Consider the following 72,089-nt stretch of genomic DNA (forward strand, 5'->3'; position numbering starts at 1 on the left):
TCAGTGCCACTTGTCATGCAGTCTTTTTGCTTTACTTACTTGTCACCTATCATGTTAGCTCTGCTCCTCTCACATGTCAAGTATAATTGTAGGATCCTTGTGGCCACCGCTCCTGCCTTGATATTGCATCCTTTGCTTTTCTAATGACTCCTCCAAATCATGCTCCACCTAACTTCCTTCCATCTACTGCAAAAATTTTTTGTATATTATCCTACCTAACTCAGGGTCCCCGCTCTGCTTATCTGGAGTGCCGCTGTCCTTAAGGACCCTTGGCTAAGGGATCAGCTACTGACTGGGATCTCCATGTGACTGCAATGTGGGCCAGGAGGTGCTGAGCTACCAAAAAGGGAAGGTTGGATGCAAGACCCTAAGAGCCTCTGGCAAGCCAGGAGACTCCCGTTATTCCTTCTGTAGGGCAGCTGTGATGCCCCATTGCCAAGAACAGATACCTCCTCCTTTGGTAGAAAAGTGTCTTATGCAATGATAGGTATGAGCCTAGTCATTCCACAGGCTCTTACTTTCTTGTCAAGAGCTGCACACCCTACCGTTCCATTGCAGCCAGGACTACACTGAGTTGCTGAAAGTAGAACACCTGAATGCCCGAAGTTGGAGCCGGGGTGACAAGCTCGGCACAGCTCAGTCAGTTTTAGCTGGCCAGAATATGTGTCCAGAATACTGGAAACCGTTTAAAGCTGCTAAGATGGTATAAACTGTAAACTGACTAGACAGCTACAAACACTCTGATCTCTGATTAAAAGAACCCAAACCTCTAAGCAGGGAGGCTTGCTGAATTAAGATAAGTATCGTAGTTAGTCACTGCTTATCCCACATGATCTTGATGCATCAGCTCTTTGTCTTAACCACATGCAGCTTGTGGGAGAATTACTTTTCCATCTGTACTCTGTTATTGTCAACTCAAACGTAATGCTGAACCTGTGCTAAAGGTCCCGTAGACTTTAGTAGCTGCTTTGTTTGACCCTTCTATTGAATGCTCTGAATTCTGCTAGTACACAACAGAGTAACTGTACTCAGAGGAGTGGAATGCTCTGCATTTACACCAGTGTAGGGGTATGGGTCCTTGCTGTGTGTGTCTGTACTGCTGTTTGAGCAGAATGGCAGTCTTCTGATTAAACAGATGGATAAATGAAACAACTGCTCAGGGAAATTCCTCCCTCTGCCCCGTGTAGGCACTCAGTTTCTTTGTTTAAATAATACATATTTCACATTTCAATTGTAGAAAACAGGCAGTTGAAAAGGGTTGTATTTCTTCCAAATTTGTGTTCTTATCTGGTGGTGGGTTTCAACTGTCCGTAGCCGTAGCACAACTTCTTATTACCTTACAGCTCTGAATTATGATTTTTTTTTTTGCTATTAATTTGACAGCCCATTGGAATACTATTTGAAAATATCCAGACATTTTTAATAAAATATTTTTGGTCATAAATGCTATGGGAATACTTGGCACAATATATCCTGCTTTTAGAAGACAAATTTGCATTTTTAGAGGAGCAGCTAGTATGACAGAATAACTTAGGTGCAACACAATTTTGGGTGAAATCCAATTGCTACAGCGAAGGTACTATTAGTAATGTGCTTAAATCAATGCCATTTATCTTTAACTTTCTAAGCACAACTAGTTTACAGACCTTGGGAAGAAACAGCAGTAATTGATAAGCAGTGTGAAGTCGGCTGTTTTCTCTCTTTGTCTGTCGTTCTTATTAGGTCCAGTAAGAATACTGCACATTAATTTCTTTTTCACTGAGAGGCTAACAGACCTTTTTGTATTGTTAGCTTTTAAATTTGTCACATAACACTTCTTTCTCTCCCCCCCTTTCACCAGCCTTTCAATATAACATCCCAGGTGTTCTCCTTCACTATGTTTCACCCTTGGATTTCTTTTTTTCTTCTGAAGTTGTCATTCAGCACTCCCAGCAGTGTAGCAGACGTATACTGTGGCAGTAACGGTTCCCAAATCATGGGTCAAGCCAGGTTTTGGTAGAAAGCATGACTTGGAAATCAAGACTTGGAAAGTGATTGAAGGGATCAAAAAGAGGGAAGTTAAAACCATGGCACTGCTGCCTTTACCATCCCCTCTCACTGGAACCTGTGGAAGACCTTCCTAAACTGCTGTCTGCACAGGGAAAGAAGAAATGTTGTATTTCAGTCTCAACAACATATGCATTTTTTTCATCAAAATATGATTTCAAAGCCCCCTCTTATCATAATATACCAGCACCATTAGGAGCTGGGATTATACGTTGATAAAAATGTTACCTTCTTTCAATGGTAGCTAGTAAGTATTGTCATTTTGGTCCGTTCTAATCTCATTTACTTCAGTGGGGTTACTTTGTGCTTGCGATGGCATGATACTGCAATATAACACTCTTTCTGGATTTCCAAGCAAAAGAACCAATGGGGATGTGTGAAACTCAAAATCTATCCTTCCCTATTTTCAGATATACTGACCAGGCAGACTTCTAAGGAAGAGAATTTATATTTGTGCATAATTTATCTACTTTTTCCTGTACTGTCTATGCTTACCTGTAGCCTGCAAAGTCATTATTACCTACTGTATCTATTACAGTAGCACCAACAGGCCCTGACGGATCTTGTCTATAGTTATACCATCAGAGAATGCAAGAGTTGGTGGCCCAAAGCATGACAATATAAATTGACAAGACAGAAAAAGGGAGTGAAAAGTTACCCAGCTCAAAGATGCGTGGTAAGTCAGTGGTATAGCTGGGAGAGAACTGCAGTTAACTTACTGAGCACCACGGCCTGTTAAGTTCTGTACTTTGGAAACCTCATTCTCTTCTCACTTCGAGAAATCTTCACTGTGCACTTAAATAGTGTAGGGATCTTCAGTATGCCTCTCTGCTGCTGCCAAACCCAATAGTGGGAAAGCATGGTGAAGTGCATTTAATGAGTGTTATTCATTTCAGCAGTGAAACACAAATCTTCAATATTTTGCTTAGCCTAAACTTTTATGGAAGGAATGAAAGTCATGACCAGAGCTGGCCAGAATCTTCCAGGGTTTTTTTTGCAGTCAGAAAAATACTTATATTACTAAACCAAAACATTCTGCCTTGTGTAGTACTGTTAAAGTTGTGCTAGAATCTGCAATGTATGAGGTTTATTTTGCTCCCTTCAAGGCAAATGGAACCCGGGGAAAAACATCTTCTTATCTCTCCAAACTCACTAATCAGAAACTCTTCCTGCATTGCTGTTGAGTCGGAGTGCTCAGTGTCCATTACTACGTATCCATTCCTCTCATTCTATCACATTGCCCTTGACAAACCACCTTTCAATTTGAAAGGAATAAAAAGTGGTTTTAATCATCTGACTTTTGTAGATGATGTTCCTTGTTCAGCTTGTAGTAGAAGAGCAAAGCCTGAGTAGTGGTGTTGGTAGACATGTCACAAGATCAGCAAACTCAGGAATTGAACAGAGAGCTGTTATCAGAGTGCTGAAGCAGTTGTCTGAGCAGCTACATTGTCTCCTCAATCATTTGTCATCAATACAAATATTTACAGTTTGTACTAGATGATGATTTAGCAACATATGATCTTGGAGAGCAGCGATTCCCCTTTCCAGACAACAAGACCTCCCACTGATGGCCCTACATAGGATTCAGGAAGTTCTCCCAGTCTTTCACATCCAATATCGTTTTTATTATGTTGTTCCAAGCAATTACCTTTCCTTTCTTGAAGAGTGGCCACTGGGGATGTGCGGTTTATGCTGCAGTAAAGTTGCTGAAACTGCAGTGCAAAGGAACATGCTTGTGAGCAGTTCAGCTGGACTGGGACAGTGTGCAAACAGCATGGCATAGTAACCACTGAAGGCTTGTTTGGGTCATTTGTGAAGGCCAGTTTAAAGGAAACTTCCTTTGCTGCAGCCTTTATGGAAATCTGTAGGAAGCAAGAACTCAGAGGATTATGGGTGAAACTAGTCTTTTTGTAAATGCTGTAAGCAGAGAACTGTGTATAAGGACTATCTGGGGAGAGCTTCAGTCATGGCCAACCTGCATAGCTGGTGATGAGAAGAAACCACTAATTGTATAGGTGGGATAGAGCAGCTCCCACATTACCACAAAACATTCAGTGCCAAGGTTGGACATGAGAGGTTCACATTAGCAGCCATATGGCAGTAGGTTCCAAAAGCTTCATTGGCATCCTGTCTTTCAGTCAAAATTCCAAAACATTATATGCAGTCAGTGTTTTCTCTTTCTGGAAAGCCAGCACCCTTTCAAGCTAGCAGCTGGTGTAGTCACTTTGTGTGCTGAGAAGCTGACTGAACTTTAAGAGGTAGTGAAATAATGACAGCTCTCGATTTCCTATTTTGTACACTGAACTCTGTACTTGCCATGATCTTGGATCATGCAACCCCCCAGGGATTTGGAAGATTGTGAAGTACCTCATTTAAGCATTTTGTTTTCTTGCAAATGCAAGGAGAGGTACGGGAAAAAGATCTGTTGTTGATTTTTGGTAAATGTAGGAGGGCTTCTGATGTAATCCCGGAAATATTAATGTGCCCGTGTAATCACCAGAAACATGTTTTGGTTGTGCTTTTTCCTCCATGGTGCTTACTATAGCTTATTCTTTTTCTCTTGATGCCTTTTGCTATTCGTTTTTTCTCTTGTTTAGCTGCTAATGTTACCTTCTTACATGACATGACTTTGTTGTGTTGCCTCCTCTCTGACGTGCAACAGCTTCGTAAATCACAAATGATATATTGCTATCATCGCACCAAAGACAGTGCTGGTGATATCGCATGGTTTGTGTTAGCATATGAAGGGCTGTGTCAGAGGTTTTCAAGGATTCACCCCTGGAAAACTTCAGTCTCTAACAAATGTGGTTTTGAAAGGAATAAGATGGCTGACAGACTGATACTGATACTATACAGTCTTGCTTCTTTAGGAGTCATGCTGAAGGGTAACACTGTCTCTTAAGCTTTTGACCTCCACAGATAAAAGTTGGTTTACTTTTGGCTCATTTTCCAGGCTTGTCTAAAATACCTGGTTCAGTCAGCATTGTCCTTAAAAACAACCAGGTTCTAGATTGCGTATTGTGCACTTTGCATGCACAGATCATACAGCAGTCCCATTGTTTCTTCCCAGGGCCCCTGGTAAGATCCCACCGTGCAGCTATGTAACACTTGCACTGCTTTATAGTTCAATGGAAAATAGCAATTGAAGAAGGTGAGCTGATCCAATTTCAGAGACAAAAGCTGATCTGCTCTGACAGTAAAGATGTGTTTTCTGCAATTACTATCTGCAAACCTCTTTTGTGGAGGAAATAGGAATTGATTTGAAAGAATCCCTGGCATTGTAATGCTATCAAAGCGAAATTGCTTATTATCAATTTGCCATTCATTCTGGAAGTCTTTAAACCAGTTAGAATTATTTTAATTCAGCACAATCATTGCTTCCAAATTATGGACATGTAATCTTGTTTCAGTAACTCATCAGTGGCTCTCTTTTAATTTTCATATATAGTTCTATATAAATAGTCTTTTTCTCGAAGTGATTTAATATGCATGAAAAGTATCAGAAGCTGCAAACATTGATTTCATTTACAGAATAAATAAATGCAAAAGTTTACTTAAAGTACCTCATCTGTGTCCTTCAAATATCATGAAAAAGACCATCTCTGAGATGGAGGAAGCGTAGTCTTTCCATCCACTCAAAGCTCCTGATGTTGCCATTTGCAGTAGGCGTCCACCAAACAGAACAACTCTCCTCCAGGAACCGGACTGAAACCAGCAAGTCAATGCACATAAGTTATTGAGTTGTGATGTAGTTGTAATGTAACAGCCTTGTCATCTTCTTTTGTTTAGAGTGCAGCTCAAGCAAATGCTTTTCCTTTTCTTTATTAATGCTGTATTGTTCTGACCTTAGCTTAACGAACAATATTTTTTTCCTCCTTTTTTTCTTTCTCTTTTTCTTGCCATGCTAAAGATGGATTTACAAGGCTCATTGCATTGGCAATGAAGTATGAAAACTTCCACCTTTTGCATTCAGTCCAGACTTGACTATAAGTAAAAATATTTTCATTTTAAATGAGAAGGGTTGGTATTCTTAGCCTTGTTTTCGGCGCTTGTGGACCCCATCCAATTTGCCACACCTGAAGAAAACCGTAATGAGAGATGGAGACTAAAGATGGAATTGGGTTTTGGGAATGAATTCAAAACAGTATTCCCTCTTAACTTTATGTGCCAGTGGGTGTCCATTTGGGAATTTGTAATTTGGTTTGTGATCTGATGATGCAGAGGACTTCCCCTCTCACTTCCATGAAAGTAGTTTCTACTTATAAGCAGATTATGTGATTTGATTCTTTTTGTTGTGGTTGCTGTTGGTTTTTTGTTCATTCTCTGAGTAAACAAAGCAATCTAGCCTTGATCTCAGATACATCTGATATGTTTAGCACAGGCAGAGAATGCTGCCAATAATGTGCATTAAAGGCTAAATAAGCCTGTAGATAATAAACCCTGCCTCTCTTTTCAAGATTTGAGTTAGACCTTTATAGCTCCAAATACTGTCTTTTGCTCAGTCTCAGACACCTGCCTGGGAATGCTCTCCAGAACAGTATATCTCTAGTTACAAAGCCTAGATCCCATGAAAGAGATGTCCAATATATCAGAATCCAGCCCAACGGTTCTCTGTTTCAGAAACCTGCAGATTGGCTTTAAACAAGTTACATCTTTGGACTGGGAGAACATTTTAGGACACCTGTCATCTGCTGTGTCCTCCTGCCATCAAAAAATTACAAGTTCTTACACTTCTGTTTAATGCCTGCGTATATAAAAACTTTTAACTTTGGCTGATTAAATCTTCTGTACTAATACAAAGCAGATTTTAAACATATGAATGTACAATTGTAACAAAGTTGCTGCTTTTTTTAATTTTAATTAAAAATGCCTCTGAAAAAAACACATTAAGAAGTTAGATGATGTTTGTATGCCACCTCCTCCTTTTTTCCTTTCTTCGTAGCAATGACTATGGTCACTTAAAGAATATAAGACTGAACGGTACATCCAGCTAATTCAAGGGCCTCCTTGTCTCTCAGTCTCTGTTCCCTTCTTTTCTTTCCCTCCTCTTCCATCTTTTGATGTTCTCGGTGTCTTTCTTTTTCAGGCTTAATTGGTACTCTCAGAACCTAATGGAATAAGCTGCTGGCTGCAACAACTTGTGTTAAGCAGCAAAGATGGTGTGGGAACAATTAATGAGGGCTAGCCTGGAAGTAGCTCTGCTTTCCCAGCTTTATGATGACTGTCATTGGGGCAGTTGCTTCGATGCTCATTCCAGTGTTCTGCAGGCTGTTCTACAGCCACTCAGCAAGTGAAATTGAGATGGTATTGCTTACAATGCACAGTAACCAAAATCTGAGAAAGCGTTGCTCTCTATTCACAATATTGCTAAAATTCTAGTGTGGGAGTTCATTGTCTCCCTCCCCTCTTCTCTCTCCTGCCATTTAAATTTTGTTGTTATAAGCCATTCTGCTCCAAAAAGTGTTAAAATCAGGCTAATCTAATCTGCTCTGCTCTAAAAAAGGTGAAAAGGGATTAGAGATGGAGATTTATTCTCAGCCTCTATGAACTTCTTAGGCTGTTTACTTGAATTTTCCTCTCTCTCTCTCTCTCTCTCTCTTTGTTTGTTTTTTAACAACTTTTTCTTCCCCTTTCCCCGCTCTGGGTGAGGGCAAGGCGGAGGAGGGACTTGCTGAACACGAGCTGCTGGTGGAACCCTGTGGAGCGGGTTGCTGCCAGGGGCAGGAAATGGAACACATGCCTTCCACCAAGGCAAATTTCTTTTTCTAATCAGATCAGCAGTCATGCAGGGAGAAGTGGCACTGACAAAATGTCAAGAAATCAATCCTTGCATGCACATGGGTTCCAACTGTAACTGTGGATGGATTTCTGACAGAGAGGAAATGGCCATGGCCAAAATTGTGTTGTACATCGTGATTACAGCTGTAAGGAACACTTCATTTAACCCAAATAGTGGCAAGCCTTTAGATTGTAAGTACCTGACCCAAGCTTCCTAATTGAAAGTTAAAGTGAACTTAATTAGCAACTTCAGCTGTTGTGTTTCTTGTCATGCTATATTACTGCTCTGAGGAATACCTATTCTGCAAAGCTTTGGCTCGAAGGCTGCTAAGCTTTAAATAAATCCACTGTACTCATTTATAAGCTTTCACATTATTACTTTATCAACTGAATATATATATACATATATTATATATTTTCACCAAGTTTGAAGTAATGATTTCCCCCTTTTTTTAACTATGACTTTCATCTTGGGGCTTAGCAATACAGTGCACTGTTCATACATTCTAGCACAAAGAGAAAAGCAGAGATGCCCTTGTAGCTGCCTTTGGTATGCACTGCATGCAGCTCTGGCTGCTGCCATGCTACAGCACTGTAGTCTTTTTCCTTTGCACAGAACATAAAACACCCTATTTCCTGGATTCCACCGTTTATGTATTTTACATAGAAGATGAAAGCCACTGGAATTTGTCCTGGATTAGCTCCCTGAAATGAAAAGGACTGGGAATATCTTTCTATCCCTTCAGGCCATAAAAATTCTGGGATAAGAATTTCATAGCAAAAGCACCACAATATCATAGTTCTGTGGACACTTGCTGTAAGGCATAATTTCAGCTGCATAGCTCAGAACAACTTAATAAAGAGCTCAGAAACAGTTAAAAAAACAATTAAGGAGTTACTTCACTGTAGAACTGTCATTTGATTAGCTTTGCTACTTCAGCATTTAACTTTTATTAGCAAAATACTAATATTTCCATCACATAAGAACAAGTTACAAGAAAATTCTCTAAGGAAGAAAATATGTTTTAAAAATATAACTTTGAAGTTTAGGAGTAAATGATGATGAAAGATGTGAAGAGTTATGAAGTCTCTCCCTTACAAAGAAGGAAGGGAATGATTAAGTCTGTTAAACAAGAGCGGTTGAAGTGATATGAACAGGATTATATATCTATCTATTTATGAAGAAATGTGAAGTGAATATTACTGAGAATGCTTCTGATTTTCTTTAATGTGTTCAAAATAGTGATATGTAAAATGAAGTATGTCTTCTTAAATTAACTTGTGAAACTCACTGCTGCAAGATATTGTTCAAGGCAGAACATAGTAATAGTTTGTAAAAGGCCAAATCATTTTTATCGGTGAACAGAGATATGATAGGTGAGACAAAGGGCTTGAGATCTATCAGTGACAAAGCATATGCCAATTACGATTGAATTTGTTGTTTGACAGACTATTTTACAATTGCCCGTTGTATTGTTGCTTGTATCACCCTGATATAAACCATGCTGCTGCTGTCAGAGAGAGCACACCATGCCACCTGGTTCTAAGGAAGTTTGACAAATTGCTTCTTTTCCTGATGTATATAATGCGTGCGTGTCAGGTGAAAACAGCTACTTGTGTTGAGATTTCAGAACATCTTTGGAGGCTTCTAGCATTGGCAAATACAGCTTCTAGAATTTTCTTTCAGAAACAAAATAAGCCATTTTTTTCTATGAATGTTTTAGGACTTAAGATATCACCATGTAGCATTTGTTATTTGATACTTATAATCCTAATAGGTGCTAGCAAACGTGGGTGTGAATAACAAGTACAAAACTTTGGATTTCTTTTCAGACCAAGCATAATTTAATTAAATTTACAAAAGCGTGGAAGTTCTGGATTAAAGCTGAGGGTCCTTTCCAGTGCGTCCTAATGCTTCAGGCATAAAGAAAAGCTGCTGGAATAGCCAGCTGTATACTTGGCAGAAGGCATCCTATCCATGGGCTCTAATAGTTGGAGATCAATTTGATAGCTGATTACTTACAGAGCTTGTGAAGGCTAACTCTGAACCTTATGTAGTTTGCTGATTATATCAGCGCCATAGCTATTGAGAATACATCACATTGACAGCACATATTATTACCCTTTTTCTAAAATATATCCATGACAATTAACTGTCTACCTCTTAATAGCTCTGTTTTTCATTACTGTGGAGAATGAACTCACTGTTGAGGAAGCAGGGGCACTGAAACAGTCATACGATGGTATGTTTTGATCTATTGAAACATAACATGTAAAGTATACATAATTGTATTGATCTGCTGCTGATAAAAGCAATATATTAAAGTACACTGCTACAGTACTTTCAGTCCTGACTGCCTCCTCAGTACCCAGAATGGACTACTGTAGGGATGGCCTGAAGGAGACTCCTAACTTGGTGATGGAGGATCATTCTCAGATGTATGACCTTTAACATCAGCTTACCTGTTACATCTTTTCTTTTAATGCTGTGAAGATTTTGGGGTCTGACACTTGCAAGTAGATGTTACCTAATATGTTTTTTTAGTATATAGTCAAGCCACATAGCTGATATCTGATGGCTTGGTGTATGCCTATTAGTTTTGGAATAGGTTATTTTTATTACTCGCTTTCCTTCGTCTATCTCCAGGCAGAGTAAATCTAAATTCAAATTTTAAAGAGGCGGGGGGGGGAGGGGGGACAGGCAAGAGAAAGAGAGGCTGGCAGTCAGCTCAGCATGCCAAGGTTCATCCCAAAGCAATTTTTACAGCTGCATTTTAAACTTGTTTAAAAAAAAAAAAAAGAAGGGTTTATAATAGAGATTTGAACCATCCCTTAACAATAGAAGAGCAGCTGGGTACTGCTAGAATATCAGAGGTTGCTGAGCATTGCAGTTTGAATGAAACTGTCTGCCCAACTTTAAAAGAAGATGTCAAGTGTAGACCCTCTCTCACTGAAAAAAGAAAAAAAAGCCTTATTGATCCATTTAGCTGGTAACAGATATGAATCAAACCAAAAAGTGTATTCTCTAGCATTCAAGTTAGATAAATGTCAAGAGCTGCAATTGATCTGGAGTTCACTGCAAAACTTCATGGCCATATAGTGTTATAGACTGGTGAATTCTGCAAAAAATAATGACATTCTATACAGAGATTTTTGTCACATTTTCTGTGAGAAACCACATTTATACAGTAACCTGCTTGAAGGTTGGGTGTTATAGCATATGACACTGGTAAGAGTCAGCAGAACTCGGCAGAATTCCCTAGTTTTTCGAGAAGGCATGAAAGAGTTGTATTAGTTCTGGTATAGGATTTGGTCTGTTGGATTTGCTCAGTTTTTCCATACTTTTCTACAAAGCACTAGTTATCCTCAGTTATATGCTGTCTTGCTTTGTGATGCTTTTGTAAGAATAACAACTGCAATGAGCAGCTCGCTCTATGAAATCTGTTAACTGTGCTTTAACAAATGGTTATTGGCTTATCCTTCTGGGGAATGAAGTAGATAACCCTTACCTTATAGCTGTCCACGCTGACATCCCCTAATCCCCTGAGGAACCTGTCTGCATGGCTGGATCTACCCAGAAAGGAATGATGGCCAACTCTGTGTATACTAAAATGAAATACGGAGCTGCCTTTGACTTGAAGCTCAGCCTGCATGGTTGAGTCCTGTGTGACTCCTGCTGAAGGGGATTGCACAGCTAGCGTGGAACTGAGTGGTGGCAGGACCAAAACCCTTTTGCAGCAGAATTATTATTCACAGTGCCCATTGAACGAGGCAGGCTGAAAAAACATCTCGGGAATTTCACAGGCTGGATATTATTGATAACAATGTAAGGACTGTATTGATTACTGTGGTAGCATATTTATAAATTTATTAAGACAGGCACCTTAACATCCAGCACTACAGAGCCAAATTTTTAAGCATGGACTTTACCAGCCAAAAAGCATCACAAAACCATCTCTGCACCATACTTGTATCCAATATTAAAAAATCGGGAGTTTTATAAACATATATTTTAAAAAATATTTAAAAATAAAGATACCAATAGTTAGAACTAGAGTCTAATCCACAAATACAGGTCAGTTTTCACATGCTCTGAATTATTCAAAATGAATTGCTTCCAAAAGTGTATTTTAGCAATAATGTCAGCAAAAAGTTGGGTATTTTTACATTCAAAGAATCCAAAAATGTAAATGTAGTGTGTTTTCAATGTGAGATTGTATTTGCATAAAATTGATCTTATTTGTAGTAAAAAATGGGTCAAGAATCCTGTGTGTCCAATATAACCATTTGTAGAAAAGCTCTTACTGTTCTGGACTAAAAAAGAAAAAAGAACATGCAGTCATTCTCTATGGTACTGTGACACAAAAGTATTGAAAAGCTCCAGACAAGGTAAGGAGGTAAGAATGAGCTATGAAAACCAGACATAGCATATGTCATGGGGTGGATGTCACTCTTGCCTCTCTGACTGCAGAAGCACGGCTGCTGCAGGTGGAGTGAAGGCATGCATGAAACTCGTGCTGTCTCCTGAGAGCACAAAGCAGGTGGAGTCTGATGTTTCTTCTGTGGTCCTGGGGTTCGACCAAATTGATCCAACCAACATCACAGCAGAACAGTGTGAATTTTGTGGCCAGGGCTGCAGGACAGGGAAAAAAAAAAAAGACAAGGGGTAGCACAAAGCTACACTATTTTTTAAGTTATTCAACTTGGATATCAACATGGGAAAACTTTGAGATATATATTTATGATGTGTAATGAGATGATAAACTGACAATGTGTTATCACGTAATCTTTTGTGAAAACTGTGATTATACACCAGTATGAAATAGGTTTGTCACAGCAGCTTCAAAGCCAGATTTTCAGTTGCCCATGTTTCAAATCGGATTTTGCAAACAGTTCTGTACACTAAGTAAACCGAGAGTAGGAAGGGAAAAACCCTTAAGTATTTTCTGCATTGTACGCATTTGTGAATTTTGCTTTTGCCTTTGATGGTTTGCTTCTGGATGATGCAGTCCTGTATTTGACAAAATGCTGATAGGCATATAGAGTGAATATAATTAACATTTTAATGAGATAAATGCCTATGTTAACAAGTTCTGCTTGGTAACAGTAGAGGAAAGATGGTAGATTTGATAAACAGGTGTCCACAAAATAATTTCTCAGTGTCATTGTTCCCAACACAAAATACTTCAAGTTTAGCTGAGTACAAGAAAACATCAGCACACATGAGCCTATGGGTTTTGTCCACAGGGTCTCACCATGTTTGAATCATTGAGGCAAATGTTCCTGGCACGGAGTGCCCTTTTTGTTCCTCTGCCTGCTTATGGAATGATAGCAACCTGAGAACAATGTCAGCTTGTGCTGGGCTCATCCCATTCCCACCCCTTTGGCATCCTATGTGAAAAGTGATGTAAAACCATTTTGCTGCCTGAGGAAAAGGCTGTATTTAGTGATACATTACATTTGTTTTCTATGTGATAAATATGCAGTAAATACCTATGAATTCTCAGGCTGCGGAAACTGTGCATTGTTCTAAAATAAATGGAGGAAACAATTCAAAATGTTCATTAGTATATTATATTTGTACTTATAACAGATACATGCAAAAACAGTTAATGCTAATGTATGCAGTGAAGGGAAAATAAAATACCTCTGTGTGTGGACAGAGAGAACTAGAGGGGTTCCTTGAAAGTATTTCAAATCTTCTAAAATATCTTATCTCCACAATGACTTATTTCATCCTTTGTTGTTCTTTGATTCCCACCCTCCTTAGAAGATATTTTTGGGGGAAATGAACAAATCAGATAATTAATAAGATTTGGGAGGATTAAACACTCTGATACCTCAAAGCAAGAGGAGCTTCTCATTCTGTCTAATCTTTTGAGGGTAGAAAACGTCTTCAAGCAAAGTCCGTAGCTTTGAGCACTTTCAAATCTTACCAGGAGATGAACATATTCATATTGCTGACCCACATACAGGTATTTGTTCTCAACTTCAGAGTTTTCAACTTCTTACTAAGATTCCTCCTTCCAGCTAAATGAACAACAAATCTATCTGCAGATTTTTTTTTATTTTTTTAAAGTATATGATTATTTAAGGCACAGCAACAGCTGTAGTTGAATTATTTCTTACAAATGATTGATCCTGTCTTCAGGGACTCTAATCCATGCAGTAGGTGTGGAAGTGTCCTGGTTTCGGCTAGCACAGAGTTAATTTTCTTCCTAGTAGCTGGTATAGTGCTGTGTTTTGGATTTAGTAGGAAAATAATGTTGATAACACACTGATGTTTTTAGTTGTTGCTAAGTAGTGGTTATACTAAGTCAAGGATTTCTCAGCTTCTCGTGCCCAGCCAGCAAGAAGGCTGGAGGGGCACAAGAAGCTGGGAGGGGACACAGCCAGGGCAGCTGACCCAAACTGGCCAAAGGAATATTCTATACCATATGACATCATGCCCAGTATATAAACTGGGGGAGCTGGCTGGGAGGGGGGATCGTGGCTCGGGAAGTAACTGGGCATTGGTCAACGAGTGGTGAGCAATTGCATTGTGCACCACTTGCTTTGTATAGTTTAATTCTTTTAGTATTACTGTTGTCGTATTATTATTATCATTATCATTGTTTTTCATTCCTTTCTGTCCTATTAAACTGTCTTTATCTCAACTCATGAGGTTTTTTTTCTGATTCTCTCCCCCATCCCAGGGGTGGGGGGCAGTGAGTGAGCGGCTGCGTGGTGCTTAGCTGCTGGCTGGGGTTAAACCACGACAGGAAGATATCTAGAAAAATTAAGTTGGAACATTTGCTATAGTTGTATAACTATTTTGACAGTATAGTATGTGGATATGTTTAATGTAATGACTATAATAAAATGTGCCTGGATGGCACTGGGCTATCAAATCAGTCTCTAAATAAAATAATAAACAGTTTTTCTTAACTAAGTACAACAGCACGTGCAGCAAGAGTAATGTATTTTAATCTTTTTTCCAAAAGGAGTAGAATGAATGTTAGATATATGGTCATTCTCACACGCTGCATTGGTGTTGCACTCCATTTCCTAATAGGCCATCAGTAAAGTAAGATAACATTTCCTTAGCCTTAAGTAGAAACAATAACCTTTATGTTACATCGAACTTTATGAATAGATCTCCAAAAGCTTATGAGCTTTTTGTGAGGATCCAAAGGTGTCTATGCCGCAAGAACAGTTTGGTGTTGTCCTGGTTTCAGCTGGGATAGAGTTAATTTTCTTCTTAGTAGGTGGTACAATGCTGTGTTTTGGATTTAGTGTGAGAATGATGTTGATAACACTCTGATGTTTTAGTTGTTGCTAAGTAGCGTTTATCCTAAGTCAAGGACTTTTCAGTTTCCCATGCTCTGCCAGCAAGCAGGTGTGCAAGAAGCTGGGAGGGAGCAGAGCCGGGGCAGCGGACCCAAACTGGCCAAAGGGATATTCCATACCATAGGACATCATGCCCAGTATATAAACAGGGGGGAGTTGGCCGGGAGGCACGGATCGCTGCTCAGGCATCGGTCAGTGGGTGGAGAGCAATTGGTTTACACAACATTTGTCTTTCTTGGGTTTTATTTCTCTCTCTTTTTTTTGTTATATTCCTTTTCATTACAATTATTATTACTATTATTATATTTTTATTATTATTAGTTAGTATTATATTTTATTTTACTTTAGTTATTAAACAGCTCTTATCTCAACCCATGAGCTTTACTTTTTTTTCCCCAATCCTCCTCCCCATCCCACCGGGAGAGGGGAGGGAGGCACGGCCGTGTGGTGCTTAGTTGCTGGCTGGGGTTAAACTGTGACAGGCCTCTGTTTGGGGCTCCAGAACCGTTGGTACAGAACTTTCGGTAACTCCTTCCCCCAGGGTATGTCCTTAGTATGTTCTACATATGTCCCCTAAAGAGTTCATTTCCACAACCAAGATTAAGACCAAGCAACGAAAGAAAACCACAGTAAGAAGCGTCTGAGAGGAAAAAAAAGACTACATTAGAACTCAGCTTCTGCAAAGTCTAAGAAAATGAGCTTTGTTTCATGAAAATTCGTGATTATAATGAATAGCGGAGCACTTATTTGCCAGCTGAATGGCTGCTAAATATAGCCCTTCCATCAGAAGTTTCTCAGATAGTGGATCTCTAGATAAATGAACAACCTGCTTCTGCCCTGAGGATGCCTTTATCTTTAAAATTCTATTCTTTAAAATACTCTTTTTATTCTTTAAAATAACCGCTAACAGAGCTCACTGGCAGGCCAGGCCAAATGAAAGTCTCCTCTGAGATGGTTCTCACAGCTTAGACTTCTCTTTGCAGCAAACTGTTGTTCTAGCCGTGCTGGTTTCATTCTCTTTCAGACATGAATTGCTGTAGAATTGGAAAGAAAGGGCTTAGGACTTGAAATTACAAATGTTTGCTCCCTTCCCCCCTTCCTAAAGTCACCGAGTCTGGTATTAAAGATCAGAGCAAACTTTCCTAATGATTCATGAGATACTACTACCCTCCCTCACTCTTGAGCTCCCTGGTTGCCTGATTCCTTATACACATCAATGTGGTCTTTTATTGCCGTTTAATAATAAATGGTATTTTGTTTGCCTACCTGACACTTTTATTAACTTCATTTTTGTGCGTATATGCACATGTTTCTCCAGGCATGATTTCTCCCCAACACCCCCCAAATGAAAGGGGAGGAGGGGGGAGAAAAAGCATAGCTTTATTTGAAGAGAATTTGTCCCTAATCTGTTGCAGCTGTAGGGGACCATTCGGCCAGTTACAGAGAACAGGCTTTGGCTCCTGCCCAAAGGAGGCGGCCACATGTTACACTTGGCTTGGTCACCTCAGGGGAACGGTGGGTCACAGGGGCAGCTGGTTGTCATTTCCTCCCCGGTCAGCATGAGGCAAGCATACAGCAGCAAGGAGGAAAAAAAATGTACGTTTTCTTTATCTCATGTCTTGTCCTGCAGCATCAAAAGGTCCAGAGGCATCTAGTCAGAGTAGGAGTGTCTCCTACAATGTGATGCAGTCTGGGATTTGGGAATGAAAGTTATACATTTGGTTTGCTTAGTTTTGAGGTGTCGTTAACTTATTTCTGTCTCTCTGCTATAATAGTGTAAATGTGAAGCTTCTATTAATGTAAAGGAATTATGGTAGGTTTATGCTGGTTTAACTGACTTGAGAGTTTCTCTCACTAGTAGGAAATGTGCCCCCTCTACGAGGCAACAGCCCCTTCCACTACAGACAAGCAAAAAGGTCAAGAGCTGTTAGGTAATAGAGGTTTGATATAAATGTAAGAAGACAGTGCGATCTCCAGTGTCTCAAATGAGTGATGTAATCTTATGCTCAGCAAATAGCATAGATCATGAATTATGAACAATTTTACTAGCTGATCTGTAGCTTAATTGACTCCCAAACTGCACGTACACCTAGGACTGAAGGGAAATACAGGCTGACAGAGCCATCACAGTGAGGTTGTCTTCAAAAAATCAGAAACATCTGGTTTCAACTAAACTCAGGCACTAATAAACTAATCCTCATCATGAAGGGGGAAATGCTTCAATGAACTAGCCAGGTCAGTGAACTCATTTTCCTCTGAATGTGGCTGACCCCCAGTTTTCAAACTGTTATGGTTAACATAGACTGGTTATTTAGCTTCATTAATGAAGTAGTGTCAATGGTGAAAAGGTTTTCTTGATCTGAAACTTTCATCTTTTCAGTACAATGAATTTAGAGTTGTAACATTTCCATTCCAGGGTACTGAGCATCGCAGTAGCTAAGGATTCACGAACAAGTTTCTGCATGGCAGCTGACTTGATAAATGTGTTTCCTTAGGCAGGGTGAGTGCAGCTGTTGCTGTTAAAGGGGCTGTGAGGCCCACTCAAAATTGTTTGAGAGAAGTAGAGTGCACATGGAGCAGCTGATGAACCATGGCAACCTCCTTGTAAGCCTCAGCCTTGATCGGAGGCTAGGGAGGAAGCAATGTGTTGTTCCCCACACAGTGGAGCACAGCAGATCGTGCCATGGCCTAGGGGCATGGACCAGTATCAGACCTGGCACAAACTTTGTGGGGGGAGAATTCAAAAGTGAGGGACAAGTTAAGTTATGGGTGTGTGCTATTCAAAGCAGGGACTTTTGTCAGAAATAGTTACTCTAGTCTATATATGAGCCCCTTAAGTTTCTTTGTAGAGAAAGAAGAAAGACCAAGTTTTAATTTCTCTCTGTCTTTATTAACTCCTTTCTTGTCTTTCCCCCAACAGAATTTTGTTTTATTTTTCTGGAAGCTGCCCTCGTCTGAAGCCTAAAACCCAGGGCCAGCCTGCCATCTCCATAGTGACACAATGCTGCTTCAGCTTCATCCATCCATCCATCCCGCTCCATTATGTGTTCTAGTTTTGTAACATACTTAATTTTCCAAACTGTGCTGTGTATGACACGTTTGTCTGAAGAATCCTTTGATTTTAGTTCTGTTTGCTTTTTGAAAGATTTGCTATTTTTCTTTATAATTTGTTCTAAATATCACGAAACAGCTGTACAGCAAAATTGAAAGTCATATGCAGTTACTAGTTAATACTCAATTATCTAATGGCTCTAAATCTGAAAGGAAGAAGGGGGAATTTAGCTTTAGCTTTTGTCAATAACTTTTACTTTTTCCTGTAGACCCCAAATCCCTATCCCAGTGGCTATCAAAAACATAACAGCTGCTGCATAAAATTCTATGTGGACACTTTTCAACAAGACCTAGAGAGCTGAGTTTTCAGGGGTTTTAAAATATGGTAGCTGCTTCCCTCCCCCCCCCCCCCCCCCCCCCCCCCCCCCCCCCCCCCGCAAAGCTGAAGCTTTGAAAATGTCAGAGGCTTTCCTTTAAAGGCATTCAGATTTTGAGATTATGTTAGGACTGAGAAGCTTGGCCTCTGGTTAGGTTTCGAACAGATTCAACACAAAACTTAATCAGACCCTCTGGAGAGCTGATTGCTCAGCAAAGTTATGACTGAATGGCAGATTTTGCTGTTTTCTGAAGCTCAATCTGAGAGTTTCATTCAAACCTGCAGAAGCACTTGATGAACTTTAGCAAACACCTTGGTCACCCACTAAAGAAATATGACGTTTAGCAAACCTTCACATGCTTTGAAACGGATGATCATAGTCATTACAGGAATGAGGTTCTTGGTGAAACAGTTGCTGGACCAGCTCTGTTCATTGCCCAGCCCCATAACTCTTGATTGGTGGAATATAGCCAAAGGTTCTTCTTGTTTTAATGGTTTACTGCAATGTTTTCAACCAACTGTGCATCCATAATTTTTGGTCCATGACCCAGTCTCCTGTATATCAAATATAAGTTTACTGATTGTGAGGGGTTTGGGGACTGTAAATAGAAAACCGTTCTGAAGGAGGACATATGATGTGTCTACGTTATTGAGTGGTGCAATACAAGGAGGGGCCAGGGTTTGGTTGTCCACAAGCTGTTCTGGTTCCAGGACCAGTCATCCACATTGTGTCCTTACCATCAGTGGAATTCCTGCCAGTGTCTGGTCCTAGGCACACACCATACATATGCAGAGAGTTGACTATGGGTAAACCTTGGGGTGATGTGGCAAGTGGAGTGCTCCAGATAGTGCCCCTATAGGTGATTTCAACTTTGGTTCCACCAGGAAGGAAGCTGATTAAGTTCACTGCTGGCATGCTTGTATGCAGACTGCCTGACACCTGGGTATAGACAACAGGCAAAGTTGCGGCTAGAAAGAAACAACCTTATGCACCAAATCACTAACAGAGCCTAGCTGCTCCTGAAAAATCTCAGCAGGTCAGTCTCTAAAGCAGTTTAGGAGACTTGGAATATTAGGATGGAAATTTTGAAGCTAGCTATAAATCATTACACCAGCTGCTTCTTGTATTGTAACTTGGATAACGAGCATTTAGCTTCATTTACAAATAGTCAAGATAACTGCTGTATTTTGAGTCAAATGCGACACTTTTTAAAAATTCAAGAGGATACTCTCAGCTATACTGTGTTGCAATCATCAGAGCGGGAGGTCAAAACACTTGCCATGACTTTGATGTCCTTTTAAAATCTGAAGCTCTGTCTACACCACTGTTAATAGGGTCTTACATAATGAAATAATTATCCCCTCTGATATATATTTAATTCTCCAATTACTGCCATTTGTTAACAAAGTTAGAGGCCATTTTATAATTGTGGTTAAATACACTTAGTATAGTTTTCTTCCAGTTTGGGAGCCAAGACAAACTAGGAGAACTCAGTTATAGGTGCCATCCTTTTTGATACCTGAAAAACAAACCTGTCTTAATATTAATGTAGTTCTAGAAAACGTAAATGGCTTCCACAGAGATCTGATGATTTACATCCACAGTGGATTTGGCCCTAGGTATGTGATCAAAGATGGTAATTGTTCCAATATACTCTGGTATAATTTCATCTTTAACCTACCTCTGAGTCCTTTGAAGTTGATGACATGGCTGAGGAGCTAGTAAACTGTACCTAGTCAGTTTGGCAGTGTAATCTTGATTAAAACCAAGATGGAATTTCACATAGACCTCTGGAACAGGAGTTCATAAATCCTATTTAATTTCATAAAGGAAAAAGGGAAAAAAAACCCCAAAACCACAAAAACAACTTAAAGCTTCCTGGGTAACTATTAGAAGAAACGGCAAACTCAACATAAGCATTTTACTTCTTTTTTTTCCCTGCACATGCTTTTAATCTAGAGAGGGGGGATGGAAGTTAGCCCCCAATATTTCTAAAACATAGTCATTTATGAATGCACTATTTGTCTAGAATGGATGGTATAATAAAAGCAAGTGACAAAATACTGATCCTTTGCAGATCAGATTCAGATTTTTCTTGCATAGCCCACAATTTTCCTACTGTATTTTGTGGTTAGCAATGCCAGTTCCAATGAATTCTCAAATTAGAAAATGAGAAAGGACTGGAGCTAAAACTAAACTCTTTCTGCTTTCAGGTATGGACTTCTGAATCTTTAAATTTCAGGATGATTTATAGATGCCTTTAATCCATTTGCAATTTAACAATATTGTCAAAATAAATGGCAGATAATAAATAATTGTAGGGCACGTGTTTTAATTTTCCAAATATTGCATTTGTTATGTCTCAAATACTGTCCCTGAAGTCCAGATAGCTGCTTTTCAATCTCTTTACTGGTTAATATCAGAACTGAAGATAAACAAACTATGGCCTTTTAACCTGTAGAGTTTGATTGGCATCATGTTAAACCAACATACTTCTACCCTAAGAAAACATAAAGGCAGCTTTTTCCAAGGTAGAAGTAAAACTGCAGGGCTTTTTGGGTAAGGTCATGTTCATCCCCCTTTCCTTCCTTTTAGAAAACCTGATTTGTAACATCTTCCAGAAGCATGGAGACATGGCATTTTTGTTTTGCATTATTAAAGAACTGCATAGTTTGACTCAGATTAAGTATAAACACTACTAAACATGACTGGCAGAAGTAGGAGTATGTGAAGTCACTGGAGTGAAGGTAGCTTGCATGGGGAGGACGCATGGTTTTATCTGCATAGATTAATCACATAGAGAACGGTTGCCTCACCTTCTGTCTCCTTTTTATTGTCTCAGGTCAGGTGAGCGTTATATCATGCAAACTGAAGCATTTGTTACCTGTCTTTCAAAGTTCTAGTGAGGCCCAGTTCTGAAATTTGTCAAAAAAATGTCTATGGCTTTTATGAAAATAGACTTGAACCCTTAAAATTAACTTTCCTCTTAAATTTCTCATGAAAGCAGCAATGTAGTGCTAAAATCCCTGCTGAAATTACATCTGGCAGGGTTAGCCCTTCAGGTCCTTATCCCACACTAATTTATATACATGAATTTAACTTTTTGCAGGGACAGACTTTTATTGAAAATTATTATGTTTGTAAAATTGCCACAGATAGATTTATAGGACGTTAGACTCTTGTGCATAAGAAAAGATTACAATTTAGCCATATGGAAAATTATTAGAATAAAATAAAAATATTATGAAAAAATTATAATACCTCTGTAGTCATTGTGAACAATTCTGTGGTATTTATGAGAGAATTATGTACCTTTTAGAGATTGCTACAACTTACATGTAAACAAAGGAAACAATATTATTGCTACAGTAGTGCTATGATTTTAGAAAAATTTCTGCATCCATCAATATGCAGTAAAATACAGTTCTTGGTCCAACTGATCACATCTCTCTAAATTAAAATCCCTGATCCAATACCTCAGGAGGTAATTATGACCTAACTCTGAATTTCCAGCCTAGTGCCTGGCTCTATGGTGGACCAAACTGGGACCTAAGTAATGGCAAACACTGAGGAGGAGAGCTTGTTTCATCAGGGTCTGTTCAGGCTCATCTCCAATGTCTAAGAAGCCCTAAGACAGAAGTGGGACGTGTTCTTTTTTTCAGGCACTAAATACATGAAAACAAGGAAAACAAAATCACAGAAACTGAAACAAAGTTACCATGAGGCTATGTTGACAAAACTGGTATGTAGCTCAGGAAAGTGAAATTGATTTAGTGATCCGGAGTGCTGTTGTCCTCTTTTTGAAGAAAAATAAGTTTTATCTTGTATTAATATTATTGATTCGGTAAGTAATGTTGTGGTATTTTATCCCATAAAACTACAAACTGTGATGGAAGTTTGCAATATGGCTGAAAGCTGATTCAGTTCAAATATGTATCTTAAGCTTGTTTAAGTAGATGAACAAATGAGAAATCTTTAACATGGGTGTAATATTTATAGTTTGTTTGCACAAGAGCTCTAGTGAGCACGCACTGTTTGTTTGGACAAGTGCTACTGGATTTCAGAACTGGCCCCCAGGTCAGTGTCAACACTTCACAACCATGGATGGAAAATGTTTCAGGAATTTTCTACCCCAGACAGTGAATCAGGCTTTCCCATATTTGCTTGAGAGTTGATAGATGTAACCCAGTAAAACAAAGATGTCACTGTTGTCATGCTTTTCATGTTTTGTACTTGGAATATAATGGCAATAACTTCCCAACATCTCTGTTTTTTACTATTTCTGCAAAGTAAGGTGCATCTGTTTTCCCTACAATCCATATGAAAATGAATAAGTAGTCCTAAACTCACAAGTTAATAAGATCAGCAACAAAGTCTCACAGTCTTTTTGAATATCATTTTCTCTATCCCTATTTTCTCTAAGTAGTTTTGACAAGGGATAGAAGAGGAATGCTGACATTAAAGATATCTCTTGTCAGTTGTGCATGGAAGTACTGGGGTTTTTTGTCTTTTTTTTATGGATTTTAAAAACTGAGATGAAAAGGAACTCTTAAGGGCATTTAAATAATAGGTGAATTGTATGCCAGTCCTTTTGTTGGATTCAGGCCCGTGACTTCTCTTTTTTGGTATTTATATTCACAATGATTAAGACAAGCTAACAGAGAGCAATCATGGGCTAAAGAAGCATTTAGCTAGGACATACATGAACAATATTGGAAATAATTCAGAAAATAAAGGACTTTTAAAATCTGGAAATTACCCATAAAGATATTTGAAATTAGTTTAGAGAATGGTGTCTGAGATGATAGTGTAGGAAATAAACCGGAAGGAAATAGGAATATGGGCTTGGTGACCTCAGTGGATGGTTTCCAGTCCTGCTTGGCTTTCATGTGCAGGACACGGGCCTTGGATTATTTCAGCCAGAAGTGGATGTGTACACCTACAAGGAATAATAAAGTTATTTAACTTGGAATAAAATGTGGGGAAACTAGTCTGAAGTTTTGATTTCACCATAAACTTTCATTCTGGCCATGATCAAGGCATTCAGAGCAGATTTCTGGAGATACATGAACATAACAGACACCTAAGATACACAATCAAAAAGCCAAAATACAAAAATGGACCATGAGAAGGATTTACTGTGTTCTAATCCTACTTATTGTAATTATATTCAAACTATACTTAACATGAATTACACAATTAATCCCTGATTTTGTAAATTCAGATTATTTCCAGAAACAGATAAGGTCTGTCTTTGTTATGTAGAACCTGAATTTCACAACTGTTGATGTTCTGAAATGTGCAGCTATATAAAATCAAGAGAATGAGGTAAAACAGGGTGTATCTGTGCTTTTGCTAGTGAAAAGTTTAGGAGGCTTGGGATGTATTCTGAGTGAACTCTGCAAATTGATCGATGACGTACATTGCTAAGTCAAATGCTTAAAATCTACCAGAGAAAAATACTTCTGTTTCTGTGGTGTTTTTTTAAAAACTCTGTTTGAGTATCGGGAGTGACATATTTCATTTCAGCATATTTTAGATTCAGTAATTCTCTTTTTTAACAGACATGTTCTCCCCTCAGGACCACATTTTCCTTTTATTGCATATTCCTTCTTATTTTCTGTGGGAGAATAGAGTAGGAAAACACCTAATGGTCTGTACAGAAAGATGGACTTTAATTTCAGTAGAGCCTGTGACAGCCTTTCTGGAAGGATTACTGCTTTTTCCAGAGTAAAACTTGTTTTGAGTTTCTCTGAAGGTTTTCCACTTCTTTGGGTATCCCAAAAATTGTGCTAGGCAAGGGATTTAGAACCACAGCTAGAGTAACAAGGCTGCCAGCATAACCCACTGTACTGCCTCTTCAAATTCCTTCTGGTTTGTACAGTACCAGTACTGGATTATAAGAGTCCTCCTCTAAGCAAGGCTTTCCGTGACTGACGCTCCTTTAAACTTTCTCCAAAACTCCCTATGATAGAAACTTCCCAGTTTCCCTACCTGTATCTCACTACTTTTTCCATCAGAAAGTTGCTTTTTGCTTTTGTTTTTCCTGAAGTTGAATCTTTATTTTCTGCATCTTAAGCCCTCTGCTCTGTGTACTTTGAGACAAAGACAGACTGTTCATATCTCTTCGCACCAGACTTTCACATCCTTGATAACTTACATTCACTGCCATTCTTCTTAGGCAAAACAAGCCTGTTTGCTCAATCTGTACTCAAATTTTTTTGGGGTGTTGTATAACTCTGCGTTCTGTTATTGCAACCATTGAACTTGTATATGAATCATACACTTTCTTTCTGGGGATTTAGCTAGAAGAAACATCTTTGCAAAACTCCCAAGTCTTTAAATTAAGAAGGGAATCATCCCTTCTTTATTCAAGCACATCACTTATGGATTTTACTGGGGGAAACTAAATGTCCTTGGGATGCTGTGTTGTACCGATCTATTACAAACCAGTTAACACAGACATTTCATGTAATCTAATTTTAATTTACATAACATTTTAAAATTGAATTATTAAGGCTCAGGCATTGTAATGCATGAGTGGAGCAGGGTGCATCCCTGCTTAAAGCGCAAGAGTCACTTGTTTGCTAAAGAGAGTGCAACATTTGTTCTCACACTGCGAGGATTTGCTATGGATTTATGTTGTTTTATTCAGAAGCACAACCTGGATGTAACAAACTGAAAAGTGTTTCAGGAAAGAGTTAATTTCTTAATAGAAATTATGTTTCCCAACTCCATGCTAGAAAGGATTAAGTAAGAACTTGCTAATTGGAGAAGGTGTGAGGGCCATGAATTCGTAGGCAGAGCAGGTGATAACGTAACTGGTAGAGATTACAGAGTAATTGTGTGAAATTCCCAATTGACTGCCAGGTGTGCAAGATGCACAGCAGGGTGGAGCAAAGGGGTAGCTGGTGGGGAGTAAGCAAGGAGGAACTTTTAGGTGCGCTTTAAAGCGCCGAGTGAACATAGCTCTGATCAGTACTCTGGTCAAGAGGGTTTGTGTGTGAGAGAGAAGGACAAACTAGTAGTGAAAGAAGGTGGTTGTGTTTTTGCAGATTTCTTTTTAAGCATGACTTCAAGCTTCTGTGTTACATTTGACCATTGCCTAACGTTGTGTGCCCTGTTAGTACTCAGCAGGTGCCTGTATATCAGTATGAATGAACAAGAATTCCACTTTGTGGTATTGGTGAAATAGCCTTGAAAAAAACGTAACAGTTGTTTTCTGCTGTATAAAGGTCAGGTTTCATTTCAATTTAGGCTGCCTTTTGAACAAATCCTTGGTATTAGCTACAGCTTTAGGTGGCATGGGGATTGGTGGGAACACTTTGTTATTCTCAAGTACAGGCACTGAAGAGTAATTCAGTCATTACATATTTTAATACAAATTACAGCTTCCTGAGAAGCAACTATAAATAAGCCTCTGCTGCTGTGTGCGTAACAGGCAGATGAGTGCTGCGCTTTTGGAGAGCAGCCCCATAATTGAGAACCAGATGCTCCCAAGTTCTAGCCCTGATTCTGGTCTTCATGTGCGTGCTTGAGTGATTGCCTGCATCAGTGAGTTGTAATTAATTAGTTAGTGACTGGGAATGTGCAGAAGGTATAAAAGCACTACAGAAAGTATTTAAGGAAGTGTGTCATTGCTCTGTTTACTTCCCATCAGATGTAGGTAGTGTGACCTGTTGAAATACACCTAGGTAAATATATGTTTCACAAAAAAGGGGTGTTAACACTTGGAGGTTTGTTGTATTTTCTTATTAAGTGAAGTGTGAATGTTACAGCTTTCAATATTATACTGTAATGAAATTATATCTTTTACTTATTTGATAGGTAGGTAATGGTGATGTGTTTAAAGCCTTAATCATCAGCTATGGTTTTATGCTGATCTCAGCTATTAGTGTGGATGCACTGATGGGCATATTTTCTTTTATATCACTGTAATCTTTATTAACAACACAAATGCTACCAGCTATAGATGATGATGGTATTGTAACAATAGAATGAAAATCTAGTGCTTTCATAGTGGCACAAAGAAAAGTAAACTGTGCATATCTATGGGTTTTAAATGAATGACTGTATGCTAGGAAAAGGACCAATACAAACATATGCGCTTAACCACTGGTTATTTCTAGGGTATGTTGTAGACTTATCATGTATTTCTAGAGATGTTAGGGAAGGTAACTTCATCTTTTAACAGGGATGTTTCTTGCATTTCTAACAGTTATCAAAGCATTCAGTGAAATATGAATGCTGTAATTATGGTATATTTTAGGAAATATGAATTAATTTTAGTATTATAACATTAATATTCCTTGGGAAGTTATTAATTACTTGACTACTGGGTGTTTAAAACACAGTTCTTTAAAACAGGAATTGTATAAGGAAATGAATGTGGCTTCCATCTTCCTTTGGGAAAACAGACCACAGCCGTTCACCAAACCAAGCATAATACAGGGACATCTGGTGGCTGAGTAACCTAAACGTAAGTAACTCAATGGACAATGTACCTGCCTAACTACTGGATAACAGCTAAGTAACCTGCTGTCCAGCAAATGCCTGGGACTTAGTTACCGTGTGTAACATCTGGTGTGAATTTTAGACAAGAGCACTATCTCACGTGTTTAGGCTCAGCTACCAGAGTAATGAGCTTTGCCATGTGTGTTCAGAGCTTGCTAAGGGTTTCAGAGACAGGGCAAGCTGATAAAGAAGTCTCAGTAGCTCTCTGGGTCTGCTGTAATATGAACAGAAACACACAGCCTGGGAATGGCATCCCCCCAGATATGGTGATCAGGCTATCGAGTTGCAGCTGCTAAAAGCATTTTTGCCTCAAAGAGAAAGAGTTAGCTGCAGGTGCTGCCCATAGCCCAGGCTTGTGGCGCAGGTGTGAGCAAAGTGAAGCCTTTCTGCTCCGGTGCAGCAGTGTTTCTGTGATGTTTCCCTGCTTTCCTAGTGGCATTTCCATTATGAATGTGTAACGATGATTGCTTGTTTTCAGTCTCTGAAGTTTAACTATTGAAATTTCTTGTTCCTCTGAGATATGTGTTGTGGATCTAGTAAGAAACCTAAGATTTTATCTTGGAATGTGAGAGAGGTCAGGGAGAGAAGGGGAGGGCTGGGTGCAACATGGCTTTGCTGGTGGCATGGAGGTAGCAAGAGAGAAGTCTTCTCTCTTCTTAGTGGTTGAGAATATTATATTAAACATTGCAGTTCTTGGGGAGAAAGCTGTTGTTAAAGTTGGAATAATATGTCAAATCTTTGCTGTACTAGGAAAGTGATTTTTATTTCATTATTCTTAATACCAATTACAGTTCCCTTTAAATTAAAACTAGTCTAAACCTGGGCCTTCAAGACTATAATTAAACCATTTTTATTTATACAGCACAGTCTGCTGTCTTTGAAAACATAGGTGCCATCTGCCTATTTGCCAAGGCACAGGAGCAGCACTGCTTTTTTGGAAATACTGAGGGTTTTTTTATTGCTTCCTTTTATTTTACCTTATGCTAGAGTTGCATTTTTTTTGGAAATGAGGCATTGGCTGTACAAATGGAACACCTTGGAACAAAGATTTCAGTTCCAATTTGTGACTTTGCATCACTGTCTTCTCCCTCTTCCCTGAGGAACATCCTAAAGCAACACTTCAAATTGTTGTATAATGACAATGTGCCCCAGAAAACCCACCCTGCTTTTCTGAGCACTAGTTTCTTTGTGAAGAAGGCAGTTAAGACTCTCTAACCTTGGGAAAATATCACAACAAACGGGATCTTTGTGCCTGTTCTTGACCTTTCTGCTGATTATTGTAAGTAAAAATATGAATATAATGAAATACATTGCTGTACATTAAGATGTTAAGAGAATCCAGAAAAACATACATCATGCTAAATCGTAATCATACAACTTTATATGGCTTGAAACTTATTCAGGAAACAAAATGGTGTGTTCTTCCTTTTCCTTTAGTTTTACAGAGCATATGCTAAGTCTATGAAACAAAGTCAATGTGTGGGGTTTTTTGATTTGTTGTTTGGGGTTGGGGGGGGGCTTGAGGGGGATGGGTAGTCAATTCTTGAGTGCACAGGAGTACTGGTATATGAGATTAGAACATGTAATACAAAATAATTCTGAATAGAAAATAATACTGCATTGTTATAAAACTTAAATTAAAAGATTGCAATGTTATCAAACCAAGTGTGCCTAACACTTACATAGTATACAATTTAATGTATTGTGAGTCCAAAACCTGTGGATTCAGAAAAAAATGTAAGGTTACCATTTTCAGTCCTCTGCATCTCTGGTTTCTGTTCTGTGTGCACGGTACTCTTATGAGGTTTTGACTTGTTTTGGTTTTTCCCGTTGAATCTTACCCAGAATGCTTGAATGTGTTAATGACTCATGGAGTACAGATCTTTTCTTTCAAACAAGTTCTATTTTGTGGGCTGGTGAATTCCTAGCAAAGCACATCTGCTTGATTCATTTGAAAATGAAACTTAGCTTCTTTTCTAAATCATATTAGTTTCATAAAAGATATACACCACTGAGACTTATAGATAAGACCAGAACTCTAGATTTTTTTCTTCCCAAGTTAAAACTCCACTTGATACTTTCTTGAGGTTGTGAGGGGGGAAAAATTAGCATTTTCTATTTGATTACATTTTCTATTTGAGTCTGTTATTCTGAAATTATTAACTAACCTTATCCTCATCAGCTATGTATGAGGGGTGTGGGTTTTTTTTTTCCTTCTCTTTGGAGCTGAATCCTGTTCTTCTGGTCACTTGTGGGTTGTTTTTTTTTGTTAAATTCTTGTGATACTAGTCCTATGTCAGTTAATCTTCATATTGTCTGTAAGGAAAAATGTTTCTCTCTAAATCTTGCATGCATCCCTACCTTAAAAATACAAAATGAGCTCTATTTGTAGACTAATTTCTTTCTTATACAAATGACAAAAGAAACCTGAAGTATATTAGTAATGTGATTGCAGTACTACTTCAAGCACAATTACCTTGTCTTAAACTGAAGATAAGCAGAATCGCAGAATTCTCTCTAGCAATAAGGACCACTCCTTTGTGAGGAATTAGGAAGAAATTGAAGGAATGTTTGTGAAAATGTGTTCTTGTAGGTCTTTGCATGCTTTTTTCCTTGGGTGGAGGCACGTGGAAATAACAGGTTGAAAAATGAAGTGAATTTTTTTTAGAGGTATTTTACTACAGTTTTGACTGCCTGTGGCTGTGGTAGTTCAGTCTCTGTTATGGACATGTTACCACAATTATCTCTGGCAGCCTGTTAACAGGTCAAGACCAAATCTTGAGGCTTCAGACAAGAGGCATCAAATCTGGTTATCAGACTTTAATTGTGTATTAACTTTTACTGCTTGGATGTATTCAAGATTGATGTCAATCAGCACATCCACCAAACTGCCTCTTGGAAGTCAATTTTTCAGAGACTTTGTACAAGCTATTTTAACAAACGGCCAACAATGGATTTACTAAAATGTAAGTTATAAACCTCTATCAGAGTTGATGGGTGAAAACTCAACTGTGGGACATCTATGTGAAGCTGAAGTTGTCATGTGCTAAATAATGTATATTTAAACTTAGTGTTTGGGTCATTCTGCAACATAAACAGCGTGGGCCTGCTTGGGTTTCATGTTAGAATTTTGTTGGTGTTTATGTCGGCATATAGAAATTCTAATGGAGCATAATGAGAAATTAATCTGTAATAATACGTGGAGTTCAAATACAGTTTAAAAATACCAGCTGAGCTACCAAAATGTGAAATAATCCCTTTGTGTAAGGATGTGTCTCTTGAACTAATCCAGGGAATCTCCTCACCAGTAGTCTTATCCAAGGGGTCAGTAATGTTCTAACAGCTGTGTGTCACACTATTTTTTCTTTCCTAAATCAGAAACTCTGCAGGATCTGGTAGATAGTGCCTATCTCAAGGCAAAAAGCTGATGATCAGCCATTATGCAGGGCTCAGTGGGAACGAGAATCCGGAGTCTCCTGCCTCTGTCTGCTTTGCTGTTGGAGGTAACTGGCTCTCGGTCTACAGTAAACTGGGGGTTACTAGATCACACAGATCAGGTTCTGATTTTGGACCTGGTTGATGTTTGCTGCTTTAAAAACCTGTCACAGCTGAGGTTAGGCATTTGTGCCAAGGTCTGCAACTGGAGGTGGCAAGAGGGAATTCTTCTCATGTAGCATTGGTATTTTGGGCTGTAAGCTGATCATTATGGAGATTTTTGTTAAGGACTTCAAAGAGTTTGAGAAGCATTTTTATTGAATGATCTGAATCATAATATACAGATACTGTGACTACTTAAGCAGGCTTCTGCTGTGGTATTGTTATATACTACTTTTCACATGCTCCAAAAAATGTTTTGTTCCATTAACTGCTCATTTTCAACATAAAGAACCCCCTTTGACTCAAAGTGACTCTGTCAGAAGAGCTACTGTTGGCGGGGGAGTGTAAAAAAAAAAAAAAAAAAAAAAAAAAAATATATATATATATATATAGTTTTAAATTTTTTAAAGTGTAAGAGGAGATACCTGCCATTTGAATTGGAGAAGACAGTGTGCTCCTTCTGTCTTATTCTTCTCAACAGTACAGCTTTGAATGTCAACAGCCCATTTTTTTTTGGTAGTGGTTAAGATTTCTTGGGAGGAAGGTGTGGGAGTTCACTGAAGAAAAACCTCTATTTGGCATCATTCATACAGCAAATGCCTCCCAGTGTTTCTTTATCAGGAGAGCTCAGCTTCTGAGAGCAAAAGTCTGCCTGTGCAGAGCTCATTGCAAAATTAGGGTTAGGTGCAGAACATGAATACTGAAGGGCTTTTCTCCCCAAACTTTCATCATCTTCCCTGTCTGCTGTGGGTACAGCCTTTGGAGCTGATGGGAATCTGAATACTTGAAGAAATGCTAATAACTCTGGAAAATGTTATACATAAAAGCAACAGGGACTGCTGGATGTGAGAAAGGTGTCTTTTGAAACGCATTGAGAGAAAAACACTTAAGGCATAGGAGGAAAGAGAGAACTATCAGAGAGAGGGGTCACAACATCTGTGAGTCCTCTGACAAGTGCATAAATTCCTTTTGAGTCTTTTGAATCTCTGCACCAGAAGAAAGCTGCTGAAGCTTTTTTTGGGGGCGGAAAGGGAAAGCTCTCTGGACCTGGTATCCTATCTGATTACCCATTAGGCTCCTCTAATACCGAAGAGGAAGGAAAGGACTTGACACATAAAGAAGATAAAATTTAAATGTGCTTCGATTTGGAGAGGCAATTATCTACCCAAGAGTTTCAAAAAGTTCCAGGGGCCTGATCCAAAAATCCATTAAGTTTAAAAGAAGTCTTTAATGGGCTCTGGATTATGCTTTAAAAGAGTAGACCTACCTTAGTCTGCCCATTCCCTCTTTCTCTCAATTTCCTGATTTGGAAAACTTAACACTTTACTTTGCCCCTGCCATTTGAAGTAAAAGTGAATTCCTTTATAATAACAACACTGGAGAGGACCATAAAGATTTAGGTGAATTAAGAGGTGTTGTATTCATAAAGTTATTTCCAGTAGCCAGCACCTGGGTGGTCGTCCTCTGGTTTGCAAAAGTAAGTTTCTGGCTAGTGCCACCGTGTTCTCACACTTGTAGGTGGAAGACTGGGCAGTAAATGAAGGTATTTGTTGTTTTTACATCTACTTGCTATCTTTGTAGAGATGGTTTTCTCTTTGAAATTTTATTTTTTTCTGCAGTCAGACATTGCCAACCACTTTTGGCTACAGCATCATGCTTTCAGTCTGGAATATAATTTTTTGTTAAGAAAACTTTTTATGGCTTTGGAATTATTTTCTCTCTTGATGAATAATAACATTGTTTGAGGACAAATAAATCTGTCTTTGCATTCCTCCTGTGTTTGAATGGAAGGCTGTGAAGAAACACTGATTTACAGGCTGAGAGACTGGGAGCATTTCTACTGTATATGATAATAATTGAACAGGAGGTGTACTCCCATCTTCTCAAATATGAAAGACTGATTTATTTCCAAAGTGTGGCCTTCTCTGTCTTTGTTGCAGATGGTACCCTTTGTTTGATATTGTGTGACTAGTTGATTCTCCTCCCACTTGATGTGAAAAAGTTTCTATGCTGAGCAGGTTTGCAAGAGAACCCGGCCAAAATCCTATGGGTCAGCATAAATGACAGGACTGCATGCTCAAGAAGGTTCGCTCCATCTTTTTAAGAGGTAGACATTGTAATTCTGAGGAGGAGAATGAATATTCTACATTTGGGTGATTTTTTTGGCAGGATCCAAATGCAAGAAAGTCAGATAGAATAATCATAATTGTTATAGCATGGTTCCACGTATTCCTAGAAATACATGTCTTACTATCATGGCCTCTATTTTTCGACTTTGTGGTTTTTTGTTTTTGTGTGTGATTTTTTTTTTTGTTTTGTTTTGTTTTTTTAAAATTGAGTTATATGATTGGAGGGAAACAAACAAACAAAAAAATCCCAAATGCTTTTGTTGTTAGTGGTAACAATGAGGCAGTGCTATAGGCGAATACCTCTCTGACTGGAGCTTCCTAATATACGCATCAGTTCTCTCCTATCCTGGAAAACTCTGCTTCTAGAGGCACTAAGACATAAGAGATTTATTTGTGTTTGTTTCATTTGCTTTCATAAAGCAGTTTGGAGTTGTAAACCCAAGTGTAATCAATGTTGCATGACTTTTCTTTGAATGGCATAATTACATTCAGATGCCAAGTGTGAAGTGCTTTGACAGTTTCGCAACAACTTTTATTCAAAGCTTTGAAGCAAAAGAAAGAAATGAAAAATCAACTATTGTCTTTTGATGAGAATAATAACATTTGAGACTCCATCACACTTATCCACCAAATGCTATGTGGAATGTTGTTTATATGCGATAGGCTGTTTACAGTGAGCCATTTAAAATAGTAGCTTGTGAGACCATTCCCTGGTGCACACTGCTGTACCTGGAGAGCTTGCCAGATACCATCAGTAAAATGGGCCATAAAAGCAATCCAAAACCTACATTCTTAGTGGAATTCATCTGATAAATACCTTGCTAAATCCTAAGTGTTTCATTCATCTTTTTAAAGTGTGATACACCGATCTGCTTATCTGTTTAGCCTCCCTGGCAGCATTCTCTCTAGAGGTTAAAACATATAAGGCAAGATACATCCATTCACTTTAATAGAGTTAGCTCAGGAAGAATGAGACCTGCAGAACTGTTAATTAAACATGATGTTACTGGGGAAGGTCTCGTGATGAAGAAGTATGCATGACTCAGTGTTGGTAAACTCTATTTCAAACACAGTTTTTCACATTTGACCATTTTCACTGTCAGGTAAAAACTTATCCACAAAAGAGCCCATGTATCTAGAAAAACATAACTTTTAATAGATGTATAACCAATCCCTTTCACCTGCTTCTACCATCTATTATATGCGATAATGGAAAGATAACAGATGAATAATCTTATAATGTTGTCATAGGACTAGAAGCCAGGAACTATTTTGCCATCAAAGCTCTGTGGAGGATAGAAATTGTTTAAGATAAAACTTCTGTTTAATCACACTATTGTGTGATTTCAAATTTGATTTTCATCCCACTTCAGAAGAAAATCACAATTCTAAGTTCTTCTCAAAGACATTCCAAGAAAATTTTGTTTAGCAAAACAATATTTCAGTCAAAACAAAAATATTTGTCAAGTGCAAAATAAATCCCAGTGTTTTACTCGAAGTATCCAAATGTTCCATGTTGTTTTTTTCTGATGAAAAGAAGCTACATTTCTGTGAAGTATATTTGCAATCAGAAGAGGTTTCATCTTCCTTTTTTTCCTCACCTTCTATGCTTATGTCCTTGTTTGTTTCTGATATAGATGTCCACCTTCTGTTTCTTCATAATTTCAAACACCTCTGCCTTTTCTTTGATGTGTTTTTTTTCCCATCTATAAGATATTTCTCACAAACTTAATTAAGTAGACCTCTGTCTTCAAACTGAATGAATGGGAGAGACCAGGAACTACTGGAATAGAAGCATAATAAAACAGAGGCACAGAGTTTTTGGCTGTCCTTGAAGCAGAAGAGCAGCCATGTACTCCATGGATCTGAAAAGCAGGGTAAATGTTCAGATCCACCTCTAGCTGGTTTTAATTAATATATACCAATATAAGTGGTAAGCTGAAGGCCTCCTTTAGCTTCTGTTCAAAACCAGTAGTAACTAGCAAAACACCTGGAACAAAGTGAGTAACTTTATAAATTCCCTTTCTGCACAACTCGGTGGATGCTGGATCCCTTAAAACTTGGGAAACACAAAGGTACCATCCATTAATTAATATAGTTCTGAGAGTCTGCTTTTACAAGGTGAGCAGAGGGTGGTAAGTTTTGTATTGCATTCAAGGTATCCTTTAGGATACCTACCTGGAAAGAGTAACAAGAGTTTGATGTGTACGTGAACACAAAGTTGTGAATGGTTTATAGGGTAGAAATCATTAATTTTGGCCAAGAACACAAAAGTCTGCTATCTATTCAACAAGCAAATTTTGGCAGTAGCTCCACCACTGGATAGGTGGATCAATAGACCTTGTCTGTTCCTGTCTATGGGGCCATGTGTATTTACAGGAGGAGTTAGGTCTGGTTGCCTTCTCCTCTTTGTATTCCACTAAAAACACAGAAGTGATATGTGGTATCTGGTTTGCATGCCACGAAGTGTACTCCTCAGACTCTTTTTCAAACACATTCTGTTCTTTAACAGCAGTACTGGAGAGCGTGAATTTCTTGTGGTCACTTCTCTGCTACAATTATATCAACCTGCGCAGAGGGAGTGGTTTCCAAGCAGAATTGCAGGTATGCAATCTGGCACTTCGGGTGAATCTTTTATCAGGGCAAGTGCTTCTTATGCAAAGTAGAAAATGATGGTCAAAATGGAGAAAGGTAAAAGAAATACCCTAAAATAGCTGATGAGCTAAATATCAGCTGGGCTGATGGGCTGTGATGTGGGGCTTAGGCTCCAAATTATTACTTAAAGATTTGAACCTCTCGCTTTGCAAGGGAGTGACCTAAATTTGGGATAATGACTTTTTTGGGGATGAATCTCATACTTTGTCTGGGGAAAATCCTCCAGAGATCTTAGTTTCACTCTCACATAGGACGTGAATCGTATAGAAAATCTACCAGAGCTGTGTGGGAGTGGTCCTTTCCTACTCAGCTGTGACGCTGAGCATGAGCCTTTTCCTTTGGGACCAGATGCTAGATCTGGGTTCTGAATGGCTATCTTCTGTACGTATGTCAATCTCTATAAGGGTTCGTTTATAAGCGGAGTAGAATATCTGAACTGAGATCAGTCATGCAGATCTAAGGGAAGAATTTGGCCTTGAGTGTGAATTAGTCTCAAAGACAAAATTCATAGCAGCTTACTTGTTAATGAATTACAAAGTCTTTATTTTTAAACAATTTAAGTCTGCTGAAGTTCCCATGAGGAACTCATTATGCTTTGCTCTTGGAGAAACGGAGAAAATGTAAGTAGTACTTTGGAGGGTGAGGAGTCTGGTTCCAATACAGATTAAGTTGGTGCAATTTTACACATGTAATGTAACTAAAGGTACTGATAAATAGAACATGCATTGTAGGTAGCTGCATGCTCTAATCTGTGATGTGATATGCATATTTATGAATGCGAACAGAATTAAAAGCTGGTGCTCGAAGTGTCAATCAGCACAATTTATAGAATGTTAGAGGAAATGCATTTTTTGAAATGGTAGAGTATGTGCAGTGTGGACCTGCTGCATCTGTGGCTGCAGATTATGTGATTTCCCATTTCTTCACTTCATTTAGAGCTTCCTTTTATGGCTAGAGACCTGGAAAGTCCTTAGGAAGATATTAAGAAGACAGATATTTCTCCAGTTTATTTCCTTTAAGTCTTGAATGTGTGTGGGGTTTTTCAGGTTTCTTTTTTTTTTTTTGTTCTTAATGTGAACTGCAAAACAACAGAGGCATAATTAATTGAATTTGGAGGACATGTTCACAAACTTTTGAAATAAATGTTAAAAATATGCATGTTTTTCAGTATCAGTAGAAATCTAGGAGAATGTCTAGGCATCCAAGGTTTGCTGAAAATACTCTGGAAAATTCTAATTTTGAAGTGATAATGTTCTATCATGTAACAGCAGTTATTTCAGGGCCATAGTCAGTGAGGTGGCACATTACTATCAAAGCCCATATCACAGGCCCTCTGGAGTATTATGGCCTCAATGGGAAGAGATGTGGACTGGAAGCCACTTGAAGCTCAATGTGGACAACATGCCCAGCTTAGTTAATAGCTACGCTTCTGAGGGTGGAGGTATGCTAATTCGCCGTGCATTGGGAAATACACTCACTGAATCAGAGACCGGAGTGCATGCGCAACTGGTGCCTGTATGAGGTTAGCAGAAAAGCGTTTGTCTGGTTATGGGGGAGGAGGGAATTCGGCTCACACATCTAAAATGAGCTTGATTTTCATTTTAGCTTTGTAGCTCACCTTTAAGAGAAAGCAGAACATGAGCGGCTGTCCAGTGAGTGATTCTGTGCCAGCTGATGTGGAATGTGAAGTCTTTCATGTAATTAAAAGCAGTGATTTAAAACATCTGCCCATATCCCTGTTTTTTCTATTTGACTATTGTTCCATAGTGGATACTTCTTAACTTGATGGAGACTTTTTACCACATAGTATCATGTTTCCAGAGTTGTCTTTTCCTTCCTTTTTAGAAGTAACTATGTATTATCTTGTGAATGATGGTTTATATCTCTGATAATTTTGTGAGGCTTTCTATAAGACTGCTCTCTCCTTTGTGGCTGTTTAAAACTTCTTTTATTTGTGTTTTATGTTATTTTGGTTATTTTTTTTCTATGGGGAGAAGAAAAGTATTAGATGCCATAAAAGGATAAAAAACTCAAGGGTAAAAGATGTGAGGAAATGTATGCAGGCAATAAGTTTGCTGAAAAATAAGTGATTTGTAAATGCACTGACACAGATGACTATGAATAGAGCAATAGATTTACCTGTAGAAGTAAAGCAAGTGTGGTTTACAAGCATAATTTTTGGTTGGGTGGTTTGGTGTGTTTTTATTTTCTATGGACAGCTTCAATTCCAATATGCTATATGACTGTCTTGGCTGTTAAAAGAAAAAAAAAATTGCTAATCCTGCTGTAGGGTACATGCTCCATTGGTATGCCTGTGCGGATCTGCTGTCTGTTTATACTAGCTGAGGGTCTGATCACTTTTGTTTGCTCAGTGAAAGAATGAGGGCTAATGCCAGAAGTTTGTGGAAACAGTTCACTCTCCCTCATGAAGCAAAGGACAATGTTAACTTCTGATGATAAGGACAATCTAGAAAATTAAGGTAGGCATAAGTTCAAGTAAATACAACTTAATATAGTAAGGACTTTTATATATTGAGGGTTTACAGCTTTTTTTGATGAACATTTGGGTGTGTTTCATTTTGACCATGAGCATAGTGTTATGCAGACCTTATGCTGGTGCATCATTTAAGTCCAACCCAACCCCTGTTCTATACATTGGGATCTAATATGGGGATCTCTAGTAAGGTGTCTAAACACAAGTGTTCCCTCTGTCAAATGTTGTTACTAAATAATAACTTTTTCAGTTAACCTAATGCTAGTCTTGATCATGTCCAGACTTGCTGTTGCTCATAGCATAAACTGCACCACCTAATTTGCTCTTTTTTCAGGGAAATAGGAACTTTGAATCAAACTTGCATAAAATATTTTGAAATAGTTCATTCTCATTGAAAATTATCCAGTCTGGCAAATTAAAAGAAGGAGGAAAACAGTCAACTTTGGTTTTTATTGCCTTTTTTAATTTTAGGGAATTATTTTTTATATTTCTTTAGAATTGGTTTGTTAGAAGCCACCCAATTGCAGTTAATTTCTAATTATTTGTTAGGACCAATGAATTATGAAAATATTTATATGGTTAATCAGACAAATATATTATTAATGGATAATGGTTAAAAATATAGTAAGTAACTTCATACTTACTTATGGCTTATAATCTTTAGAGGGTTATAGGTCTTTAACTACCCAGTAAAACTATAGAGAATTTACTGATAGCTGTTTTATTGGTGTTATAACTTAACCACTTCTTTGAAGTTTCATTACTGACTGTTGAGGCTTTTTAAGGATGACAATCTATTTTACATTTTGGCTATTACTTTGAAGAAATCTGTTAGATGAAAGCAATATATAAAGGTATTTTAGGTAACAGATTGAGAAATTGAAATAAACGAGAACAAGGGTAACTGAAATTGTGAGAGGTTGATTGATAACCAAATAACTTTGTACTGTAATAACAGAGCAGCAGAAAGTATCCCTATTGTGTCAGTGTTAGCAGTCACAAACGCATGGCAAATAGGAAAGTTGTGAAAAATGACTCCTGGATTTTTCAAGTAAGAGTGAAGAAAAATCTAGTGTACGTCTAAAAGAAGTCATGTCAGTGTGAGGTTATTCCCTTGATTCTTCTCGTTATTTGGGATTCAGAAATCTCCAAATATATGAATGCTGTGCTGTTATGAACTTGGGAGTAAATATATTTTTTAGTATTCTGTCTAGTATCACTAAGAGTGAGGAAAGAATGAATGCTGAGGGTTAAACTTCTTCCAGTCCTAGGTGTAGTTTCTGGGTTCAATTTACCACCAAATGGGTGTAAGTTACTGAAGTCTTTGTGGTCACAGGGCCATGAGCAGCATAAACAGGAAAAGACTTGCATTTAAGTAGTGGGTATAGCCGCTAATAATCCCAATTAGAGACAGAGTAATTAGGACTAGTCTCATAACTAGTTGGACATGTTCTTGCGTATCTTGCTAGGTTAGACTGGTTGTTCCAAAAACTTGCAAATTCAAATTTAGTACATTGACTTCTTCGATAAGCAGAAGCAGCTAGTGCTGTGCAGGCTCAGCAGGCAGAGCGCCGGGGCTGGGGTTGGATGGCCCTGAATCTGTTGTGTTATGGGGCTGGAGGAGCTTCAGTCACCCAGTGCATAAAATGGAGGTAGAGGTCCTTGAGGTGGAATGAGAAAAAGCCACCTATATGTGCGAAGTACTATGAGGAATGTTTCTCCTTCCTCCCACCCATCCTAAATCCAGCTCTGAGGTGTTTTGTTGAATAAAATTGCAATGGTCAGGAAGGACCGTTTTCTCTTGAAAGGTCGCCTAGGATTTTACTGTTTGTTCAGTTCAAAGTGACTTATAAAATTAACTCTGTTCCGTCTGAGAACAAAATTATGAATATGAAGCCTTCCATAAAACATGGTTTTCCGCTCAGAACAACAGCACAAAAATTTATTTAAGATAATTGTGTGGACTGTCTTCTTCAATTACTTTCAATAAAACTGAATATTTGCAGCTCCTGTTATACCAACACAGTCCTAACCTGCTAGGCCAGATTTGGTTTTGAGTAGCCCGTAAAATGGTCTGTGCTTCTCTTAGGTCAACAAACTTCTCTTAATACTATTTTTTTCCCAATACCATTACTCTAGCTTTTAAACTCTAGCTCAAAAAACAGGCAGCCATAGATATATGTAATTTTTCTAAGTACTAAACCACACGTTTCATCTGAAGTCATCAAGTAGGTACAATGTTTATGTGAGTTTGCAACAAATTCCATGTGTAAAGTCTTTCATTTACTGAAAATCCTTCATTTACTGAAGCCAATAGCATATGCGCCAAAACTTTGCGGTACGTTAGATGTGCAGATTGTTTTCAGTGCATTAGGAATTTGCTATTGTGTCCATTTGCCAGGTGGAGGCATAGTTTCATTAATGAATACTAGTGAGGGAGAGGGGTGGGAAGCCAAGCTATTCAAAGGCTTTGTTCTTTTTCATTAATAAGCTAGTTTACACCTAGGCTATTAAACAGTTGAAGGCTTTTTTGCTGTGAAGGCTGTAGCTAATATGAAAAGGACCTAAATTTGGAATAACACAAGCTAAGCCAAGTAACTTTTTTCCACCTTCAAGTAATAGATTCTATTGCCTCGTAAACTCAAATGATTCTTGTTGCTCATTTTTTCCTCTTGCTTCTTCCTGCCATTCATTCTTTTTCTTCCTCTTAATATCCTTGGAATATGGAAAGCATTTGGATTTAGTAGAGCTGCTTTTGTTCTCGGTCTTAAAACACAACTTCTCTCTCTGCCACCCATATGCTAACTGGATCAGTTTGTGGGTTTTTAACCTTTTCCAAACACACAGAGAAATCCTGTCTGTTTCTCTTTATTTTTGGTGGGCTGCGGACATGTATAGGTAATCTCAAATTACTAAATATAATTCCTGTATTGATACTGGATTCTCTGGATTAACCATTGTGTTGTAGGTTGAGGGAAACAAATTCAGATTCTGCCTTGGTTCTGTTGTCTTACTGATCCGGGGCAAAGAGGAGAGTCAGGCAAAAGGTGTCTCATTGCCTCTGCTATCCTCTCCTCCAGCCTTATTTAATAAACTCATTGAAGGATGTTGGTATGTACTAGGGAAACTTTTTATGACTCATTCTGGGTAGGCCTTTTCCCGAGTAATTCGGTCAGTGGTTTTTGTTTCTACGAAAAATGGAAATTTGTCAAAAGTAGAATGTTTTGCAGAGAGTGTTATTGATGACGTGTGTGTTACCCGCTCATCTGTGTGGCAGTTTGTCAGGTTCTCTTATTGATCCAAGGAAGATTTACACTCCGGATTTTTGGTAGTTAAAGGTTTCCACACTGTTTATTGTGGTCTTGGAGCCCCAGGTCTGCAGGGGAGAGACTTGAAGTTCTGACTATGTCAGCTTTAAAGTTTAGCTCCCTGATGCACATCCAGGATCTCTGAACAGCTCTGTGTAGAAGACTGATTCAATAGCCCCGAAGGTGCCTTAGGTTTTGTTGACCAGAATAAATAGCATTACATAGGAAATAAAACTAGAATTAGGTTTCCTCTTTCACAGTCCTATCTGGTATCATGAGGAAAATGTTTGTTTTCCAAACTTCATAATATATTAAAGTTATATATATAACTGGATATATATAACTTTAATATTATATGAAGTTAGCAGATCAAAGCAAATGTGTTAAAAGTTTCATATGGGGCTGTTAGAACTTTTTTATTTTGAACTCAGATGAAGCTGGCATGCGTTCAAGTTTTTAATGGGGTTGAGGGACAAGAATTTGGGTTTTTTCTTTTCACAGGTAAAGTTCAATATAAGCTGGAAAAAAATGCCGTCATCTTCCCCTTATGAGGGTGAACAAAGCATCACTGATATTGCACACAATACAGGTAGAGTGACTAAAGGACAAGCATGTTCTGCAAAAATTTAGCTTAATCCCAGCTTGCCATATAATTAAATTGCTGAGATTAAGAGTTCAGTTAACCCTAGGTGTTTTCCCAGGGCCTGCTGTCCTCAGAAGGGCCTTTCTATGCATTGACTGTGGAGGGAGCCTCAGGCAGCTGTCCTCTGAACAGGCACGCCAAATCAATTAGGTGGATCTAGTTCATCTGTGTCTAAAAACCTCAAAACAGAGAGGGGACCAATGCCAAATGATTGGGAAAGGAGTGTACATCCACACTGACAAACCTCTGTTGGCAAAGAAGGTTGTTTCTCTCTCCAGCAAGGTATGAAAAATGAGTTCATGCTTGCTTGGCTATATTCAGTGCAAAGCAGTAGGTGTGGAAAAAAACTGAAATATTGGAGAGTGTAAATTAACAATCCAAATACTACTTTTTAATTATCTGAACAAAATTAAACAGCAAACATCACAGGAGGCATTAATAGGCATCGGTATTTTTCCTTTAATTTTCCTAAAGTCTAATTTAGTGTTGATATGCTTAGTATCATACTACTGATATTTTTACTTCCCTTTCTAATGCCTTTGATTTTTAAAATGTGGATAACCTCTCACACACTGAACTAAAATCTATTAATTGCTGAAGCATTGTAATTGTCCTGCCCTTATGTCAGCTGATGTGACAATAATGTTTCAAGTTCAGACAGTCAAATGGAAGTCTGGGGGGAAAAAAAAAAAGGAGATTGCTCAGAATTCTTGTGATCCTCATTCTTAGTGTATATTTTAAGTTTGGAAAACATAATTGAGAAGTATGGGCATCTATATATATTAAAATAATATATCTTACACTATGAACAGGATATATACTAGGTCTAACAATTTTATTTCTACTTCTTTGTGGTTCCCAAGTTTGTTTTTTTCTCAGCATCTATTTCTCCTCAATCAGGACTGTACTTTTGAGTTTGTGGTATTAATGGCTGAATGTATGGTCTCTGTGTTTTGGGGCAAAAATACCAAAATTTAGCAGTTGACCACACAGAGACATTTAAGTTACAGGCACTTAAGAGCAAAGAAAATGAAGTAACTTGCATACACTGACCAACATGGTCCTTTAATAATAAGAACAGTACACTATAGCAGTGATAAAATGAAAAGGGTATTAAGAAGGCATAGCACTGTGAGACAGAAGCAAAGGTAATTAATTGTCACTCAGGTGCTTTACTTCCTAGCAAATCTCTTCACTGTCAGCTCTTGAAGCCTTAGTGTAATAGCAAGTGGTTGTTGAAACAAATGTATGGTGTCCTGAATGGACCTTTTGAGCTCTGACTGACCTGGGCGGGAAAAACTAGAGGTATGGAGACTTTTAGGAGGTTAACATCCATATATTGTCATGAAATCCCACTGAAAACAACGTTTAGGCAAACAGCAGAGAAATGTGGGGAATGTTTTGTGGGTGTGTTTTTTAAGTTCTCACAGCTTTCTCTACTAAAAGGACTTCAGAACTTTCTTATTTTGGAGGTATATCACCAAAACCCAAATTTTGCCGAAACAGGAGAGACAGCCCAAACTGTCACGCTGACAGTCCTGGGGACAGCAGTAATGGCCAAAGCATGCAAAAGAGCAGGTCCCATGAGTAAGCTCTGTTTGCAATCACTGTTTACGTCTCAGTGTTTATATAGTGAAAGTGTCACGGGCCAGCTCACATTAACTTTCCTTTAGTTGTGTTAGTCCTGCTGTTCAGAGATGTCTCAGAGGAGGCAACAAGCCTGGCAGAGTCTTCATTCCCTGTCCTGAATCTGAATGGCCGGTGCTGTACACCATTGACTTGCACAATCCAGCAGGTTGGTGCAGCCAGCGGAGGGAGGAACTGCTGCTCCTCACGCAAGTCACAGGTCACTGTCAGCTGCTGCACCACCAGATGTAGTAACTTGAGCTTGTGTTGATATTCCTAAGATTTTGTATGTCTAACACACATTCACACTCACTATGCCTTATGAAATGAGCTTGAGCTTCAACTTGATATACTGTCTTCAGCTCTGGGTTTGAAGTAGGACAGTTTCTGGTTTAAACTAGTTTATAGTCCACGGGGAAAAATATCCTAGGTGGTTCCTGGTTGTAGGTAGGGGAAAAAAAAGTCAGAGCAGTCCTGCTGTTTCTCTGATTTGCCTATGGCTCTCAGGTGACCGGCTCAGATATGGAGGTCTGAAGCCAGCGAAGAGGAACCCCAGGCTCCCAGCACTCACGTGTCAACACCATGGTTGCAATGCTGTTCTTCAGTCTTTCTGCTTACCCGTCAGGCAGAGACAGTTATACCAGAACCGACAACATGGTGTCATTCACCAAAATCTGAGTCTATTACCTCTTTTTACATTATAAATAACTAACCTCATATTATACTCATATGGGAACCTCATACTGCACAATGTAGAAGTAAAGAACCCGATTCCTCCAAGCTGCCTCTCCTCCTGTGGGAGACCTGGAACAGCAAAGGGCATTTGGACCATTTCAGCATTTGTTCTTCACCTGACATTCATTCATTCTTTGAATTTTTTTGTTCTACCCTCTCTTTTTCCCATCTCCTGTCACTTCAGGGAGAGGATTCGAAACCTTCACAACATAGTTCCCACTATTGGAGACTTCATATTTTCAGCACCCTATCAGCGTAATCTTAATACCTTGATGTTTATAACATGGCTGTAGAGGTGCTGTATGTGGTATCACCCAAAATAGCTCTCTGTAGGAGAAACAAAAGGAAAACCTTCTCTATTCTTGAGACCAAAAACAATATTTCCATTTGCAGCTTAACTAGCCTAAATGATCTCTCAGCGTTCATCATATATACATTATAAATACTACTGAGCTTGGGAGCACAGAAGAATGGCATACGGCAGGGGTGATCAGACTGGATTGCTAACCTTTTGTTCGGCTGTCAAATCATCTGAATGAAGATAGCTTAGTATCAAACATCCTGTTACAGTTGCAGCTACTTCATGCTTATGCTCATTTAATTTGTTCCCTGGGTGAAGTTGGCAAGCCTCACCACAACATGAACAATCTTGCACCTGGAATCCTAAGCTTTTACCTAGGAAATCTGCACAAAATCCCTGTGTTACTAAAATGTCTTGCCTCCTGCTTGTTTCATGCTAATATCGATATAATCAATACTGATCACAGATTAAACTTCTGTCTTCAAAGCAAGGTAACTTTATGATTGAAGTCCTCCTCTGTGCTTTAATTTACAATATTTTACTTTGAAGTTGCAGTGTTTCTGTGGGTGCCATTTTCACATCTAAATATGTGTCATGTAAAGCCCACTAAGCTGTTTCGTGCCCATTTATTGCACTTAAACATTAGGAATTGATTCCGTCCCCTCAAGCATTTCCTTATTTTTTGAACGTGTGCCTTTGTAGACTTTACAAGATGTGTTACTACATTAATCACTGTAAATTCCAATGTATGCTTAAGGTCTTTAATGTTTGGTCCCAAGAGCCTTCACATATAATACATGAGTTAGGAACTCGTTACGGTTTGACAAATGTGCAGAATAAAGACGTTCTGTAGAACTTGAAACACTTTGTGAAGTGGTTTGTCTTTTGCAAGCATTGCTCTGCCTCACATTCCTCTACCTGTAGCAGTGCTTTTGACACACTTCTGGTGTGTTGGGCCTCCATGCTGTGTAATTAATCTGAACATTCATCTATGCCTGACTGAAAACTCTTGATGGTTTATTCTTTTAATAAATAAAACTGATTGTCCTAAAGCAAATAAAAAATACATTTGTATTTAGGGACAAATGCAGCTCAGACCTTCAACAAGATCTGTACGCTATGGTGCTCTGCTTAAAAAAAGAGCAGGACATTTTGATCAGAAATGTTAGATACTGATTTGCAGGGGTATTTAATTAGAAACCTGTTTTAGAGAGGAGAAATGAACTGAACGTTCAGCTGACCACAATGTGTTCTTTGAGAATTCATTACTTGCTGTGTTGGAAAACCAACTGGTCAAGGAAACTTACAGTACCTGTCACGGTTGCTATTTCAGAAAAAACAATCACCTCCATCAGCATGGCTATTTAGATAAACTGATCACTTCTTTAATCGATTCTGAGTGGTGAAAAGTTGCCATGGATACAAGATCCTGCAGCAATCAAAACAGAAAGTAAGTTTAGAATTGGAAGTGACAGATTTATTCATCACATACTTAACAAGCCTTTGAAGGGAAAGAGAGAGTTTGTCGGAGTCCTTAGGCTGTGTATAAAAAGATTGTGGAGAAATACTCACAGAATTGCCAATAGGCACTTCAGTTGGAGAGGACTGGCTAATATTTGCATTAGAACTATTGCACAGATGTGTTTGCTTGAAACTTTTGCTCTAGATGACAAACCGTTGAAGTCTGCAAGCCTGTTGTCATTTATCTTCAGTCTCGGCAATAAATAGTCAGCTGAAAACTGCTCTGTCTTGTCAGTGGAAGGTTTCGAACTGTTCCAGGCTCAGCTTAGGAGGCAATGAATATAGGGCAACCACTTTTGAAATCAAACCATTGGTTCCTTCTTTTGTTCTAAACAAATTTCAGAAAGTGCATTTTCAGTGTCCCTTGCTAAAAATCGCTAGAATCCTGAAGAGACATTTATTGGATTTCTGTGGGATCCTGCTGAGCTGCCTTCCACTGTACTTTTTATAGGTTTGTAAGTTTAGTAAATTTTTCAGCTTGGTGTTGTAGGGACGTTACCCCTTCATTTGCTGATGATGCCAAGTGGCAGTTTGATACACAGGACTCAATCCATATCAGAAGTTCACTCACTTGTATGTGTGAGATGGGAAACAAAACAACAACAACAAAGACTTCTCTTAATAACTGTGAAAGGTCACGGACGACAAAACAAATTAAAATAACCGTTAGAAACAACCAGAGGAAACTGTTGCAGTCATCTCACTCTCTTGGGTAAGCTCCTTACTGTAGTCTTAGAGCTGTGCTGAAGTTGATTTTCTCTCTTAATCCTTTCAAACTCCTCAGAAATCACCTCTCCCCCCCTTTCTAAGCTGAATGTATATTTAATAAGAGGACATGCAAAAACAAACTCATTTCCTGATTTCTCCTATGTATAAACATACAATGCTAATTGAATTTTTTGTAAATCAATGTTCACAAAAAAATAAAGCATGTTTCCTCAGTTCAAAGCATGACTGGGTTGAACGGTATTATGTTTAAATGAAGAAACCTCTGTGGCATTATATAAACATGGCATATAATTAATGGGGTTTCTTTTTTTAATTTTTTTTGTTTATTTTAACATGAGGCTTTATAGTGAAACTTGGAGATGCAAATTCACTTGCAAAAATCCAAAAGAAAATATTCATTGAATCTATGTGCAACAAACAGCTATGTTTAACTGACCTCTCATCCTAGTGAGGTGATCTGCCATATAGGTGCTTGTACAGCATTTACTGGACATGGGGCAAGACTTTAAAACACGCAATTGGTGTTTAAGCACCCAATCAAACTGACTTTCTCTGAATCAATATAGTATGGTGCTCAGTCGTGTTCCTTTGAGATGCTCTCCAATATGAAGAGGTTCTTGTTTCTCTGCATTCAGTAGTACTCTTGCTTCTACTTAGCAGTTTAACTCTTGTACATACTGTGTTTACTATCACAAAAATGAATCTGGTTTCTATAGAATCTTCAATTTGTGGATCTTAGTATACATGACTGCTTATGTATTTAAGTTCACATATGCATTGTAAACTCAAACATTGCATTCCATTATTAGAGATGAATAATGAAACAAATAATATTTGGTTTCAATTGAAATAATCCCATAGAGCTGGCTTAATTAATATACTATTATATATCTTCCTCTTCAGTATTTTGAGGGTTCCAAATGAATGAAGTCCATCTGATGACCAAAAAAAAGTATTCATAAACAATCGAAGTTTTTGTTTGCTGCTATTTCTGAAGCTAGTGCTATTCACTATTCATGAAAATTTGGGTGGCTGCTTGATGGTCTTTTGCAAATCCTCAATGCTTCAAAGATATGCACAGGAGTGTCATTTCTGGTGCTTTCCTGTATCCTGCATGTCTTTCTCCTTTGTCTCAGTCATCCAGTCACATAGGAAGAACATCACCTAATGGCCTACAGAATCACGAAACAATGAATATCAAGCATTTGTGGGGGGGAGGAACCACCAAGCACACCTGGAATGCATTTGTCCAAAATATTGAGGGTAATCTTATGAGTTAATTCTAAGAATTTCAGGAAGGATAAAAGAGTTAATGCTCACAAGACTGTTGCATGGATGTCTCTTAAATTATACTTTGCTGGTTTTTTTCACCTCTGTAACTGTAAAAAATTATTATTATAGTTGTCCATTGTCCCACCGCAAACATATATCGGCTCCTACGTGAGCACTCCTGGTCTCTCTCGGTGCATAGCCAGCTTTGTAAGCATAAACTCATTTTATCTGGAATGTCAGAGGCATGCAAACGAACATGGCTTTAAAAGGTTATTTGGGCAACTAGGCATGATAAGTCTCTCTTCTCTCATTAGAATAGGTTTAAGTTGATGTTTTGCTCTGAAGCAAGCTCACTCAGTCTTCTACAGCATTTCATTTGTGGGACTGCAATATTTTAGGCTACTCTGCAAGACCAAATCTGTCTATATCCTTCATGTACAAGGGAAGATGGACAAATATAAGAGTTGATCCTAATCTTATGTCTCAGCTCTCTCAGTAGTTTATAAATGTTCACATCACATACTTTGTTATCTTTCCACTTTTAATTAACTCTCTGAAATCTAATACCTACTTAAGGAATGATGTACTTAAGAAAAAAAAATCTGCATGCAACTTGGGAATATGTTGTTTGAATGTCAGTTTTCTTGGATAATTAAAACACGAGAGAGAATGTTACAAACATGTCACTGTGCGTGGCATATAAGGAAAATATTTTTGTAGTACCTGTTCCAGGTTAATCGTTACATTATAAAATTAAGTCACTTTGTCTCACAGCTTAGATCTGCAGTAACTTTTCCTTAGTTATTGTGTTAGCAAGTACAGTGTGACCTTATTAAAATGGAAATCTTGTTATTCCTTTGTATCAAAGTCACAAATTGCAAAGAGAGTTGCACTTGAATACGCTGTGGTAGACAATCAGGTTTGAAAACTCCAACTTACTTTGGCTATCCTGTAGGTATGACAGTTTCTCGATGTACATAACTATTTTTCTGTATGTATCCTTGGTGGACTTTATAAAAATATCTGAAATAAGAGGTCAGAGACCAAAATTAATTTTATTCTCTTTATACAGCATAGAATAAATCCTTTTCAACAAACACCAAAACTGAACCAATCCTATTCTGAGATTATGTAGCTATATATATTACCCAATAGATCAATTACTTCTCTACTTTTCTTTGTGAAAGCTCCCGATAAATTTAGATGTAGAGGAACTGTTGTAGTATAATATTTATAAAGGGAGGAAGGAAATTATTTTATACTAAAGCAATGGATTGTAATTCCCGAGAAGGTTATGGAATTGTTGTCCCTTGAAAACCTCAAGTTGAGACATAATGGCTTGCTTCTTGCCTTTGTAGGTTGTACTAAGGGCAGGCAGGCTGGAATAGCCACTGGTTTGAACTGCACGCACCTGATCATAGCTTCAAAATCTTGCCAAATTTTGATTTATAGCCATGCAGGTTTAGTAATTAGGAGTAGCTGGACAGTTGTGATACTCCATTAAGCCCCATTTTATCTGATTAAGTACTTGCCCTCTGAAGAAGGATGCCACAAAATAGTATTGGGAGTTACATATATATGCTGGTGTTTTTGTGGTGCTGTTGCAATAGAGTCATATTGAAATGGAAAATTCATCCTGACAAACGAGTGAGCCATCTATTAACTCTGCCAGGACTGAAATATATTGTTCTAAAACTAGAATCTCTAAAGGAATGAAACCAAACTCATTTCTTCTTCAAGCTGTGAAGTACAACTAGAATCTAAATTTTTAAAAACTTTTTTCCTGACACTGATTCCCTTTTTGGGGTGAACTTATTTAATGCTTCCTGAAAGGCGCTGAACTGAGATCTGGATTTCTGGAGAGATTCTCAGAGTTTCACATCCTGCTTAAGAGCAGGGTGATGTTCATTAGTATGACTGACCAGATAATTAGGCTGATAATGCTAATTCAGGTCTTGATCACTTTGATAACAGCAAAGAATGAAGCTGATAATTAGGAATTGTAATTTAAGTGGATATTTGTTCACAGAGCCTAGATCAACTACCAAAAAAGATTTCAAAAATAGTTTTTTGCTTTCACTCTCTTATCTTTTTGGTGGTTCAAAAACACGGTGGGGGGGATCACCATAATTTATTACTAAATTTTGGGAGAGTCAAAAATGGTTGACGTATGGAGTCACTAAATAATTCATTACCTATTGAACCATCAATGATTAATTTCATATTTTTAAGATAATATTGATGGGCTCTTTAACAAAATACATCAAAATATTTAATTCTGGGGGGAAAAAGTCACTAACACTATTAAATATACTATGATGTAAACATAAACATGAAGTTTAGATAAACTTACGAATCAATGGTTCATCATGTCAAGCTAATTTTATACATTAAAAAAAATGTTTTGCCAGAACTTTTTTATCTCTCTAATGAGAAATATCTGCTTTGCCTCTTTGAATGCATAATGGGGGCATGTGAATTACTTCAATTTAAGACATTGTAATCTCCAAAAGTTCCAAGTTGGTTTGTATCAGGACATCCAACAAAAGGCTATGCTAGCCATTTTCCTGGACTTCCCTTCAGTCTATGTGGATTTCGTTCTTTAATGACTTTTCCCAGCACTCAAATGCTATGCCTTCAGAATGGTGTGTTAGAACTTTATTCATAGTTATGTAAGGAACAGCACGTACTCATAACACTTTAATTTCTTCCTGTTAGGGAAGGACCATAAGAATTCCTCCTGATGCTAATTTAAAAAATTAGTTCATTTATATAAATCAATTGTTTGATGTTTACTCTCTGAATATGTAGTAGGAACAATTCCTGCCAACAATTTTCTGCTGACACAGCAAATTTTAAGTTGACACTAGAGAGCATCTATGGGAAATATGTTTCACAGTTGGAGTAGGAACATTCAGTAGAAAGTTGTCATCTTAATGCTCTGCGATCTGCATGGTTAAAGAATAGGGCATGTTTTGAATGTTTACACAAATTAGTGAAAAACAGGCAGAAGAACAAGCATTTTTGGGACTTACCTGTAAGATAGCTTTTAAACAGAATAAAATTGCAAGTGATGCAATCATCTAATAGAGAAGTCCTAAAGCAAACCCTTTTCCTCTGAAATTAGCCATTAAAAAAAAAAAAAAGTAGGTGACAATTCCATAGCTGTATGTGGAGGGTTGGTTGTTGGACAGTTGTCTGTAAGTCATAGAATAGAATCCTAGAATCATTTAGGTTGGAAAAGACCTTTAAGATCATCGAGTCCAACAGTAAAGTCAAGAGAAATAAACACTTTTCAGTGGTAATGGACATATAGCTGAGACCAAAAAATGTATGCTTGTGTAATACGAAATACAGACACATGAATGAAAGTATATGAATTAGAGTTTATAGATTTCCATATATGCTTTCTGTAATTTTTGCACTAAAGGCATCATTCAATCATAAGTGTAACAGAACATACTAATGCCTTCTTTCCATATGAAAAAGCTTTGCTTTTCCTTTCTTTTTGACCCCTTTAACAATTAGTAAATGCAAATAATAAAACAAAGAGAAAAATTATCTTGAGAGTTAATGGAATTACAGAAATGTTGGACCGGGATAATTGGAAAAACATGGAAATTTATTGGGTAGTTTCAATATATCTGTGGTATAGAAAACCATCTTTTTTTTTTTTTTTTTTTCTCCTTCCCCTGATGCAGTACTTTTGAGATCTGCTGAAAGGTGACACAGAGCAGGCATGCTCCTTGCTAATGTCTCTTTTGGGTGCTTTCATGAATGCACTGTCGTTCTCTGAATCTCCTTTCAACAAATTATTTTATATCAATTTTTAATCCAATTAATTACAAAGCAACTTTTAGAAAATGTTTTTCCTAGCTTAATGTCAAGGGAATACCAGGCCTTTGAGTCTCTGAACAAATGTATGTGGGCAAAGGATCACAAGCAGTTGTCTCATGACACCTTCAAAAGTTAGCACCCCTCAGCTGTGATCTGGTAATGGCAGGCACCATGGATTGTTCCTAGGCCAGTGAAAATGCAAAGCTGAACAGATGTCCTTAACCCTCTGTGGAGGTGGTTTGATCCAACTCACTATGCTTTGCATTTGCATCGGTCTGGGAAGGTGGCTGGTACGGCTAACTTGTCTCAGCTGAGGCTTAGCAACTTCTTAAGATGTGCTGAATCTTTTGCTTGTGGTTGCCTGATTATCGTCATCTTTACGTCCTTCTGGCAACATAAAGAGACTCTAAGGCAGGCTTAAAGAAATTTGCTCTTCATTTAATAAACAGTTACAGAACCAGAGTACAATAAAAGGACCTTGGTAAACAGTTAATAGGTGTTTCATGTCTTCTAGAAAGCCATACTTTAAATATTGAAAATGATGCTTTGGATGCACTCATCCAGTGCTTTTGGGTGATATTTCAGATAGCAGCGTGGTGAACTGTTGTTAATTGGGGAAAAAAAAAAAAAAAGAAAATGACCATAAGTGATCTTCAAAGCTTTAGGTATCTTTCTAAGACAAATTGTACTATCTTGGATGTGAATTGCCCAACTGAATTGAACACACTTATGTTCCTGAGGGAACATAGTTCCTGTCAAAATGAGACACAGTCTGAGCTGACTGAGGCCAGCTGAGATCTGGATGTGTTGTTTGCTGCTACTGATACAGGTTGGCTTATTTATAATGACAAGTCCAAGTCCAACTCCTTGTTGTTCAACTGAAAAAAGAAACAATTATTGTTTTGCTTCTTTCAGTTGTGCAGTGTGAGGTTTAATTCCTCTTCTCTTGTTACGTGCAAATACAAAGGTTTTCAGGAATATGTCCCATGACTTGGTGAGGTTGTCTGTTATAAATCTACTTTCAGTGCAAAGTACATCTAGTTTTTAAGGCTGGTGGTGGCTGTGTTTACATTGGAAGTACAGACCTTCATAAGTATTTCAAGAAAGTATTGTAATAGTATGTGCACTTCCATTTGTAGAGCTTGATTTGTTTTCACTAGGCCCTAGATTTTTTTCTCCAGGTTTGCTATACCTGGAGAATATATATGATGTTTCATATATATATATGAAATTCATTAAGCACGTTAGCTCTGTGGTACTTAACCCCAACTGCACAAGGGAGTGGAGGGTGCAAAGTGAGAAAGGGGTTGATTTTACTCTTAGTAATAGCTCTTAGGCAAAGCACTTCTTAAAGAAAGAGGTTGGGGTTTTTTTTTTTTTTTTGTTATTAAGTTTTCTAGTCCCTTGTTGCTCCCCACTATTCTTATAAAAAGGCTAGTTCTTGGTTCCCTGAGTTAAACTGTGCTGGGTGCCAGAGGAGTTTAAAGTTTTCTGCATACCAAAATTGAATGATACGCATTCATTTTCTTTGCTAAATAACATGTGTTCTGCTATATGTTTTAATCTGTCTTTCATCTGATTTATTAGGCACACATTATCAGTGTATAATGAATGTACAAAGATATTTCTCTTAGAAATGACAACTATATAAATAATTCAAGTAGTCAGAAATCAAAATTACTGTGGCTTGCCTTGTGGTTCCTACCCTAGCAATCTGACACTACAGAAATGTATGGGTAGGGAATGCTGCTTTTGAATAACCGACAAAGGATTTAACTTCCTTTACATGACGAGCTAAATATTGTCAAAATATGAAAGGAAAAGCTAATGTCTTGTGATTGGCCAATAGACCCCTAAAATGGAAGAAGGCTCACAGGAGACGGGCCAGGGTGATATGAAGCTCAGGGAATAATGCAGGATATGACTGACCACAGCTCTTGCAATGAGATGACTTTATCTCAGCACAAAGGGGTCCAGAGGGTGGCCTTTGTTTTAGATAAACAGCTATCAACCGTTGAGTGGATCAACTGGTGGTGTCAATGTTTCTCCCTGAGCTCATTAAGAGTGTGAATGTCTCCCTGAGTTAGCCAGACCAGCACGGGTTGGGGCAGTGAATAGGTGGCGTGGCTCACCCCGACATAAGAGTATAAAAACTGAAGAGAGCAACAGGCTTGAGTTGGCTTCAACCCATGTACCCTTTACCAGTGATAGGGGATGCCCAGCATCCTGACGCTGAGCGTATTCTGGAGACCGGTAATGGGAATCACATTAGGATTGTGATTGAACTGTGTATTGCAATTGCTATATATATATTACCAAGTGTATTATATTGTGTTATGCAATATCTTTTGTATCACTCCACTAAATCAGAAATCTGGTGTAACATCAGCCATCTTCAAATACGTAAATTTGTTGTTAAACATGACACACTCCATGTGTGGAATACCTAAAAGAGCCTGGTCAGTGAGTATTGGACTCTGACAAATACTGCTAATAGGGATGGTCTTGCTAGAATGATTTTTCCAAGGAAAGTAAGATCTAGGCATAAAATAAATGTTCACTCTATATAATTGTTTAATGTCCTCACTGGTACTAAAAAAACCTATTTCTTGAAAGCTAATGGTCAAGTGAAAGCAAATACAGTATGCTGAAGGACAGAGGACGTGAAATTGGCCATTGTGGAATGAAAGGGCTGACATGAGAAGCAGAGCATTTCAGTGCAGATGTAAGAAACACATGTTATGACTTTTAAGGCAAATGAATCTAGCAAATAAGCCTAGAACTACTGCCAGATTTAACATTTCTGATGGTTTTATAAGACGACAATTAAAAAAAAGGCAAAGCAAACATATCTTTTCTGACAATACTCAGTATTATAATTCTTTATACCTACTTGTGTAGCTTTTGTTGTTAAATTACAACAAGATTAAATCAATTGCAAAAGTTGGTTAATATTTTCTACATTTCTAGGCTTTTCCATAAAAAAGGAGGAAAATGCTTTATGACTCCTTTTTAAATCTTTTCTGCTCCAAATTTATCCTTTTACTGCTTTGTAGTTAGGGTAGAAGAATGTTGGTTGGGGCATAAGTTAAATTAGATACTGAAATATTACTGTTAACAGTGTGTAAGACTAGATATGTATATAAAATCTCTCGTACACATTGCTGATAAATATTAGCTTTTTTTCTTTTGTTTTCTGTAGGTTGAGAAGACACTGTAAAGAGACTGGTACTTCTAAGTCTACTTCAATGAGAGAGTCTCTTTTTCTTAAAACTGAAGTATCTTCTGAGGAAATGAAATGCAACAGAACCTGATGTTTTACCTAACAATGAATAATTCATATAAAATGAATGGGAAATAAAATACCATCTTTACTAGTGAAAATATGAACAACTTTTTCCCCTTTGAAAAAAGTGGGTAACTACAGAACTTGGAAAACTATTTGAAATATATCAACTACTATATAACAAATAATAGTTTTGGTTTGGGTTTTGTTTTTATTTCAACCATCCATGTTGGTTACTTTTATGATGTTCACATAAGCTAGCTAGAATTATAACGTAAATTTACCACAGCTCATGTTGGTGTTTTTATTTCAAAAAAAGCCCTGTGCACGTGAAAAATACTGGTTGATACCAGTGTGTAAGGATGAAGGGCAACAGAGATTTCAAAGGACTCAAAAGCCATTTATCTGCATCATGATGTTATTTACATGCATTTTTTTGAAAATGCCCTTTCCTTACTTGCTGATTATGATGATTCACATTAGGAGAAATTTGTATCCTTATGCCTCTCTACTAAACAAGCTTTTACAAGGGTTAGTTTGGTGTGATTGCTGATGTTCTGTGTTGCTGGGAAATGAAGTAATTTCACAACTTATGAATACTTTATATAAGATACACGATGAAAAATATCCTTAAGAAATCTGCTGAAAATACTTATGAAGTATTTGAAGACTCATAACTCTACAACTGACTACCACAAATTATATTAAAGAAGGAGAATGAAAAAAGTAATTCTTTTGCTGATGGAAGTTGGCAGCTATATCACTCATTTTCTTAGTGAAATGGATTCACTGGAATTAATGTTGGCCATAAAACTTCCTTTGAGAGGCAAAACTGCTTAAATTACAACCTTATAAATATGATAGGTCTTCCATAGGAATAAGAATGAAGATTTCTAATAAACTACAGACTTAACTGGAAAAATGGTTTAAAAGTGTGGAAGAGAGAGTACACCCATTTCCAAGAACCAAACCTGGGACTCTTGCTGAGCCGCAAACCCCTGCTTGCACAGGCAGGCATGGTAGTTCAGGTTTGTGCCTGGCCAGCTTGCAGTGCAAACAAAGCCACTGGTGTTGGAAGCCTTTCCGATGTTTTCAGTGTGCAGAATCATGGACTTTGGGAGGCTTCATTTTTTTTAGTGGTGGTGGTGTGTGTTTTTTGTTTTGTTTTTTTTTTTAGCTTCAGTGGTTGTAATTCTTCCTTTCAATCTCGAGTTAAATTTTTAGACTCTTAACCAATACAGTTGCCATCCTGCAAACCACAATGCATGTACTTTTCTCAAATTCATCGTTCTGTTCTTCTCCAGTCTAAACAACTGTCTCTATGACTTGAAGCAGCTGCTTGTGTTTTAAGGGTGCTTCTGACCAGGTACTAAGCAGTTGCCTTGCTATTAATATTATTATTTCTTTTAATAGGGAAGGGACTACTATCTTGCATTTTGGCCAAATGTCTTATTTATTCTTCATTTCTTTGTGGAATAACTTTATCTTTTTGAAAACAGGCATTCATAGGAGGGCAAGTGTGTTTTATACAGGTCATACAATGACTGTCTGGGTCAATAATGATGCCTTTATTCAAATAATTGCTCTAAGGACACTGCCTGTAGGCATAGAGAATTGCATTCATTTAGGTAAGATTGCTAGCATTTACATGAGAGTATGGACACATTTTTTTTTCTATCAAAACTTTCTTTTTTCCAAGGTAATTTTGTATTTTGTTGTTCAATTAAACACACTTTTTATAGGCGTTGTTAGACATCACAAAATTGTCTTCCTCAGATGGATCATTTTTGAGTTGGTTAAGTTGCTGTTTTGTTTTTTCAGTTTGTTCTGACAAATGTTGTGGGAGGCAGGAACTTAAACAGCCAAGCAATAATTTTTATGCAGGTAATTTAAATATAACTAAATCAAATAAAATTGAAGTTCTCTGCCAGGTTTCAAAGGCCCATGTCATATGTCCAAATTTAGATTCAATTTTCCAGAATTAAGACTTGCTTGGAATCTAATTTCCTAGTTTAGTCCTTGACCAGTCTGGCCCATACAAAACTTTCTTTCTCCAAGTTGCCTCCCCACATATCCCCTTGTTCTGTTGCTGCACTAACATGGTAGTTGCTGCACTCACTCAGCATTTTTGAAATCTAATGGACATTTCCTAAATGCAGTGAATCTGACAGCTGGAGAGACATTTGTGATGAGTTTGTTGGCACTTTTTTAGCCTTTTGTTGCTGGAGTACCTTTTTAACCACTGCAATGTGAATCTGTCAATGAAGTAATGAATACAAAAGCCAAGTGACAGTTCCCTTGCTCAGGTTACTGTCTTTGCCTTCGCTGGGACTTATCCACATGCAGTACTCGAGAAAAGTGAAGTCAATCCCCTAAGTGGAGCGAAGTCAATGTGCTTGAAAGCAGAAAATATTAGAATCTGTTTGTGGATGCTCTCATACAGAAGTCAAGTAGCCTTAGACTGCTGTAGCTTAATCTTCTGAGCAACAGGCAGCGTCACGTTTTCTGAAGAGGGTTAGATTACAGCAGCGCATTAAACCTGCATGGCAACTTCTTGTACTTGATTTTTTAACACGCTTTATTGCACTGCTTTCCCAGCTTTAGCTGATTTGCTCTTATTTAAAGAGAGTATAGATAAGTGCTATATGATAGAGATTACAGAGAGTGTCAATAAGTGATATTATTTTTTTATTCAATCTGTGATTCAATGCTTAAATATGTGATTGACTTTTTATTTGTAGACTGGACTAAATATGTAGCAAGTGCCTATACCAGTCTTTTTAAACATGAATTAGTTATCTTAATCAGTCACTGCTTTGCTTAAAATACAGACATCTTAGTGTATCCTTGGATGTTTAAAACAGTAATGTGTCCTTAGCACTTTAGCTAAAATAACATTTACTTTAGTCTTCCTGCATAATTCACCAAATGACTTTGAGCACAAGCTATCAAAATGATGTGGCTAGCAAGGTAAGAAGTCTGCAGCTTAGTGGCAAGTGGGGGTACAGTAAATGCATCTCACTTGGCTTGGGAGTTAGGAGAAATCTTAGATTTGGGAAATGAGTCAGTACCTTGCTCAGGAAATCAACATAGATGTGACAACAACAAGGAAGATACCCAAAAGATTTTTTTTTTTTTCTTTCTTTCTTTTCAAAAGTAAAATGTGACCAAAGCCACTCTCATTCTCTGTTCCCTCAAGGACATACTCGTTATCATTCTGTGCAGGGTCAGGACAGGAAAGAGGTGGGTTACACTGTGCTTAGCAATATGCCTGAAGAGCTTAACCAAATCAGACCAAGGATAAAGGAATCGATAGTAAGAAACAAACAAAATAAGCAGTGTTGCTCTCTGAATATCACATTAGTGTCACGTGTTTTCCTTTCTGTTTTGTGAAAGAAAAGATCTGGTCACATATAAATGTCTGTTTGTTTGTCAGGTGAGGTGGGGTTAAAGAGGCCCCCCCCCCTAATGACAGAAAAACGGAGACAGACAAAGATGGATGGGGAGGAAAGGTAGAATACAAAAATGAGTAGGATGAAGTTAAGAACCTAGGGTTTGGTAGTAGCTACAAGGGAGAAAAAAGGGGATCACCAAAATGAAAACACGCTACCCCCACCCCCAAACAAACAAAACGCCACCAATAACAACTATAAACTCTACTGTCCCACACATTCTAGCAGTTTTAGGGTAGGATTAATATATCCCAATTTAGGTGTCTAAAGTGTAGATTTATATATTTTATAATAAAAGAAAATAAATAGGTGCTGTCAAGGAATAATTAACCCTATTACAAAGATAGAGATTGGGAGAGCATTTAAGTCCTAGTGCATCAGTAATATCGTAGTATCATGGCCTAAATATAAGGGTAGGTATATAAGTATGTATGCATATATCTATTTTTCCTGCTTTTTCTTTTGTCGTGTTTAGGAAAGTTTGTGGCTGCTTTCTGTTTGTTCCTCTGATGATTTTACTGGTCAAAACACTACTCCTTTCCTTGGCTTTTTAATCCAATCATCTAGATCTGTATGCAGATCTGTGGTTTATAGTCAGCATCATGGAAAATTTCAGTTAAATATAACCCATGCTGAATTGTTAATGTTTTCATTGAATCATCAAACTCGGTGAATTCTTGGTTGCTGATTATGAATGCTCGTGACTGTATTGCTGAAATTGTCTGATTTTTGCCATTCTGCTGCATTTTATTTGGCTATGTGAGTTACAGCTTCCAAATCATTGGTGGATTAACAAGCGACATTCTGAGAAAATTCATAGAAATATTTGTTTTTGAATTTGTGGAGAAAAGGGATAGAAAAGCCAATTATTGTTGTATTTTTGCCTATATTGCCATACCAAAAAGTTTCCATACCCCCTAAAGATCATATTCTATTACAGTAAGTCTAGATTTCCAGGAACAGGAGTAACTTCTGGGTAAACATGTAAAAGGAGTGTGAGATTCTTTTCTTCCAGAGTTCAGAAGCATAGTTCTCTCTCTCTGACAGCATCCACTTTTAATTATAGAGGGTAATTAATTACCCTCTGCAAAGTGTAAAATTAATACATTTTTAATAAATCTATTCATTTGATGTTGTGTTCCTGATACTGAATACTGCATGAGGCCATTCTTTTTGTTGCTGACTTCATAGAAATAAGTTTTACACTGTTGACTTGACAGGCATCATTGAACTTTGCTGTGACAGAGTAAATAAGTAGTACTGGAAAACAAATAATATGCAATAGATTAAAAGGGTCCAGGCTCTATCATGAAGGGAAAAGAACCCAAACTGCTCATGACCTGTGGCAAAGAGATGAAATTACTGAAGGAAACATAATTATCTAGCCTTATGAGGAACAACACTCTGCCCAGCTATAGGGAGCAGAAGAGACTGAATTGAGGGTTGTCTGCCAAAGAAGCAGGAAGGAAATGAAGGGAAACTTCATGCCTACACAGCATCCAGCAAAACTGCAAATGAATGAGAATGTAGAGTGGAGTCCCATCCATTCATCTGGAAATGCCTTTCAAGAGTCCTGTAAAATGGATGCACTTGGGAGAACATTTACCTGAACAACAGCAAGTAATCCCTAATTGAACTTCCAGAGTCTGCTTCTCGACCATGCAAAGCAGTTGCACTCATCCTAAAATTTTTACTTTTGTCCTCCTCTTTTCTGGTGCTGATTGATAGATAGATAGATTCTGCAGTTGCCACTGTAATAGAAATCATCACAATACGACCAAGTACAGCTTGGTGGTTTTTTTTTGGTAGCATTCTCTTTCTTTTCAGTAAATTTATCAAGAGCAAAACCAACCAATTGGATTATAAACACTTGAACTATTTAGAAACAAATCCATGTGTACATTGTTTTGATTTATGTAAGTCAGCCAAAAATTCAAAAAGTAATAAATCTCATAAAAAAAGTTAAGTTTTATTTTGAAGTAAAAACATCCATATGCCAATATGCATTGAAAAGTAACTTAGAATTAAGTACTTATCATGGGTCTAGGTTGTATGTGTATATATAATTTAATGAATTTCTTGTTATCTCTAATTTTCTATTTTTAAAAAAAGTATTATGTTTCAGTCACTATTGTGGCTAAAACCAGGAGTTTTTAAGGACTCTCAAACAGGACAATATTTCCTCTTTCATGCCTGTGTCTAGAGTATTGTTGTTATTAAAACAGCAAGTTGAAAAAAGAAAATATGTTCATGAAACAAGAACCATCTGCATGCCACGCACTTAGAGTCTATATCAATTTGCACAGCCTGCTTTCACTGAGTCCAGCCTTGTTCACATGTGCTGCATCTGGTGTCAGTTGATACAGTATATATAAATATGTTGTATTTTTCAATTCTTTGTCAGACACCTACAAGTTTATTTTAGTAATTTTAATTTTATTACAAGAATATTGTACCTGGACCCTTTGTTGACTTTGTGCATCGCTTTCACAGCAAGACTCTGCCTGAAAGTCATTAAAGACTCAATGAGTCTTACAGGTACCATAATGTGAGTATGTTCTCATCTTTCTTCCCATAGGTGGTGGCCCCTGCAGAGTATGTAAACAGAAATGCAACCGAGTGTTGGCTACAAGAAATGGTGCAATAAATTGTTTAAACAACGCCAGGAGTTTGGGTGAACCAGACCATGTTCTGGCACTGATGTCCTTTCTGGGTTCTGTAAAAGGAAAACCCTACAGCATTCAGAACAAGAAATCTCTTCTCCTTTCCCCTTTTAATAACTAATAATTTATATCTTTTATTACATTTTTGATTGGTTTTCTACTTTGCACTTGAGGGCACAGAACAGGTAGTGAAGTGGTCATATACATGGTACTGAGGAATCCCACCATTATTTTCACTTCAATCAGTTGTGTGTGATAAAAATATATAATTGCAGCTGAAAATGCTGGAATTACTGTTACTCTGATGCCTACTTCTCATCTATAAGTATTCGAGGAGGAGTTACTTTTCATCTGTTATCTGTGAGACTAATAGGGAAACCTAAGTGAGAGAAATTCAGCAGCTTGTCCAAGTACAGAAACTCATGGGCAGAACCAGTGATAGATTTGAGGCTTTTAATGTCCTTTATTCCACCACTGCTCTTGGTACCCTTGCAGTTGTTCCCAGGGAGAGAAATTTAGGGCGTTTCTCTCTATCATTTGAAGAACTTTCCTCTAAAGTACTAAGATTTGTTCAAGCAATAATTGCAGGGGGAAAAAACCACCTACATTGTTTGGGGTTTTAAAAAATTTTTATTATTTATTTTTAAAGAAAACCTTGAAACATCTCACCTGGAATTTTTCAAAATGTCTGCTGATCTACTGTGCCACTAAGAAAGGGGAAGCTGTGGGATTCTTAGACCATCTCTCTCTCCAGTTTGGTTGGCGATTTCATTTATTTATAACACACACACACACACACACACCATTTAAGAAGGGATCGATCTCATCCCGAAATTTGACACAATTCTGGCAATAATTGAGGTGATTATACTAGCCATCAGTTTTACCCTTCAGAATAAAATGTGGCAAATGAATAACGCCTGATGGCATGGCTGTGCAAAATCTCATTTAACAGCTCATTGCAGGCAGGCCAAGTTGGATTGCCAAATATATCAAATCACTTTTATAGATCTAAGCTGTCTACCTCCTGATTTTCTTAATCGTAAATAGTATAACAGATATTGCTATAGTTTTCCCATGCATTGTAAAAGGAAAGTGTTTTAAATAAGGAGCAGAGCAAGCTGATTTGTTTGGTTAAGTTTACAGGTATACGTTGTATGTACTCCAGATGTTTGCACACATTCCCAGAGTCCTAGGGCCCTTTATTTCTCCTGCATCCAGTCTGAATACTCCAAAAACGTACAGTCAGTAGGCGGTTGCTGTCAGTGAGTTACTAAAAGGGCTCATCTGTTATATTTATGTACTTTTCATCCAAGAATGAATAGTTCTTGCTGTGCTGTTTCCAATTCCAGATATGAGGAAATATGCCAGAATACAAGTTGCTTGCTTTGTTTGCAGCTACTTTCTTGGTTCTGACTCTTAGTACATGGGATAAAAGGAAAGGGGAATAATGGAAATAAGTGCCAAAATGTATCTATTCCTCTCTTCTTGGTGTTGAAATTTTATCTAGATTCTTATCATAGATCTAATCTGTGTGTCTATAATAATCATAGTATCATAGAATCGTTTGGGTTGGAAGGGACCTTAAAGATCATCCAGTTCCACCCGCCCTGCCATGGGCAGGGACACCTTCCAGTAGACCAGGTTGCTCAAAGCCCCATCCAACCTGGCCTTGAACACTTCCAGGGAGGGGGCATCCACAACCTCTCTGTGCAACCTGTTCCAGTGCCTCACCACCCTCACAGTAAAGAGCTTTTTCCTTACATCTAATCTAAATCTACCCTCTTTCAGTTTAAAGCCATTACCCCCTTGTCCTATCACTACATGCCCTTGTAAAAAGTCCCTCTCCAGCTTGCTTGTAGGCCCCCTTTAGGTACTGGAAGGCTGCTGTAAGGTCTCCCCGGAGCCTCCTGTTCTCCAGGCTGAACAACCCCAACTCTCTCAGCCTGTCTTCACAGGAGAGGTTCTCCAGCCCTCTGATCATCTTTGTGGCCCTCCTCTGGACTCGCTCTGACAGGTCCATGTCCTTCTTATGTTGGGGGCCCCAGAGCTGAATGCAGTACTCCAGGTGGGGTCTCACGAGAGCAGAGTAGAGGGGGAAGAATCACCTCCCTCGACCTGCTGGTCATGCTTCTTTTGATGCAGCCCAGGATACGGTTGGCTTTCTGGGCTGCAAGCGCACGTTGCCGGGTCACGTTGAGCTTCTTGTCAACTAACACCCCCAAGTTCTTTTCCTCAGGGCTGCTCTCAATCCACTCATTGCCCAGCCTGTATTTGTGCTTGGGATTGCCCCGACCCATGTGCAGGACCTTGCACTTGGCATTGCTGAACTTCATGAGGTTCGCGTGGGCCCACCTCTCAAGCCTGTCAAGGTCCCTCTGGATGGCATCCCTTCCCTCCAGCGTGTCGACTGCACCACACAGCTTGGTGTCATCGGCAAACTTGCTGAGGGTGCACTCAATCCCACTGTCTATGTTGCCGACAAAGTTGTTAAACAGCCCTGGTCCCAATGCCGACCCCTGAGGAATGCCACTCGTCACTGGTCTCCACTTGGACATCGAGCTGTTGACCGCAACTCTTGGAGTGCGACACTTCCAGCCAATTCCTTATCCACTGAGTGGTCCATCCATCAAATCCATGCCTCTCCAATTTAGAGACAAGAATGTTGTGCAGGACAGTGTCAAATGCTTTGCACAAGTCCGGGTAGATGACATCCATTGCTCTTCCCTTATCCACCAACACTGTAACCCCATCGTAGAAGGCCACCGAATTTGTCAGGCATGATTTGCCCTTAGCGAAGCCATGTTGGCTGTCACCAATCACCTCCTTATTTTCCATGTGCCTTAGCATAGTTTCCAGAAGGATCTGCTCCGTGATCTTGCCGGGCACAGAGGTGAGACTGACTGGCCTGTAGTTCCCCGGGTCTTCCTATTTTCCCTTTTTAACAGTGGGAGTTATGTTTCCCCTTTTCCAGTCAGTGGGAACCTCCCTGGACTGCCATGACTTCTCAAATATGATGGATAGTGGCTTAGCCACTTCATCCGCCAGTTCCCTCAGGACCCGAGGATGCACCTCATCAGGTCCCATGGACTTGTGCACCTTCAGGTTCCTTAGATGGTCTCAAATCTGATCTTCTCCTATGATGGGGGTTCTTCATTCTCCCAGTCCCTGCCTTTGCCTTCTGTGTCTTGGGCGGTGTGGCTGGAGCGCTTGCCAGTGAACACTGAGGCAAAAAAGTCGTTGAGTACCTCAACCTTCTCCATGTCCCGGGTAACCAGGTCTCTTGTTTCCTTCTGGAGAGGGACCCCATTTTCCCTAGTTTTCCTTTTGTCACCTCTAACTCTTCTTGTTTATTCCCCATGCTATGTGCGTTTGCATAGAGGCATTTAAGTTGGGCCCCTGATGAAGCTGACTTACTGGCTAGAGTGGCTGGAATTCCTTTGTGCTGCTCTTCAGGTGCTCTCCTGCTGACCTGTGATCCCTCTCCGGGCTCTGGGCATCTATTGCTGGCACTGGCATCAAACTGGTAGGAGTGGGATGGACTGAGGTTCCACTCCCCTGGCAACTTTAGTTTAAAGCCCTCTTCAGCAGCTTGGCAAGCCCATGACCGAAGATGCTCTTCCCTTTCTCTGACAGATGGACCCCATCAGCCCCCAGTAGACCGGGTTTCTCAAAGCGAGTCCCGTGGTCTAAGTAGCCGAACCCCTGGCTGTGGCACCAGTCCCGTAACCATTTGTTGATTCGCCAGATTTGACTGGCCCTTTCAGACCCCTTCCCTTTGACTGGGAGGATTGAGGAAAAAACGTGTGCTCCAGAGTCCCTTACCACTTCTCCCAGGGCTCTGTAATCCTTGGTACTCCTCCGACTGCTCCTGGCTGTATCGTGGGTGCCCACATGAAACAACAGCAGTGGATAATAGTCGGTGGACTGTACAAGGCTTGGTAGTCTCTCGGTGACATCCCTGATATGAGCCCCCGGTAAGCAGCACACCTCTCTGGAGAGTGCATCAGGTCGGCAAAGGGGTGCCTCCGTACCTCTCAGAAGAGAGTTGCCTACTACTATCACCCGTCGCCTTTTCTTGGTTGCGCTGGTTGTTATACGGGGAGCAGATCGGGCTGCCTTACTCGGCTCCACAGTCTCTCCTGATGCGACGGGTCTTTCCTCTTCAGTCTGCAGAGCGGTGAAGCGGTTCTGCAAGGGCACCTTGGGCTTTGGGGAAAGTCTTTTCTTCCTGCCAGTCCTTGCCGTTGCAAGCTTCTGTTCTTCTGCATTATTGGCCCCCCTCCCTTCTGTGTGTACCGGTGGGGGAGTTTTTGGCTGTTTGGCTGTGGGTCCGCTGCAGACTGCGCTTGGAACCAGCTATCTAACTCCTTCTCAGCCTCCCTGATGTTACGCAGCCTTCTCACCGCCTCCTGCAGCTCAGCTGCCTGCTGCAGGAGGCCCTCCACCTGGGCACACCTTTTGCAGGCAGGTCTGCTGCCTGTCCCTGCCCCAGGAGAAACGTCTAGGCACTGCCTGCAGTCTGAGGTCTGCACTACAGCCTCTACCTTCAGCAGAAATATGTAGGTATTTTGCCTCATCAGTCTATGATATATGATCTCTAACACACTTAACATGCATGTCGTGGGAGGTAAGGAAGTGCTATTATCCCTGTTTGAAAGATGAGGAGATGAAGTACAGAGAAGGGAAGTGACTTGTTCAAGATCACACGTGAAGCTCATGGTGAATGGGGGATAGAAGACAAATCTGTTTGAGCTGATGCCTTAAGCGAATCCAGTTTGATTCTGCTTTGGATAGTTCTCAAGCTCCAGAGCCCAAAACCACCACTCAACTCCTACTGATGGCAGTAGTGGTTTTATCATCAGTCTTAGGGAGGGTATGGTAGGCTCATGAAAATTTTGAAAGCATACTTACGGCTACCCATAGATTTTTGGTTTCTGTTTGGGAGTGTTTGTTTTAATGTCTGGGTTTGAGTGTTGGGGAGAAAAGTGGTGTTTATTTCATCAAAATTGTTATCAAAATTGAAATTTTTGAGGACAGGAACGATTTTCAAGGTCTCTATACTTGTGGGAGTCCTTAAAAATAGTAGCTTCTTATTTGAGTTCTTTCACTTCTTGAATAGATATTATTCAAAATGCAAGGAAGACCTTTCTCAAACTGTCAATTTTTGTTCGGTAGTTGGATGACAGCAAGTCTGGATGAATGTTCATCTAATTTCATTATGAAGTATGTATTTACAGTTAAATTTATTACCTGCAGAATTATTCCCTTTAGAATGAAATCTGATAATTGGTGTTATGTATTTGAGAAATGAAAACAAAGACCATAGATTCATCAAGCGCTACCATAAAAAGAGTTCCAATAACTCTGTGTCATTCCTGCAGTGAGCAAAGTCAAAGCAAAGTTTCTGTTAATTTCTGTGAGCATAACATATATGCATACCTCCTCATTTATACACTTGTTTTGAGTGAATGTGAAGGATGATCAAGCTGTCTGTGGAAAACTATGTGGATATTCTTTCAGGTTGGAAGAGCTGGTAATGTTTATTGTGCTTTGGAGGCTTTCTGCTGCTTTTCTGTTTCTACCCTTGTGTGGAGGCAACTTGATCTATGCAGTCATCTAGGAGAAAGAAATTTGTTATGGCCATTTTGCAGCTCGGTATCCTGGAATACTGGTTGCCTTGAAAGCAGAAGTATTTACTGAGAATCTAAATGGATTTTCCCTAGATGAGAACAACTCTTCATGTCTTCTGTCCTGAATTAGGCAAAGCTTCTCAGACTGCCTTTGAATGTCCCATATGTCACTTGCTAATATCTGACATATCTTGCCTGACTGACAGGCACTGGGAAGCCTCCTACCCTCTGGTACCTACTTCCTATCCGCTTGTCCTGGATTTGACTGGGATAGAGTTAATTTTCCTCCTAGTAGCTGGAACAGTGTTATGGTTTGGATTTAGTATGAGAATAACATTGATAACACACTGATGTTTTTAGTTGTTGCTAAGTAGTGGTTATACTAAGTCAAGGATTTTTCAGCTTCTCATGCCCAGCCAGCAGGAAGGCTGGAGGGGCACAAGAAGTTGGGAGGGGACACAGCCAGGGCAGCTGACCCAAAGTGGCCAAAGGGATATTCCATACCATATGATGTCATGCCCAGTATATAAACTGGGGGGAGTTGGCCGGGAGGGGCAGATTGCTGCTCGTGAACTAACTGGGCATCAGTCAACGAATGGTGAACAATTGCATTGTGCATCACTTGTTTTGTACATTCTAATTCTTTTATTATTATTATTGTCATATTATCATTATTTTCTTCCTTTCTGTCCTATTAAACTGTCTTTATCTCAACCCATGAGTTTTACTTTTTTTTTCAATTCTCTCCCCCATCCCACTGGGTGGGGGGAATGAGCGAGTGGCTGCGTGATGCTTAGTTGCTGGCTGGGGTGAAACCACGACACCACTGTAGTCACAAGGACAGTAAACAGCATTACCTAGTTTCTCTTTCAGCTAGGTTGAATGGGTACCACTCAGATACACTGAAAGAAAATTACGTGGCAGATACCTTCTAGATACCTGATAGACAGTTTCTTAGATGATACTTGTCTAGTATCTCACTACCCTCTGCCTTGGGTCTTGACTAATGCCAGTTTTGATGTTTTGAAGCTGAGAGATAATATACATCTCATTGTACAGAGTGAGCAATTGACTGTGGAGTAAGTCATGGGCTGTTATTCACCATGATGGTGTGACTGTGTAATATATGGAGACACTGATAGTGGTGCTGACAGGTCTGCTGTTCTTTTGGACTTACTGATCTGTTAAAGTTTGATGTATGGCACTTGAATTTATAGTATATGTCAAATATAATGGAAAGTGCTTTTGTTTTCATCTGAATCTAGAGATTTCAGGTGTCTAAATGGTGAGGGGTTCTTTCTAGATATCAGAGATTATTTGCTATATCAACTCATACTGCAGTTAGTATTTGAATCCATGGCATCTTGTACCCTAATAAAGAACACTTTGTAGTCCTTTAAAGGTGCTGTAGCCCGGTGAGCAGATCAATGCAACCTCTAAGAGATGCCAGAAGGATGTTACAATTACATATGCTTGTGCTGGTACACTCAGCTACAGCATTTTGGGCTTCTGACTAAATTGGCAGACTATTTTTCCCCCCAGTACAGTTAAGTGGGCAGATCCAATAAGCCATTCTCTGTGGAGGCTTATGTTTCAAGGTTGACTGTGTCATGATCCTAGAGAGGTAAATCTCATCATGTACATTGGGTGCTTAAATGTATGCCCTGTGACATTATTCCTAACTGTGTTCCTCTCTGATTATTTTGGCATAGGTGGATTAAGGATCTGGCCCTACAGAATTAAGTGTTTTCTTCATGGTACCCCAATATATTTAGGAATATCAGCACCACAGTGGAGGGCAGTGATGTGTATCACAGTATTCATTTTGACACTTTCATACCCTTGAATAAAAAATGTGTTCATAGGGGCTTCTTTAACTGGCTATATAAAAGGTTTTTTTAAGTAACAGGCTGAATGTTGTGGTATACCTGTGTACTAATACAATATCTGAGTTGCTCAAATATTGGATCATTTCTCTTCATAATATATGAAATCTCAAGTGGTTAATATGTTAATTCAGGTCTGATCAAGAATGACATGGACAGCTTTTGCAGAGTATGAACACAAAAATATAATAGGAGCAGTGGCACTAATTTATTAAGACAAAGTGATAGCTAACTCTGTAGATGTTCAGGATTTTCATTTGCACCTCTGTGAACAAAATGTACCACTACTTCTAATGTATAAGATTCTGAATAATCATCAGAAATGTCACTTGATAGTGAAGAACCCCCAGTTCTACTTTTCTAGACCCAGTTAATCCTGGATGAAATGTCAATAGTTTAGATGAGTATCATTTATTGAAATGACCTTCATTGCTTAGTAGCAGCAGGATTTGTCAGCTATATTAGAAAATTATAGTTAGTATGAGTTTAGTATAATATCTTCTGGTGTTAGAAACATTAAATCTCACTATGGGAATGTAAATTAATATGGGAAGGTTCACATGGGGGTCAGTGCAATTGTCATATAATGCTTAACCAAGTCAAATTAACTTCTAACACTTTGTAGAAGGTCCTTTTATTCAAGGGATTATTCAATATTCTGCAAGCTAAAGGATCCTCAGAGCTAAGATGTCAAACTTAGAACACACTTGTATGACAAAAAAAAGCAACAAAACCAGGAAACTAGAAATTACAGTTCAAATTCATTTTGGCATTGTGTAGTTAACTGCAAAGGAATTTCTATTAACAATTACTACTATTTAATAACTAAGTTTGGATTTGAAAATAACTTTAAAAAAAAAAACTTTTTGAGAAAATCTATTCAAATTGTTTTGCTTGATGTTGGTGACTTTACCCTTACTACTTTTACAGGAAAAAATCGCGGGATATCTTGGGAAAAGCCTTTTCTCATGAGCTTTATGGGGCAAAAGCTAGTAGACAGAATGAATCTTGTTAATTCGGTTACGATGTGGAATAGGAGACAAAGTATTTTGAATTTAACTGAGTGAACCAAGCCTCAGATATCATAGCCTTGGGCATAGTCAAAGCTTTGTTCTCTGTTTGTAGTATTATTCTGTTTTTGTTTTCTCACATTTTACCTCACAGAGTGGAGGGAGAGAAAAATTGTTTTGGATAATGGAGTGCCATCTAAAGCAGCTATTAAATCTGTTTCTTACTAATTAAAGATTTTGTGGAATTCTGAGAATATCTATCTTTGTTCCTGGCTTACAAAGAAAGTAAAAACTTAGTTTGATACCCATTTAAATCAAAAGCATGTTCACGAGTTACTGCAGTTGACTCTGGGTCAGGACTAGATTTCAAATGAGAAAAGAAACCATATTCAAAGAAGATCAAGAGTAATCAGGCATTTTGGCTATATTGTTTTACTCATATATTTTTAAATATACACAAGATACTTCTTTTGTTTTAGTCTTTTCTTAACAGAGAAGAAATATTCATTGAACCAAGTGTTCTTTGAAAGACAGAATTGTTCCACCATAGAAAATGTGCAGAACACTTAGAGTTTTCATACTGTAAACAATAGCTCATCTCTTCTCTGAAAATATCTTGTGGTTTACTAATTATTTGTTTTCAATTATTTTGGATATGTTAGCTCTTTATAGGTTTTAAACTGGAAGCTTCAATCATATAAGAGTATTTCTGCTAGGTAGGATGAGTATAGCCTGAGATAAGTGTATAAGGTGATTTTAAAATGTTTCAATGTTTACTTCATGACCACTGGCCTTTGCTCTGTTGATGTGTGGGAACATGTCAGAGCAAAGTGGCTTATTTCCTAATTTTTTTTTTCAAATTCTAGCTCTTGGAATGGGTAGAGTATCTTATACATGAATAAAACTGCATACCAGAAGAGTTCAACTCTGCCAGTATGTTCTGTTCAACAAGAGGAATGTAGCATTACTTTTCTCTCAGATTGGTACTTAGAGGCCTAAAAATGAATTGTAGTTTACATAAGTGACACACTTTTACAAATGATAAATCGAAACAAATCATCAGCCTTGTGGCAATTTTTCCAGAGAAATGAAGATTTATGAGATTGTGCTATTTATGAATGTATATGGGTAGGGATGTCTCAGCTATTTTTGTCTTTCCTTAAGAACTATTGCCCCTCTTTAGTTGAACCCAGACAATCTGCTCTCAGAAACTCAACAAATGTCATGGAATGAAAAGATTTGGTACAGAGTGATATCCTGCTAGTGTATCCTGTTTAAGAAAACGTCAGAGTATGAGTTCAGTCCTTACTGGGTTTGAGACAACCTGTACTGATGTCTGAACAATGGGGAAATACCTGTTGGAGCTTTTACCGATTGGTTGCACATTCTTAGTAAATTCAATCAACCTTCACTTGTTTTGCTTCTTATAAAGCTACTTATTTCTCTTTGGATGTTATTTGTGCACAAATATTCCATGTTCATCTTAAATTCCAGGCAAACTTGTTGATACCAGCGTGTATCTCATTCTGTGCATCATGCTTTTAGAAGAAAAATAGGAAGAAATAGTAAGAAAGTACATTTGATTCTCTGCGCAATTATCAATATAGACACCTTGGACATGAAGCAACTCTTAAATAAGAGCTAACATGGACCTTGTTTTTATAAAGAACCTTTGGTCTACAATGCTGATTGAATATCAACTCGTAGATGAATACTGAAAAGCATTGTGATCTGATCTGAGCTGTAAATGAGATCCTCTGGATGCTGCCCAATTTTTCACCATCTAACCAGTCAATAGGAAATGAAGTTATATGAGTCAGGTGGTAATTAGGAACAGACATATTCATTTTTCCTTTTTTAAAATTTGCTTGAACATTGTGGGATTTATCGTTAATTCAGTTGTTACTGGATTTACATTCTCTGTAGGAGGGGCTGCACGATATAGGAAGGAGTGAATAATGGGGTGGAAAACATAAATTCTTATTTATTTTTTATTTACAAATAAGCAAAACAAAGTAAGAAAACATTCTCCTATTCCTTAAATTGTTTTGGGACATCTTCTTGAAGTACATTTTATTCTTTTGAATTTAGATCTGCGTTATAGGATTTATGTACCACTTCCTGCTATGTGCCTTGCAAATCATTCCTAAGACCAATTGTTCCTAAATATACCCCCAAAAAGACCCCTCCAGGAGAGAGCTACACCTCACATTATTT

The 72,089-nt window shown here is 38.4% G+C and overlaps 1 long non-coding RNA gene across 1 annotated transcript; it reads left to right on the forward strand.

Annotated features, from left to right (window-relative positions):
• The first annotated feature begins 26,241 nt into the window (after positions 1-26,241).
• Positions 26,242-55,516, forward strand: LOC127020275 (uncharacterized). Its single transcript, XR_007767047.1, has 3 exons — positions 26,242-26,275; positions 26,949-27,060; positions 55,145-55,516. It is a non-coding gene; the product is annotated as an uncharacterized LOC127020275 (long non-coding RNA).
• The last annotated feature ends 16,573 nt before the right edge of the window (positions 55,517-72,089 follow it).

This window comes from Gymnogyps californianus, chromosome 10 (genome assembly GCF_018139145.2).
Source record: "Gymnogyps californianus isolate 813 chromosome 10, ASM1813914v2, whole genome shotgun sequence".
Classification (NCBI taxonomy): domain Eukaryota; kingdom Metazoa; phylum Chordata; class Aves; order Accipitriformes; family Cathartidae; genus Gymnogyps; species Gymnogyps californianus.